Consider the following 72089-nt stretch of genomic DNA (forward strand, 5'->3'; position numbering starts at 1 on the left):
CACAGAACATCATTTCTATTACATTCTATTGGTCAAGAAAGTCGCTAAGGCTAGCCCAGCTAAAAAGGAAGGGAAATTAAACTCCACATCCCAATGGAAGGAAGAGCAAAGAATTTAGCTAATACTATCTTTAATCTATCACTGGCTAATATCCACCTGATACATTCATTTTGTGGGGACAAAATTAGTGTGTGTTATAGAAGGAATGCAAAGAGATAGACCAATGGAATATTCAGTTTCTAACATTCAAAATAGAATCATGAAGTATGTCACTATGCTTTACATCATATTGTAAATCAGACCTTTACCTCTTCCTTAAGAATCTGAAAGACTAGGGCTAGTCCATAAATTGTAGAGGATGGAAGGTAGCAACCTTCTCTTTCTGTCCCTTGAGGATAGTTGTAAATAGAGAGGAAAGAAGTGAGTGAAGGTGGAGGATTCTTTTGCCCTGCCTCAGTCTTGTCACACTTCCCCTTTAAGGCTTTGAGAGAAGATTGCCTTGAAGAGTCCTCTGAACCAAAGCATACTTGGTAATTGTATGGTAGGGAGAAGGGGGCTTAGTCACCCTTGGTTCCTCTGTGTGGACACTTGAGATTTCTTGCCTGCCTGATCCCTGGGCACCACATTGAGTCCACATGGATTCAAGAAAACTGTCTTCCAAAAATGTTACAATATGGCATAAACCACACACATCAACCTCATACATCTGGACATCTTCCATGGAAATAAAGAAGAGAAAGCTGACTGAGAGGTCAGTTGTTTAAGCTAAGACAGCCTGGGGCCTTCCCTGGCAGTCCAGTGGTTAGGGCTCTGTGTTTCCACTTCAGGGGGCCCAAGTTCGATCCTTGGTCAGGGAACTAAGATCTCACACATGCTGTGGGGCACAGCCAAAAAAAAAAAAAAAAAAAAAACTAAGACAGCCTGAACGTGATTTAAAGAGACTGATTAAATTTATTAGACTCAACTGTTTTGAATTAAATTGAACATTTAATGAACTCTGCACAGACTCATACCCTAACTAGTAGCAAGGTTTGGGGAGAAAAATGGAAGAGAGAGAGAGGAAAAGGGAGGGAGGGAAGAAGGAAGAAAGAAAGAGGGAGGGAGGGAGGGAAAGAAAGTCATGATTTTTGCACCTCTGAGTTGCAGTGTGTTATATTTGTGATTCTTCTGCAATACATACCATACCATACTACATAAGGGTGTGGGATAAGGACTAAGGACATCCAATCAGCACAGGGCTGTCCAGGGCAGGGTGGGGTGAAGGAATTGATCCAGCTACAGTGGGCTCTCTCTTCCAAATCAAGCTCCTGAGTAGGAGTTACGGGTGAAGGAAAGAGGAAAAAGCATTACTTTAACTGTATCATTCCATCTTCTGCCCTAACTGTATTAGTTAGATTTTTTTTTCAGAAAATAAAGGAGGGCCTACTTCATAATTCATTGCTAGGAATATTCTCAGCCTAAGTATAAATTGCGAAGTAAGGTCAGATAACCTTCTGGTAAAAAGCTGATTCAATTATAATAAATAAATAGAAAAGGTATGGAAAATAAATTAAACAGGCTTTCATTAAAATAAGGATGTACTGGGACTTCCCTGGTGGTCCAGTGGTTAAGACTCAGTGCTTCCAATGCAGGGGGCGTGGGTTTGATCCCTCATCAGGGAATTAAGATCCCACAAGCCACGGTGTGGGCCAAAAAAAAAAAAGATGTACTGAAGCTGGACAAAATAGTTTGGGAACCCTCCAGGCTGAGTGTGCAATATTTCCACGTGGATGGGCAGGAGGAGAAGGGCGCTCTCCCGGTAAAGTCCTGGAATTGGGCAGGGGAGGGGCCCCTGGGCCTGAGTACGCTACCATTCAGCTGGCAATCTGGATAAACTAGGAGGAGATGTGGTGATAAAAAGCTCTGTCAGATTCTCATGTTGCAATAACTACTGGTATACCCTGTTCAACTGGTTGGGGGTCCTGCAGAAAGGAATTCTGGTATGTGGATTCTCTAGTTAGAATAAGTAGCATCTATGTGGGTTGATTTACGTTTCTCTTGTAGGAGTCCTAAACATCATCAGCTCGATGCCTTTTTCCTTTCATAACCATTTGTATTTCACATAAGCCAGCATAAAGATTTTGAGAGTTGTTTTCTAGTTTGCTTAAATGATAATGAGGAGAGAAGCTTTCGTTCAAGTGTTAATCACTGTTCTGAGTACACGGGGCAGTGAGATCAAAGATATTCTCCTTGACCTCAAAGCTCTCTGGCCCTATGCCTTTCTTTTTTGAAGGTAAACCCTGGCCCATCCCAACCCTGCAAAGCAAGTTAAGACCAGGCTGTAACATATAACTAGACTTTATTGAAGGTTTCAGGATAGCAAAATGGAATTACAATGTAATAAAGGAAAACTTTAAACTGTCTACTAAATGTGACTTCTGAATGTCAATGTCCTTACCTACCCACTCCTTTTAGCCCCGGACTTCCTACTATGTTTTAGGAGTACCCTACTCTCCTTAACACAGGAGATGCCTGTGACCATGAACATCACTCCCCATCCCCCCAGAGCTCAGGCCCCTTGAATCCTCTAAGGCCCAGTGAGAGGAGGAACCTGTCTCCCCTCAGCTCCAGCCTAAGGCTAGCCTTCTGGGAGACATCATCATCTACACAACTCCACCCACAAGGATGACAACTTCTGATACTGTTAAAAGAGCAGTTTAGCTCTGCGATGTCTTGAATCTCACCACTGCTGAATGGCATCTTGACTTTTCCTTTCTCAAGTCCACAGTGCATTTTACTCTCTTTTTTTAACTCAGATTTGTTGAGATTTAATTACATATAATAAAATTCACCCATTTAAAGTACAGTTCTGAGTTTTGACAAACACATAGCCATGTTACCACCACCACAATCGGGACATAGAACAGTTGCTTCACCCAAAAGAATCCCTCGTGTCCTTTTGTGGTCAACCTCCTTATACCCTCAGCTCCAGGCAGATAGTGACCTGTTTTCTGCGTCCACAGTTTTACCTCTTTCAGAATGTCATACAAATGGATCCAAACAGCTGGTAGCTTTTTATATCTGATTTCTTTCACTTAGCATAATGCAATTGAGATTCATCCATGTTGTTAAGTGTATCAGAAGTTCACTCCTTGCACTGCTGAGTCATTTTCCATTGTATGAACGTACTATAGTAGATTTATCCATTCACCAGTTGAAGAACATTTGAGTTATTTCCAGTTTTTGATGATTATAAATAAAGCCTCTGTAACATTTGCATACAGGTGTTTGAATGAAGATAAGTTTTCATTTCTCTTGGGTAAATATCTAAGAATGGAACCGCTGAGTTGTGTGATAAGCATATGCTTAACATTATATGAAATAGTAAATTGTTTGCCAAAGTGTTTGTACCATTTTGCATTCTTACCGACGATGTATGAGAGTTCTAACTAGTCCGTATCCACAGCAGTACTTAGTAATACCAGTTTTTCTGTTTTTTTTTTTTTAAATCTTATTCATTGTAATAGATGTGTACCGGTACCTCAGTGTAGTTTAAGTTTTTAATGACTCGAGTATCTTTTCATGTGCTTATTTGCCACCCATATTTCTTTTTGGTGAAATATATTTTCAATTCTTTTCCCTATTTACTATTAACTTGTTTGCTTTATTGTTGGGTTTTGAGGATTCCTTACATATTCTAGATCCAAGTGCTTTAGCAGAAATATGCTTTGCAAATATTTTCTCCCATGCCTGTGGTTTGTCTTTTCATTTTCTTAAATATTTTGTCTTAGCAGCTCAGCAGCTATAATAAAATGTTGTAGACTGGGTGGTTTAAACAAGTTATTTCTCACAGCTCTGGAGGCTGAGATGTCCAAGATCAAGATGCCAGCAGATTCAGTACCTGGTGAGAGCTCTTTCTGGCTTGCAGACTGCCACCTTCTGGCTGTTTCTGCACATGGTGGGGAGAGAGAGATCAAGCTCTCTGGTCTCTTATAAAGTCATTAATCCCATCATGAGGATCCCACCTTCATGATCTCATTTAAATCTAATTACCTCCTAAAGACTCCATAATCAGATATATAGGGGGGTAGGCCTTCAACGTATAAGTCTGTGGGGAGATACAATTCAGTCCATAGCAGTGTCTCTCAGAGAGAGTAAATTTTAAATTTTGAGGAAGTCCAACTTAACAAGTTTTCTTTTATGGATCATGCCTTTGGTGTCATATCTAAGAAGTTTATGCCTAACCCAAAATCACAACGCTTTTCTCTTATATTTTCTTCTAGAAAATTTATACTTTCAGCTGTTTTTATGTAGGTCTACAATCCATTTTAATGTTATACATGGGGCCAGGTATAGATCAAGGCTCTTTTTTTTTTTAAACATTCATATGTCACATTGTTCTAGCGCCATTTGTTAAAAAAAAGACTATCTTTTCTCTTGAATTTCCTTTGAAAATTTTTCAAAAATCAATTAACCAAAAATCCATAGGTCTACTTCTGGTTTCTCTCTTCTTTTCCATTGATTTATGTGTCTATGCTTTTACCCGTACTATGCTCTCCTGATTAGTGTGGCTTTATCCTAAGTCTGAAATCAGGTGGTATGAATCCTCCAAAAATTGTTAATTGTTTTGATTTTTCTAGCCCTTTGTATTTCCATACAAATTTTAGAATCAGCCTGTCAGTTTCTACTGGAAAAAAAAGCCTTCTGGCATTTTGGTTAGGATTTCATTGAGTTTATGCAAATCAATTTGAAGAAAATTGATAGCTTAACAATATGGAGTCTTCTGATTCATGATCACAGTATTTCTCCCCATTTCTTTAAATCTTCTTTAATTTCCCTCAGTAAGGTTTAATAGTTTTCAGTGTACAGGTCTTGAACCTCTTTTGCTAAATTTACCTTGTAGTATTTTATTTAAAAAAATTTTTTAAACATTTATTTTTCGTCGTGGTCCGAGCACAGGTTGGAAAAGAATTTCCAGACACAAGGCAGAATGTAAGGAAGATATAGTTTATTCAAGAGAAGAGTTGCTGCAAGAACAGCGGGCCAACTTCCTGGTAGCCAGGGAAAGTCGACCATGAGCATGGGTTTCTGGTCTGTTTTCATAGCCAGGGAACCTGTAAGTCATCTGCTGACTGGGCAGAGTATGTATACTTTCAGTGCGGGGAGCGGGAGAAGAACGGGGCAAATATCTTTCCTTATATGGGATGGGAAAGGGACAGGGCATGCTGCCTGGGAGGGCTCTGGAACATTGCAATGGTCACATTCTGACAGTGATAGGGGTCCTGTAACTCTTTGTTCTGGCAATATTGGCCCTTTGAGTTTATCTTGTTCTTTGTCCTTGGAGCACACCACATTGTTGTCTAGTACATGCTGTTTAGTAGCATGTCCATTTATTTTATTTACTTCTTGGCCACACCATACAGCATGTGGGATTTAGTTCCCTGACCAGGGATCGAACCCGCACCCCCTGCATTGGAAGCGCAGAGTCTTAACCACTGGGCCACCATGAAGCCCCTAGTATTTTATATTTTCCATTTTTCATGGTAATTTTAGAATTTTCTGATTATTCATTGCTAGTGTATAGAAATATAATTGATTTTGTATATTGACCTTGAATCCTATGAACTTGCTAAACTCACTTATTCTGGTAGCTTTTTTTTGTGGATTCCTTAGGATTGTCTGTGAATAAGGTCAGCTACTTCTTTTCCAGTTTAACTATCCTTTAGTGATTTTTCTTGATTTTCTAGTTTTAACTAGAACCTCCAGCAATATGATGACTAAAAGTGCTGAGAATGGCTATCCTTGCTTCTCTCAAATCTTAGTCATTCACTGTTGTATTAGTTTGCTGGGGCCGCCATAACAGAGTACCACAGACTAGGTGGCCTAAACAACAGAAATGGATTTTCTCAAACTCTAGAGTCTAGAATTCTAAGATCAAGGTGTCAGTGGGGTTGGCTTTTTCTGAGGCCTCACTCATTGTCTTGCAGATGGCTGTCTTCTTCCTGTTTTCACATGGTCTTCTGTCTGTATCTGTGTCTGTGTCTTAATCTCCCCTTCTTTAAGGACACCAGTCATATTGGATTAGGATTAATCCTAATGACCTCATTTTAACTTAATTACCTCTTTAAGGATCCTGTCTACAAATACAGTTATATTCTGAGGTATTGAGGGTTAGGATTTCAAAATGTGAATTTTGGGGGGACATGATTCAGCCCTAACAATCATTAAATATGATGTTAGCTGTAGATCTTTGTAGATACCTTACCTAAGATTGTTAAAATTCCCTTTTATTTCTAGTTTGCTTTTTTTTAAAATCTTGAATGAGTACTGAATTTTATCAAATTCTTTTCTGCATCTATTAAAATGATAATGTGTTTCCTTTCTCCCTCTTTTAGTATGGTGAATTACAAAGATTGAGTTTTCAAATTTCAAGCCAGACTTGTATTTCTGGGAATCACCCCATTCAGTCGTGATGTCTTATCCTTTTCATATGTTGCCAATTTTTATTTGGGAAAATATCATGGAGTATTTTTGTGGTGCACACCACACTGAAGGCTGTTGAGTTTCTGGGTGGAAGGAGAAATGCTATAAAAATGTTTAATCAGTCTGCATTTACCATAACATGCAGAATAAGCATATTACTTAAAAAAATACAAGCAAATGTCAGAAATAACAGTTCAAAGAGTTAAAAGTAGGGACTTCCCTGGCAGTCCAGTGGTTAAGACTCTGCACTCCCAATGCAGGGGCACAGGTTTGATCCCTGGTCCGGGAACTAAGACCAGGCATGCAGGGACCAAAAACACCCCCAAACAAAAAGTTAAAAGTGAATGGAAGCATGACTAGAAAGTAAGGTTGTTCTTCTTACAGTTTTTGTACCATTTGACTTTTAAAAACTATGTGCACATTATTTTAGAAGTAAAACTTAATTTACATTAAGTTTTTAAAAAAGTCTCCAACCAGAAACCAGTCATTTGTTCTTAGTTTGTTTTCATTACAACTCTGATTCAGTCGGGATTTTTTTGTTGGTGCATGGCATGCAAACAACTGGAACAGCGTCTATTTTTCCTCCTAAATAGGTAACTAATTCGTCCCAGCATAACTGATTAGTGCTTTTCTTCCCATGATTTGTTAATACTCCCATTATTCATACCAGGATGTTTCTATACTATTTGTCCTTGCTCCGGTACCACACTGATTTGAGCTATAGTGGAATGAGTTTACTACGGTGAAGCTCATTTATTAAAAAAAAAAAAAAAAAGAAGTGCAAAGACACAGAGGTTTATAAAAGTAGGTGGCTGGTTAAGTGCATGGAGGAATCTGAGAGTAGATAAATAATGAATGTTGAAAGCGCAACAGTAAACAGCATTAGTTAAAGCCAAACTCTGGCCACACAGTCTCTCGGGAGGAAACAACCTTCACAAGTTTGGACCCGTAGGTGAGGGAGAGACACCACGCACAAAGGAAAAGCGGCGGAGGCCCGGGGGATCCCACAGTGATTTGCAGTCCCTCACCTGCTCAGGGAGATTGGTGGCGGCCCCGGGGGCGGGGCAAAGCGAACGTCACTTCCGGCCGCGGCCCGCCAGGTCCTCTCGCGCTCTGACGGCCAGTGCGGAGACGCGGGGGCGACGCCCAGGAGTCGGGGTAGGAGTAGTGGTGACCAGCTGCAGGCATCCTCGCTGCGTCCTCCTGGGGAGGAGGAAAGGGTCATTTGGAGCCGGCAATTTCCAACTTCCCGGGGGCCACTTGGAGTTCGGGTAAGCAGCCGCCTGGCGGACGGGGAAAGCGGGACGTGCACGGGAAGGACGACCTCGCTCCCTGCGTGCGTCCGTGCGTGCGCGTCGACGCTGCGTCGTTTCTCGCGCGTTCCTCTTTTCTCCTCTCGGGCCGGGAGGGGGCACTGCGCTGGGTATGGCTGAAGCAGAGAGTTCCTTGTTCCCGTGTGAGCTGCGCCTACGTCATCAGCTCCTCGCGAGACCTGACGCGTCTGGGAGTTGGCTGGTGAGTTGTGTTTTTCTTACTGCTCGCACTTGAGAGACCGGAAGTTGGTGTTTATATGCTGCGATCAATGTAGTTCTGTCAGTTAAGGCTTTTGCACGGTTTGCTGGTGATTTAAACGCACATGGATATATTCCGTGTTTCCTGCTCCAGTAAGTTTAGTTGCGCTCTAACCAAGCGAATGGGCGACTGAAACTGTGGGCCTCAGTTTCTCTCTCTTTAAAATGGGGAAGTTAGATGATGTACTCCTTAAGGTCCCTCTCTGCTTTGGCATATTGTGATTTGATGATGTGTCAGACCGACAAAGAAAGTTAGTCCTACACAAGGGTGAAAAAAGGCTGAGATTGTACTAGAAGGTGGATTCACCCAGGCTCTTGGACTCTTTAATCAATAGAAATTGATAAGATGCCAGATGAGGTATTTAGGCGAAGCTTTATTGGGGCTCGTGCTATAGCAAGAGGGAGCGAGAACAAGACACAGGTGCCCTTGCTCGGCTCCCCTGGAGTGGACGTGGTGGTGGGCTGGTTCCTTAAATGGGGTGAGAATAGGGATTGATCTGCGGGTTGTGCAGGAGGCGCAGCTTAGGTGGCCCGCCTAACCCCTTGGTGGTGCTGTGTGTGGGAATCATGCGTGGTACCCTGCTTTGCTCTCAGCAGCTCCGAAATGGCAGTTGGTTTGTGGCCTTTTTATAGCTTGTTTATAATTGCCCCAACTGCGCATGCGTGCAGTTATTTTTTCGTCTCTACCTTTGGCCAGGTGCAAGCGCTCTGGTAAATGATCTATCTCAAAGTGAGAATAAAGCGTTCAAGACACAGAGCTTGTTTTTCCTTTTGTATAGAAAGTTTCAAACATACATAGAATAGTCAGTGAATCCTCATGTACCCATTACTCAGTTTGTTCTTGTTTCATCTTTACTGCTCCTCCCTCCCCGGAAACAGACCCACACACCCCTTGTTTTCTAAACGATTTTAAAGGAAAGCAGGCATCTTATTATACCACCCCTAAATAATTCAGTATGTATCTGTAATAGGCTTTTTTAAAAAAGTAATCACAATACCATTTTCAAACCTTAAAATATTTTATAGCATTTGTTACCCAGTCTTTACCATTTTCTGCAGTTGTCTTGAAAATGTCTTTTTACTCTTTTGTACCAATTCAGATTAAAGGAAGGGCACATGTTGCATGTGATTGATACATTTTTTTTTAAGTCTCTTAATCTAGCAGTACCCGCCGTCCCCTTTTTCCTATGCCATGTTGAATATGGGTCATTTGAATTTCTCACATTATGACTATATTCTACTAATTCACCTGTTTCTTATAAAGTGGTTGTTAGAAGTAGAGACTTGATCCTAGTGCCTTTTAATCAGACTTAGATCTTTATAGAATATGGATCTTATCTTCTAGCACAGGGAATTGTTTAAATGGTCTTAAGAATTTTTAAAAGCATCAATAAGTTTCTCGTTTTTAGATAATTAAGATAAGCTATCACTTAATAAATAATAAAATGCCTAGATTAAGAATCAACTTGCCCAGACAAGCACTCCATATTGTACTTTGTCAGTTTGGGGGGTGGGGGAGCATTAGCCAAAGTTAGATCACAAATTAAGCACTATTTAGAATGTGTAATTACTAGAGTAGTGGTTTGAGATATCTGTCCTAACATTAACACAAGACAGTACTGGAGTCTTGACTCATATTGAATGATAATGGCCAAAATTGAACTTTAATGACCCTTTTACTAAGTGCTAGGTGTTAAGCTAAGCTCTTCACATGTGTGCTTTCACTTGTCTTTGTATAACTGGTAAACTGAGTGGGCTAAATCGATGGGAAACAAACAGGAAGGAAGTGGCTTTATTTTCTCTTTTCATTGTCTTCAAACATGATTTGTCTTTCCCTTCTCTGCTTCTCCATGACGTTTTCTGCAAATTCAGTTGTTTTCCTCTTATTACCAACCTGGGTTCTTGAACTCTTTAATCAATAGAAATTGATAAGACGTCAGACAAAGGAATTCAGGCAAGACTTGGGACTCATGCTACAGCATGAGAGAGAACAAGTAACAGGTGCCCTTGCTCACTCTCTGAGGCAGGCGAGCTGGTCCCTTAAACGGGGTGAGGGTGGGAGTGGATAGGTGGTGTGGGCTGGAGGGGTGGCTTAGGTGATCTCTCCACCCCCTTGGTGGTGCCTGTGTCGTGTGTGGTACCCTGGTTTTGCTCCTGGCGCCTCAAAAGTGGCAGTTGGGTTTTGGCCTTTTTGTTATCTTTGTTCATAATTTGCCCCAGCTGTACATGGGTGAAGTTATTTTTCTTCGTCCCTTATAGTTTCTTTATATTCTGTTGTTCAAGGAGAGGATATGTTAGTCCAGGTGCAAGCACTGCAGTAAAGGGTCCCAGGTCCCAGCCTGTCTCACTTTCACTTGATTATAAAAGTAAATCATATTTTGGTTATTATGATCCTCTTCCAGGCATTTAGCTTTCCTTTGTAGTGGGGAAAGGAGGTGTGGGCCATTGTTTTGCTTTCTCTATCTCCTCTTCTCACTGTTTCTGGTTTCTTTTTCTGATGTGTTGAGGAAGGAGGGGAGGGGCAAATCTTTTGCCTGAGTGGTGCTGCTGTGATCTATGTTATGTGCCCTCTGGGTGCAGTATTCCAAGGCGTGCTCTCTTTCTTTCTTTCTTTTTTAAAATTTATTTATTTATTTTTGGCCGCGTTGGGTCTTTGTTGTTGCACGCGGGTTTTCTCTAGTTGCGGCGAGCGGATGCTACTCTTCGTTGTGGTGCGCGGGCTTCAGTAGTTGTGGAACGCGGGCTCTAGAGCACAGGTTCAGTAGTTGTGGCGCACGGGCTTAGTTGCTCTGAGGCATGTGGGATCTTCCCGGACCAGGGATCCAACCCATGTCCCCTGCATTGGCAGGGGGATTCTTAACCACTGTGTCACCAGGGAAGTCTGCGTGCTCTCTTTCTTAGGGTGTGTTTATTGGTTGGTTGGAAGTCCTACAAGGATTTCTACACTGCACAGTTCCCTGACATAGGTGACTGACTTTTTGTGACGCTGGCCACCAGCTCCTGCTGTTAGCACACCACACTACATTTTCTTACTGATGGGGCCCCCAGCAGTCCCCTGTAGCATCTGTTTGGCCCAAAGGAAACACACGTTGGGAAGGATGCTTTCACTGCTGCCCATTTTCTCTGCTCAGCCATCGTGGGCTGCTTTAGCCACTCTCCTGCCTTCCAAATTCCTAAAGTGGGAATGAGCATCACCTTGTGTATTCACGTGCATCCCTAAACACCACGGGACACATTTCAGACTGAACCCGAGAGCTCTTTCCCTCCTACACCTCTGCTCTGATGCACGGGGGTAGACCTATGAGGTTCCACAGTTTAACTGGGGAGTAACATAGCAGTACCTCCTTCTTGAGAGTCTCACCCAGTCTCTGTGACTAATTCTCTTGGAGGGCCTCTCACTTGGTTTCGAGGCAGAGCTGGCCCCTCATCAGGAGGAAGAGGAACGTTCCTGCAGGCTGAAAATGCACAACTCTCCTCCCTCCCAAAGATCTGTCTTCTTATGTAGACTGGGTAGAGTGATGCTAGTTTAGATAATTAGAGATACAAAAATATTCAAGGTAGAAAAGATAGAGAAACAGTATTCTTTTTTGCTGAATATCACACTAAAGTGCTTCATAAATACTTGGAAATTTAATCTAAAGTGCATATGAAATGACTTTTAGAAAAACTGAATCACACTAATGATTTCTTTTAATAATATTTGTTTTCATTCAATACTCATATTTTATCTGATTGTATAAAATTTCATTTGGAACAATTTCTAAAGGGGTATATTATATATTTTTAATCTTTTCTCATGTATGAAAACTGCAATGAAATGTTTTAATTTACAGGTTTTTGTAACTTTTGGAATATCAGCATTTTTGTCAATATCTAGTTATTATGGATCATACGTTGAAGGTGAACTAATCACATCAGTGTATTTTAATATTTCATGAATGCCTGTTGCCTATTGCCCTCAATTTTGAGCCTTCTGAGCCTTCAGAAAAGACAGTGTCCACTTCTTGATACACTTAAAACAACCCCATGAGAAAGTACCATTATCTTCTTACTTGTCTAAGGTGGAAAATAATGGACTTTGAGCTCAAACCCAGGTCTAGTTGACTCCAAAGCTGTGCTCTTAACTGATATATTAAACCACCTCCTGGTTGCATGCTGCTTCCAGGCACATGAACTAGTGCTGAATTGGCTAAATGTTCATTTTTTTGTTCAATATGAAGTCCTTTTGGTCTTCAGATACTTGATGCAGGATAAACAGAGTGTCAAAGGAGGGTTGTTGATTTATTGTTGTAAAGCGTGAACCAATTACAGCTCTTTTTGCTTTACGCTAGGAATTTCTAGCCAGGAATTTCATGGCAAAAAAAAAAAAAATGCATGAATAGAATTGAATACGGTGGTGTGTTTCTGTTTTTCAGTGAAAGCTGGGAAGAATGTGCTCAAAGGGAAACCTGGGAAGAAGCAGCTCTTCACCTGAAAAATGTTCGCTTTGCCTCGGTTGTGAATTCTTTCGTTGAGGAAGAGAATTACCATTATGTCACTATTTTAATGAAAGGAGAGGTGGACGGGACTCATGATTCAGAACCAAAGAATGTAGAGCCTGAGAAAAATGAAAGTAAGAGAATTATAAATAATGCATTTTCTGTGAGAGCATATGGTCTGAAGGAAGATTACATTATGTTGCCATAGGAAGAGAATTAGATTAGAATATAATTATACTTCAGTTAGAATGTAAATATACTTAAATCCTGGATACGTAAGGACAGAACAAGAAAGAGAACTGGGCCTAGAGCCAGACTACTTGGTTCGCATCCTTGTTTTTCTACTTAGAGGTTGGTAACCTTGGGCAAGTTATTTAGGTCTCTGGGCCTCTTTTCTCACTTGTGACAATAGTATCTACTTCAGATGCGTTGTTGTAAGGATAAAATGAGTTAATACATACAACGGGCCTGGCCTAGTGAACACAGTAAGTACTCAGTAAATGTTAGTTTTATTGTTAGTGTTTAATTTTGTTTCACACTGTGATTTTTAAGCAAAACATTTAACGTGCCTTCCTCAGTTTTCTCACATGTGCAAGAGAGGTAAAACTTTCTTTTATAGAGAACACTTAACCTGACAAAACACTTAGCTGTTACCTTCTGTGTTGAATTGAGTGCTCTGAAAGCTTTAATGACAATAACTGATATTCTGTTATTTACTGTGTACTAAGCATTGTTCTTAGAGCTTTGCATGTATCATCTCTTCAAATTTCATAAACTGCATGATAAAAGGAACTAAAGAGTAAAATATCAAACTTATTCAATATATTATTTGCCATAGGAAACCTTATCCAAGTGGTCTCGTGTAGGATCACTCCTCTAAACGTTTAATTTCTCCTCTAATAGAGAAAATCTTTTCATTCACAAATACATGCTGAGTACTGTGTGCCAGACATCGTTCTAAGCACTAAAGAAAAAGTGGTGTTTAAAACAAAGTCCCTGCCCTCCTGGACTTTACATTTTATCTGGGGGGAAAGGGAACAAATAAGCAGATATTCTATGATAGTAACGATAGGAGTAAGAATAAAAGTAAAGCTGTGTAAAGATGGTGACGCGTGGGTGTTGTGTCAGGTGGGGTGGTCAGGGAGGGCTTCTGAGAAGGGGGCATGTGTGTGGAGCCTGAAGGAAGTGACATTACTAGAATGAATAAATCATGTCTGAAGTGTTTTATAGACTGACTTGATTGAATGAACAGAAGGGCATGTTCTACCCGAAGGCCCATTGAGTCATATAAGATTTTTTATAAAATAGGTAACTACTTGGAATCCTTTAAAATGAGCTAGCAAAGTCTGAACTGTTTTTACTCACAACACTTCTGATACCAAATGTGTGGACTTCTTCCTCACACTAAATAATTCTCCAACTCTCCAGACATCAGTTGGGTGTCCTATAATTCAGTTCAATTCTTACACTGTCTACTTGGATCCGAAAAGTTAAAGAGCTCAGTCCCATGAGACTGCCCCCATTTCCAATGCCAAGCTCATGTCCAGGCCTCCTGTACTTTTGACTGCCTGGCTATAAATCGAGGCTCCCACAACCCCCTCTTCGATAATTTGCTAGAATGTCCCACAGAATTAAGGAAAACACTCTCCTTACATTACCAGTTTGTTTTAAAGGATACAGCTCAGGAACAGCCAAATGAAAGAGGCAGGGCCAGGTCTGGGGAGGGGGCACGGGACTTTCATGCCCTCTCTGGACGTGCCACCCTCCCAGCACCTCGATGTGTTCAACTCGGAAGCTCTCTGAACCCAGTTGTGTAGAGTTTTTATGGAGGTTCCTATGTAATGGGATTATTATTACTGTGATTGGTTAAATCAATGTCCATTGGCTGTTAACTCAGTCTCCAGCCCCTCTCTCCACCCCTAAGGTGGAGCGTGGGGTGAGAGGTGGGCTGACAGTTGCAACCCTGTGATCATGCCTGGGTCTTTCTGGTCACCAGCCCCCATCCTGAAACTCTCTAGGGGTCCCCAGCCACCAGCCATCTCATTAGCATAAACTCAGCATTGGTTGAAAGGAGCTTATTACGGAAAACAAAAGATGCTCCTCTGATCCCTGTCACTCAGGAAATTACAAAGATTTTAGGAACCCTGCCAGGAAACAGGGATGAAGACCAAATACCTATTTCTTATATCAGGATGTCACACAAAGGAACACACAGAAAGTATCCAAAGGCCTTCAGCTGGTCTAGGGTACAACAAAAATTATTCATGCCTTAAGAAGTGGGAGGCAGGATTGTACCAGGTTCACTGGGGGAGCTGATAACCTGGCCAAGGTGCAGGCACTCGGGGGTCTTCGTTTTATTTATAATATAAGCATGCAGTCTCTGCCCCATGTTCATCAGGTCCTGGATCTGGACTGCCTGCTTCAGTTTCCTCTAGCCATCTGTTTATACTTAGAAGGATAATCTAGATGCTTCATTTTCTAGGGGGCCCCTAGGATAAACTTTACTTCAGCTCTCTTGAGACTCAGTTAATTGAGCATCTTGCAACACATTGTGAGTGTCTCCCTCCCCCTCCTCCTCTCCCTCTCCCTCTCTCTTACTGTGTGGTCACAGGTGCTGATCAGCCCTTCAGCAGCTTGTTCCAATTTTATGGATTCTTTGTCCCCTGCCTTGCCGGAGTGAAACTACATACCTGTATTTTATAGGCAGAGAAATACTGAAGGGAAGAAACAGTACTTACACATAGATATATGCATGTAATCATAAACTAATTTAGAACATGGAGTTCTAATAATCATTATATTTCGGTATTATTAATATCATAATATTTAAACATTCACCTGTCACGGGCATCTGTGCTTTCATGTTATTTACATTTAAATAATCAGAGAAAACACCATCCCCTAGAATATTTTTCTAGGACTTCATGTACTTTACAATGAATAGACACTGTTAAATCTTTCACATTTGAGTGGATTTTTAAGAAGACAACTCCTTCCATTCTTGTCTTTCTATCTAAAATATACCACAGCACAGAGAATACTTTTTATTCTCTGTACAGCTTCCATTACTTTTTTAAGAAATGGAGGATAGCTTAGAAATTTTGTAATCTACCTTATTTTGTAGGTGAGGAAACTGGCTTATTTTAATGTAGTTTAACCTGTAGTATCAATGCAATATATAAAATTCTGTGAGTCTTGTTTAACCAGATATTTAAATGAAAATTGAATGGTATTAAATCTGGGTTTTACCACAATATGGCCTTTGTAAACTTGGCTTCATATTCAAATAACAGCATGTTTTAAATGATCATCATTCTCTTCTTAAGATCTTCATTCTAAACGCAAATTATGTTTGTCTAGCCAAGCTAATGCATAGCATCACTATTGCACTTCATTTTATTAGTAGCAAATCATTTTTAAATTTAATTAATTTTTCTTAGTATAGGTTAACTTGCCAAAATAAATATCCTTTGTTTCCTTTCATCTAAAGAAATTGCTTTGATACCTTTCTTTTCTAGGTTGGGAGTGGGTTCCTTGGGAAGAATTTCCTCCCCTGGACCAGCTTTTCTGGGCACTACGTTGTTTAAAGGAACAAGGCTACGATCCATTTAAAGAAGATTTGGATCATCTGTTAGGATACAAAGGAAATCACCTAGAGGTGAACAAGGAGACTCCCTGATTTTTTTTTTTTTAATGGGTTAGCCAAAAAAAAAAAGTTCGTCCAGTTTTCCCGTAAGATGGCTGTAGTAGTGCTTAGTTGTGTTTAACTTCATTCGAAACAATTTTGTTGGATTGTATTGTGACAGCTGTCATAACAACGTGTATTTAAAAAAACACTTATCAAAATTGGTGAATTTTTGTGTTGCCATTTTAATACTGAAGATGGAAGAAAAAAAGCAACATTTTCGGCATATTATGCTTGATTGTTTCAAGAAAGGTAAAAATGCAACTGAAACGCAAAAAAAGATTTGCGCAGTGTATGGAGAAGGTGCTGTGACTGAGCGAACGTGTCAAAAGTGGTTTGCGAAGTTTCGTGCTGGAGATTTCTCGCTGGACGATGCTCCACGGTCAGGTAGACCAGTTGAAGTTGATAGCGATCAAATCGAGACATTAATTGAGAGCAATCGACGTTATACCACTCGGGAGATAGCTGATATACTCAAAATATCCAAATCAAGCGTTGAAAATCATTTGCACCAGCTTGGTTATATGAATCGCTTTGACGTTTGGGTTCCACATAAGTTAAGCGAAAAAAACCTTCTTGACCGTATTTCCGCATGCAATTCTCTACTGAAACGTAATGAAAACGTTCCATTTTTAAAACAAATTGTGATGGGCAATGAAAAATGGATACTGTACAATAATGTAGAACGGAAGAGATCGTGGGGCAAGCGAAATGAACCACCACCAAGCACACCAAAGGCCAGTCTTCATCCAAAGAAAGTGATGTTGTGTATATGGTGGGATTGGAAGGGAGTCCTCTATTATGAGCTCCTTCCGGAAAACCAAATGATTAATTCCAACAAGTACTGCTCCCAATTAGATCAACTGAAAGCAGCACTCGACGAAAAGCGTCCAGAATTAGTCAACAGAAAACATATAATCTTCCATCAGGATACCACAAGACCGCATGTTTCTTTGATGACCAGGCAAAAACTGTCACAGCTTGGCTGGGAAGTTCTGATTCCTCCACCGTATTCACCAGACATTGCACCTTCGGATTTCCATTTATTTCGGTCTTTACAAAATTCTCTTAATGGAAGAAATTTCAATTCTCTGGAAGACTGTAAAAGGCACCTGGAACAGTTCTTTGCTCAAAAAGATAAAAAGTTTTGGGAAGATGGAATTATGAAGTTGCCTGAAAAATGGCAGAAAGTAGTGGAACAAAAGGGTGAATATGTTGTTGAATGAAGTTCTTGGTGAAAATGAAAAATGTGTCTTTTATTTTTACCCAAAAAACCAAAAGAACTTTTTGGCCAACCCATACATAAAAGGCAAAATAAGGTCCTGTTAAAGAATGAAAAATATCTACATTTCAGAACAATTCCATTTTAGCTGAAAAGTCCTACATGATTGCCAGTAATTTATTTGGAGTCTCTTAATATACCCAATACCCTTTCAGCCTGTACTCGTGAAAATTTTTCAGGGATTGTGTCATGAATTGTATTTCAGACTCAGAAAATGTGATAAATGGTGATGTTGTGGTAATTCTGCTTTCCGTATTACTCTGTGGTTTGACTGTGCTGTTTGTCATTACCAGTGTGTGTGGAGGAGAGTGCAGAATTTGTCTTAGTGTTTCAGTTCTAATAGAGAACCTAATTCAGGTGCTAACACGGTATGCCTGTTGCAGAATTTATCACATTTGTTGATTTTCCTCTTTTGTTTTATTTAAATCAAAAAAATGTTTGGTAATATATTGTGACAGTCCCTGCAACTAGAGCAAACAGGACAGGTCTTTAGGGTGTATTTCCCAGGTTTCCGATTGAGAACCTAAAGCAAGGGAAGTGAGAAAACACCATCCAGGATCTGTATCCCATCATTAACAGGCCCTGTCATTTTGGATCTCAGTTGATCTCTCTGAGATTCAGCTTCCTTATGTGTAAAATGTGATTAGACTAGGGCAGTGGATCTCAAAGGGTGGCCCGGGGAAGTCCTCAAGACCCTTTCAAGGGTCCTCAGGGTTAAGACTGTTTTTGTCATACGAAGACTTCATTTGCTTTTTTCATTCTCATTCTTTCCTGCGTGTACAGAGGAGTTTGCATGTTGTGTGATACTGTAGCTGACTGAATGCAAAGCAGATATGAGAGTCTAGCTCTCTTCTATTAAGCTAGATGTGAAAGAAATCGACAAAAATGTAAAACAGTGCCACTCTTCTCACTGGTTCTTTTGCTTTTTTTTTTTTAAATAGCTATATTTTTTATAAAAATTATGTTAACATATAACGGTTTTGAGTTATGGGTTTTTGTTATTTGTAAATAAATTAATAAAAGAAGTCTTAAAATTTCTTGGTTTTAATTCCTAATATGGTCCTATCACTAGATAAAATCCTACAAAAACAAGAACTCTTTGAGGTCCTTAGTAATTTTTTTTTTAAATGAAGTATAGTTGTTTACAATGTTGTGTTTCAGGTATACAGCAAAGTGATTCAGATATGTATTAATATACACACACACACACACACATTCCTTTTCAGATTATTTTCTGTTATAGGTTAGTACAAAATACTGAATATAGTTCCCTGTGCTATACAGTAGGTCCTTGTTGTTTATTTTATGTCTAATAGTGTGTATTTGTTAATCCAAAACTCCTAATTTATCTCTCCCCTCCCTTTCCCCTTTGGTAATCATAAGTTTTTTTTCTATGTCTGTGAGTCTCTGTTTCTGTTTTGTAAATAAGTTCATTTGTATCATTTTTTTAGATTCTACATATTAGTGATATCATATGATATTTGTCTTTGTCTGACTTACTTCACCTGCTATGATAATCTCTAGGTCCATCCATGTTGCTGCAAATGGCATTATTTCATTCCTTTTTATGGTTGAGTAATATTCCATTGTATATATGTACCACATCTTCTTTATCCATTCATCTTTCAATGGACACTTAGGTTGCTTTCATGTCTTGGCTATTGTAAATAGTGCGACAGTGAACACTGGGGTGTGTGTACCTTTTTAAATTCATTTTCATCTTTTCTGGATATCTGCCCAGAAGTGGGATAGCTGGATCACATGGTAGCTCTATTTTTAGTTTTTTAAGGAACCTCCATATTGTTCTCCATAGTGGCTGCACCAATGTACATTCCCACCAACAGTGTAGGAGGGTTCCCTTTTCTCCACACCCTCCTCAGCATTTATTATTTGTAGACTTTTTGATGATGGCCATTCTGACTGGTGTGAGGTGATACCTCATTGTAGTTTTGATTTGCATTTCTCTAATAATTAGTGATGTTGAGCATCTTTTCATGTGCCTCTTGGCCATCTGTATATTTTCTTTGGAGAAATGTCTGTTTAGGTCTTCTGCCCATTTTTTGATTGGGTTGTTTTTTTGATATTGAGCTATGTGAGCTGTTTGTATTTTTGGAAATCAAGCCCTTGTTGGTCGCATCATTTGCAAATATTTTCTCCCATTCTGTAGGTTGTCCTTTTGTTTATGGTTTCCTTTGCTGTGCAAAAGCTTTTAAGTTTGATTAGATCCCATTTGCTTATTTTTGCTTTTTCTTTTGCCTTGGGAAGCCGATCTAAGAAAACATTGGTACGGTTTATGTCAGAGAGTTTTGCCTATGTTCTCTTCTAGGAGTTTCATGGTGTCGTGTCTTAATTTAAGTCTTTAAGCCATTTTGAGTTTATTTTTGTGTATGGTGAGAGGGAGTGTTCTAACTTCATTGATTTACATGCTGCTTTCCAACTTTTCCAACACCACTTGCTGAAGGGAGACTCTTTTCTCCGTTGTATATTCTTGCCTCCTTTGTGGAAGATTAACTGACCATAGGTGTGCGGGTTCATTTCTGCACTCTCTGTCCTGCTCCATTGACCCATATGTCTGTTTCTGTGCCAGTACCACACTGTTTTGATACTCTAGTATTGTCTGAAGTCTGCGAAGGTTATGCCTCCAGCTTGTTCTTTCTCCTCAGGATGCCTTTGGCAATTCTGGGTCTTTTGTGGTTCCATATAAATTTTAGGATTACTTGTTCTGGTTCTATGAAAAATGCTTGAGTAATTTGATACAGATTGCATTAAATCTGTAGATTGCTTTGGGTAGTATGGCCACTTTAATAATATTCTTCCAATCCAAGAGCATGGGGTATCTTTCCATTTTTTTTTTGGAATCATCTTCAGTTTCATTTATCAATGTTTTATAGTTCTCAGCGTATAAGTCTCTCACCTCCTTAGGGTTATTCCTAGGTGGTATTTTTTACACAATTTTAAAAGGGATTGTTTTTTTACTTTTTCTGGTATTTCATTGTTAGTGTAAAGAAATGCAACAGATTTATGTATATTAATCTTGTATCCTGCTACCTTGCTGAATTTATTTATCAGTTCTAATAGTTTTTGTGTTGAGTCTTTAGGTCCTTAGTAATTTTTAAGAGTGTAATGGGATCCAAAACCAAAAAGTTTGAGAACTGCTGGATTAGACCATGAACTCACATCCTTTTCTTTATGAGCCCATTTCTGTAAAATCCCTTGCTTCTCCTAAAGCTGGTTACATTTGAATTTTGCCCTTTCAACAGACTCAAATACTGTTGTAATTGTGTTACAAAAGAATCTTTCTTCAGTGAATGAAGATCATTTTTAAAGTTTACTTTTTTTTTTAGTATTTATTTGGCTGCGTCAGGTCTTAGTAGCAGCACACGGGATCTTCACTGTGGCATGCGGGATCTTTTGTTGCGGCGCGCGGGCTTAGTTGCCCTGCAGCGTGTGGGATCTTAGTTCCCCAACCAGGGATCGAACCCGCGTCCCCTGCATTGGAAGGCGGATTCTTAACCACTGGACCACCAGGGAAGTCCCTAAAGTTGTTTTCTTAATTGCTTACTTTTTCAAAGTTATATGTGCACATTGTATAGTTTACCATTTACAAATCTCATTTTCTATTTTAACAGACTTTTTTTTAAGAGTGTGAGAGGAGCTCAAGTGGAATTAGTGTATATTCCTTGAACTAATGAATTTCACACAGTTTTTCCTACTCCTATTTGATTACTCCATATCCTTCTGTTGCTTGCTCATTAGTTTTACTCCCTTCCTCAACTGACTTAATCTGTTTGTCCCTGGCTCCTCCCTAAATGATAGACATGGGAGGCTTGATAAGAACCCAGGCAGCCTTGTAGATGAAACTCCTCCATGGCTTTATCCCAAGTAAAGTTGACTGGGAATTCACTGAGATATGTCTTTATGCCAGTACTTATCCAAGCAGGTGTTTTATAGTTTCAGAAACTTATCACAAACCTGAGGAGTTTTTTCTGTATCTGCTACTTTTCAATTTTTAGTAGACAAACTCATTAGGAGCTTGTGAGGTTTTCCATTTGTTTGTTTTAAATTCACCAAATTAGACATGAAGGTCTATTTCAATGAAAAGAAAAAAACCAACCTGGGCCCTTATTTATAGTAAAAAGTAAAAAGCTAAGTTTCATGTTAGAGGGGGATTGCACTTACTCGGCACCCAACGTGCTCAGTGGCATCCAATAATCACTCTGTAAATATTTCTCTAAAAGAGTGAATGACCAGAGCAGGATTTAAAGCTCTTTAAGTAAGCAGTTAATTCTTAAATGTTTTGAGAATTGCCTTTAATAGAAAAAACTAATACTGACTACTAGCAGTATTCTCATAATGTCTATACCTCACTCTGCCAGGATACTGGCAAGCCTGAAATAGCTCTTCATGTATTTGCTAAATCAAGCCCCGAGGTGTCCTTTATCCCAAGATAGGCAAGTGCTCCTACACTGACCTTCACAACATCCGAGCAGAGGTCTGCCCAGCAGAGCATGATGTGAATTCGGCCTCCCTGAGATCCGAACTTGGAAGAGGCAGTTCTTTGTTATCTGGACTGCCAGCTTTCCAAATAAGGCAAATGTTCCTTCAGATGAAATACTCTCTTCTTCGGGGCATCAAGGATCATTTAGGGATCGTGGAGAAGGAGAGCTCAGGGAGTCATCTGTAAGGGAGGAAACAAAGTCTTCCAACATAAACTCAATCATATATTGATGCTGCCTCTCTTTTATATGTTGTACTTAGAAATCAGTGTTGCATTTGAGTAGTGCTTGTGAGAAATGCAAATTAAAAATAACAGTATGCATTGACTGAGAGGTGTACCAAGCTTTCCATTTTATGTACCTCAAGAAATTGAACACGTTAAGGCCCTCCATAAACATTTAATTTGCATCTACTATGTGCCAAATATTGTGGTAGATGCTTAATAATATTTACACTGTAAATTGAATCTATCACACTTCCTTAATGCCAAATTCCCATTCTAGATTTCACATTTTTATGTTCAAAATGTTTAAGTATTTGGCTTTCTGCATAATGTCGCTTAATAGCTTTATATGCACTAAGTTATATCACTCCTCATTTTATTTACCAGAACAATTTATGGGCAACCAGAACGAAGTAGCAAGCAAGCCAAGGTTATCACCAGATTGTTTGACTTGGTATTCTGTCCTCTATTCTTCTGTTTTTCTTTACAGATTCACTTTCCACCTATTGTTTGATGGCTCCCCAAACAACATTTTCAGCTCAAACCTTTTTCCTAAACTCCAGATCACACACCAATCACACACCAGTCATCTCTAGGTGAGATTTTCTCTGTCCTTCTCACTTGATACATTACAAACTGAATTTCCTCTTGTATTCCTCGAAGGGAATGCCTCTACCATCTGCTTAGTTGCTCAGATTAGTTTCCTTTTCCCCACATAAAGCAGTCTCTGTCTTGTCCATTCTGTTTCTTTCATGTCTCTTGGATCCATCCTCATCACATTGTCCCGGTTGCCTCTCCCCTGGTCCAGGTCCTTCATCATCTTCTCTCCTGTTCCTGCAGCTGTACCCTCAGACTGACTGATGGATTGAGGTAAAATACACAACCTAAAATTTAGCATCTTAACCCTCTGACTTATCTTTGACAGTACTCCTAGAATGACTTCTCAGAATCATAAATTTGGTCGTGTCTCGTCTTCCCAAACTCCTTGAGAAGTTCCCCATCACTTGTATGAAAAATCCTTAACTTGACATGCAAGGTCTTTCATAATTTCTCTAAGGTAACTTTCCCACCATATCCACATCACTTTTTCACTCTACTACATTCCAAGTGTATTTCTTTGTGCTTCCTCAAGTGTACTTCGCCAGTGTGTCTGCAGCTCCTTGTGAACTGAATGTCACTCCCACCCTCAGTCGGCCTCAACAAAACCTTACCAATTTTTCATACTGCACTTCAAGGGTCCCTTCTTCTGTGAAGCTTTCTGGACTCAACCAGGCTGACTTTCACATACCACGCCTTACACTATTTCTACTGCAGTTTAACTTCAGTGGTGGCTTTTGAATTAGTGAGGCTGTAGGCTTAAGTGATATGTGACACTTGTGTTCTTCTGAAGTCATCTACTTTTGCCTTCTTGTATAACTTGGTTTAATTTCTAATGGGTTGAATTCACTCCCAAAACATTTGTGAAGTAATAGATTCTGCAGATAAAATGCTCCCAAATCAGCCTTCTCCTTAAAAATGGCTGAAAATAGGTGCTCATTTATAGTGCATAGTTTGCATAAGCACTGTTTGTATGAATGAAGAGGAAACATGTCCACATTTCAGGGATCAGGTGTGACTCTCGGGGTATTTACCATGGCTGAGCACCACCGCTGATTATTTGCAGTCTTGGGCTTGGTTCAGTGCCTGTGAACTGCAGCACATGCCATGCTGTGTTCTGTTGATTGCTTGCCTCCCCAGGAAAAGTAAACTTCAGGCTGGAGACTGTGTGTATTATACACACAGCAGCCAGTGGTGACTGGGAGTACTAAATGCCCAGTGTGTGCTGGTTGAATGAAAAATTGACCTTCTAGTAGTTCTTAACTAGTCCTTGTCCTGGGCTGCAACAAGACAAGTAATGCTGAGCATACTCAGAGAAGGGAATGCAAATTCTGTGTTCCAGGTTTTGTAGGGACATAAAGGAGAGCTGTTTCTATAGGTGTAGGGAGAGAGGAGCTAGAGTCTGAAATAGAAAGAGAGTTGCCTTGGAGGTTAAAGACCTGCACAAAGTCCAAAACCAGGTGGGGGAAGCTGAAATCCAAATGTCCGTTTACTAACAAATAAACAGTGAGGAATAATGAGGACAAGTTCCTGTGTTTTGGGGGAAATCACTAAATGACGTGTATGTGAAATGTGCCTTAAAATGAAAGTTTAATGTGCTTAATTTATAAGACGCCTCTTCAGATCTTGCTGGAGGTATTATATAACATATAAGTCCTGTTAACTTTCTAGAATATTTTTAAAAATCCAAGTTCTGAGATACATTTAGACCCGAGGGTTTTGGATGAGGGGTTGTAGAGCTGTACGGATAAATGCCAAGTGAGCATGTATACAGCAGCTTGATTTCTTTGAGGTACATGTGAAATTTCCACTTGTTTTCTAATCCACTGATCCATCAACACTCATAAGGAATCTATATATTCTATTTTTTTTTTATTGGAATTTTTTTTTTTTTTAATTATTTTTGGCTGTGTTGGGTCTTTGTTGCTGTGCGCAGGCTTTCTTTTTAGTTGCGGTGAGCAGGGGCTACTCTTCATTGCCGTGCGCGGGCCTCTCATTGTGGTGGCCTCTCTTGTCTTGGAGCACTGGCTCTAGGTGTGCGGGCTCTACAGCACAGGCTCAGTAGTTGTGGCGCACGAGCCTAGCTGCTCTGCAGCATGTGGGATCTTCCTGAACCAGGGCTCAAACCCGTGTCCCCTGCATTAGCAGGCAGATTCCTAACCACTGCGCCACCAGGGAAGCCCAGGAATCTATATATTCTTGAGTCCTATTTTTCCGTTTGGGTTTATTTTTTTTATGTTCTTAGTCTGTGTTGGTTTATAAGTAAAAACCCCTCGAGGGAAGAGGTGCTAAGATTCTTGAACTGTGAATGGCAGTGACTGACAGGGATCTTAAAGGTTTTAGGGTCCCAGTACTTAGATTTGGATGTGAAGGCCTCACAGATTCCCATGCAGCAGGTAAGAAGCAGGTTCTTGAATCTGCCTTCTAACGGCCATCACAGTAATTTGGATACGCTTGGTTTGTGGCCAGATTTTGAGAAATACCACTTTCAAGACAGTTAAAATGTAACCAACATGGCCATTGTGCTTTGCACAAGTCTGACATCCTTCATATGGGGTATGCTTTTTCTTTTTTCAATATTCTCATTTTTTTCAAACAAAATGTATATAATGTGTATTTTTTTTAAGATAAAAGTCTACACCAAAATGTTAATTGATATGATCTCTAGGTAGAATGCTTATTTCATTGTGTCTCCTTTATGCTGAACCATATTTGCTAAATTGTCCACAAAAAATCAGGAAAAAAGAGTAAAGGGTGCAATACTGTCTAAAACTGATAAGTCAAAATATAGCTGTATAAGCATATTATTTAAACATGGAGGTTAACCACCAGAAGTTAAAAGTGATTCCTTCTGGGAACTGCCATAAGAGGGAAGGTGAAGGCCAGAGAGTGTTTTCCATTCTAAAACCTTTCATACAATTTGTTATGCTTGTTATGACATTATGGTAAGTTTTCAATTCGTTTAAAAAACTACTTCATTTTATTTCTTCTAAGAATGGCAGTGTGTGCCTTTAAGAAACCTACCAAAGTTGGTATTAACTAGTTCAGATCCTCCAAATTCTAAAGTATGTACAAAATGCAACTGGATTTACAGAAATATCCGACCTATGCTGAAAGTATAATTTTTAAAAAAAAAAAGCATAGAAAGTACAAACAAAAGTGAGTTTACAAAATATACAATAATTACAAATAGTACAAACTGAGACGATTTCTCCTGTTCCTGTGACAGAAGCTAACAGCCTTTACTTTCAAATGAGGGTTTCTGTTATTCTGAGTTAATGATGCACATTCAGTGATCTGCTGCCTTTGTTTATGCTTTTCTTAATAATTCCAGGAGGCCTATTAGTGATATGTACATGGGTCATTTCCCTAAAATCTTATTTCCAGAACTACTATGCACAAGTCCAACACAACTGGAATAGAACAAGACGGCACTGAACTGAATAATCTTTTTTTCCAACAGTAAATTTTGATCTTCTCTAAATATTCACGTAGTGGTTTAGAACTGAAACCAAGATTTTTGGCTTTAAAAAGCAAGTCCACTGTGATTTTTAATAGGCAGCACAATTCCACCTGGCTATTTTTACAGGTTTGCAATTATTTAAGGAACAGAATTTGATAGTATTCAATTCTGTATGTTTTGTCTTACGCTTTTTTAATCAGAGTCACTGCTACTGCTTGAGGAGTCTGTTGACATAACCTCTACATCATCTTCATTTTCTTTGTTGTGTCCTGGAGGCTCCAACACAAAGTCGCTACTGTGATTTGGTGGTAACATATTCACTGCCATATCATTTGACTGCCATGGATACTGCGGAGCAAGGACATCTGGAGAAAAGAAAAGCACACACGAGAACATTTCTACTAATAATTTACTTCTTAGTTATACTTTCCTTCATGCAAATAATCTGAAGTAAAATTTCTTAAAGGCTAGAAATCAAAATATACATTTGGCCAAACTAATAATCAAATTTATCATGGAGAAATGTGATGTTTTAGTAACTAGACTCTATGGTTTATTTTTTTTAAATCATACTTTCCTATAGTCACTATTCAAGACGTTCACAATTTCAAATCGAATGTCTCATATCTATACATATTTTATGCACATATATAATACATCATATACAGTACTTTCTATATATTCTCTCCATATATATTATAAATAGCTAATGTACACTATATTATGTATTCCAGTTTAAACTGCCTCTTAAGCTTCAATTCCACTCTTCTCCCTGGACCCTGAAAACACTTCTCCTTTGCCAGCCGCCACAGTGTTAAGCTCTGTTAGTAGAGGGCACTGCAAGGAATCCACAGGAGGAACAGGCTTCCCTTCCGGGATCCTGCCTTTCCCTCCTGTGGTGCCTCGTGGGTGTTTAGGACATCGGTGGCATCCCAGTTGGATGAATTCCCAGCTAGTCTCCCAGGGACCCTAGTGGATAACTTCCTACTTGCCAGCTCTGGCCTGTGACACCTCATCTAACTTCTCTGCCATCCAACAGGCCACAGCTACACCTTTTCCACTCAGGACTGAATATCAGCCTTGGGATGGGAGGGGAGAAACCTCTTCTCAGTCGGTCCCTTCCTTGGGTATCTGCCTCATCCTACATGTAGTAGCTGCTCCCTGCATCTGTTATTACTGCATTTAAAAAATATAGTTCTCTTTACCGTCCAGTATCTGGTTAGTTAGTATCTGGTTACTACTCAGTAGTTCTTTAAATTTTCCTTCATATTGCTGGTGTGGTTTCTGCCTCCTGCCTGGACCTGACTGGCATATTATGATACAGTACAATCACAATGAGAAAAATGAGGAGTTACCAAGGGAAACTAATGCACAGTGACTTCCCAGTTTGTACTTTAGTTAACAACAGCGATGTTTATAAAAGCATTTTTAATAACACAGGGACAGCCTTACAATGAAATGTTAAGCATAAAAAAGCATTATCTACAGTATGTTTTTAGCGATGTAAAAAATACAGGAAAAAACATGAAATATGTAAAATATTAAAAGTGATTGCTCAAAAAATACTAATTTTTCCCTTTTTTATGCCTTTTCAAAAACTTTTAAAATGTTCTACCAGATCAAAACAAAACAAGTCACCTACAAAAGGTAAAAGATGGGGAACATAAAATAAATATAAGAACAGTACAAACCTATATGCAAAACCTGAGGAAGGCTGAAGTTCAGAATGAGCTGAGTCTCACAAAAAATGATATTCTATTTAGTTATTAAAACACCCATAAAAAACTTTGTTGGGCTTCCCTGGTGGCGCAGTGGTTGAGAATCCGCCTGCCAATGCGGAGGACACGGGTTCGAGCCCTGGTCTGGGAAGATCCCACATGCCGCAGAGCGGCTGGGCCCGTGAGCCACAATTACTGAGCCTGCGCATCTGGAACCTGTGCTCCACAACAAGAGAGGCCGCAATAGTGAGAGGCCTGCGCACCGCGATGAAGAGTGGCCCCCGCTTGCCACAACTAGAGAAAGCCCTCGCACAGAAACGAAGACCCAACACAGCCATAAATAAATAAAAATTAAAAAAAAAAAAAAAAAAAAAAAAAAACTTTGTTAGTCACTTTGTTAATCTGGGGTTTTTTCCCAAGTGTGCTCACTTGGTATTCTTTAAACTGAACATACATACATCTTATTCTGTTTATAAAGTATATTTCATTTTAAAAAGCTATGTTTGGAGCTTAGTTAATGAGAGGCCTAATTCCTGGGGAAAATGGCACATAAAATCAGTTTATTCTAATTTCATAGCCTCCATCTAGAACAGTCTTTAAACTAGAGGAAGCAGAGAGGAGGATAAACTGGTAGAGAACCTAGCAACTAAAATGAGTTGGGTCCAGACCCTCAAACTTGTTCAGATCTCTGTCTTCCTCATCATTTCTGAAAAAAACCTTTGTTTGAAAGCATTATTCTGGTTAACGTTACCTGGCAATCTGCCTGCTGCAAGTGCGTCCCCTGGTAGATGACCGTTCACTCCATTAGTGGAAGGGTTGTTCATCTGGCCCAATAATCCACTTCTCATCTCCAAATCAGTTGGGTATGGTCTCCGTGGGTCCCCTAAAAAATAAGACTGCTTTTAATTAAGTCACATATGAAAATAAGCTTTGATACCTTCTCTGAAATATTGATTTTCCTTGGTTCACTTTGAAAAACTCAAGCCACATTTTCAATTTTGGAATATGAAGGTCATCTTATCAATTGTTATTAAGACATAATATATTAAAATTTTAAATACATGTATTTTTATTTCTTCTCTAGATCTTCACAATAATACACTATTCTCTATATGCAAAAAAGAAAAGTCTCTCATTTAAGCAAACATTCCAAATGACAAAGTAAGAAAAGTATAATCCTGAGTCTTCTAAATTAAAACCTTCTCCTAACCAACCTCTTTGATCACGTAATTTAAAGACTAATTCCTGGGGACCTCCCTGGCGGTCCAGTGGTTAGGACTCTGCACTTCCACTGCAGGGGGCGCGGGTTCAATCCCTGGTCCAGGAACTAAGATCCCACGTGCCGCACGCTGCGGGAACGGAGGGAGGAAGGCAGGCTAATTCCTGTAACATTCCAGTGGAGCATCAGGAGCCGATAACGTTCATTTCCAATCATGAAAGCACACTTTTTAGTTTTGGGTTGATGAAAACTTGGCCAGATTTGGACCAATTTTTTGGTAATATTTTCTCACCAACTCCAGATGATTTATCCTCCAAAACTGCAGCTACCCTTAGTGTTTCAGGTATGGCAAAACACCACCGTCAGGAGTGACTAGAGCTGAGATAACTACCTCCCATTCCTCCCAAAAGGCTGCTGCTCTACTTGAGGTCTCTGCTGTCAACATATGTAGCAAGGGACTTCCCTGGTGGCGCAGTGGATAAGATTCTGCACTCCCAATGCAGGGGGCCGGGGTTCGATCCCTGGTCAGGGAACTAGATCCCACATGCCACAGCCCACGTGCCGCAACTAAGACCTGATGCAACCAAATAAATAAATTAATTAAAAAAAAAATATATATATATATATGTGGCAGTTTGTTTCTCTCTCTGCTATTTCTAATTACTCCAGCTCTCAGCAGTCCTGTGTGTCTGCTGCTGGGTGTCCAGTGCTTCATCTTTATCCCCTAAGAGTTGGGACTGTCTCTTTCTCAGGCTGGAACCCTTGTGGAAATCTTAATGGCTCAAAAAAGTTAGCTTCTGGCCAGCCTGGGTTTTACAGGTATATAAATCTATAGCTTTAGAATCATCACGTATTATACTTTTATAATTTATTAATTTATTACTTTTTTTTTTTTAAAAAAAGGAAAGAAACACAGTTCCCAGTGGCAACAACTTTGTAGAAAACCAATGATAAAACCCCTGGCCTATATTATCACTTATAAGACACTAAAGATGTGAAAATATGAAACATGTTTCTAAGGATAAATACATTCCATATTTAAATCTTTTCTTCCTATTTTTGTGTACAGTCACCTAAGAATTTTCAAAACCACATATATCTAGTAAAAAGAGAATTACTTTTACCTGGGACCCAGGTCAGTGGGGCACACACAGCATTACTTGCACTAATCCTATGTGCGTACTTAATTATTTCTTCAGAGGAGACGGCACCTGAGAGAGTCAGGAGGAGAGTGTTAACATTTCAGCCTAGTCAACATACAAGTTTGTCAGTGCGCACATCACAGATGCAAGTCATACTGCACACATCACAGATGCACTTCATACTTAAAATATATTCATTAGGTAAAAAAGTACACTAGTAAATAATATGTATAGCACAACCTGGATTTTATTTTAGAATATATGTCATACGTGTATTTGTATTGTTCTTGTTATGTATGTATTACAGACCTAAGAAAAATCTGGAAGAACACACACCAAACATTAACAGTAGTTAATCTAAAATAGGACAAGAGGCGAGTTAGATGTAAATCATACCCACAAATCATTAAAAGCAAGTAACCAAAGTCTTCATTATAATTCTGACTTTTAGTATGCAATCTAAAAGATCCAAAATGGAAGCCTTTTAAAGAGAGAAGCAGGACAGGACAAGAAGTCATGCTGAGCCTCTAGAAGCACCACTACATGTGCACACACCCCAAAGCCTTATCTAGTTCTGACTTCACGGTGTCTTTCAAGATCCACCTCAAATCCCATTTGCTTCCAGCCCATATTCTCTTCTCCCAACAACTTAAAAAACACACTGTCTTTATTGCACATTTGGGTAAGAGCCGTAACTTCTATTATTGCTTCTTATAACCTGAAAAAGAATGTGACACCTCCCTAGCAATGCCCAGCGTAGTGCTATAACATAGCAGGCACTTTACAATGAAAATTTTTTGGAAACTTTTCAACAGCAGCAAATGATTACCAATAATCCTCTCATTAGTTTCTTGAAACCAAAATTTGGATTTTTCAGAAAGTCATTCAGTGTTCCCACAGTACTAACCTTTTCTTGCTTTTTCTATTGACTTGAGTTTTTCTTTTGCTTGGTAAACAGCTGTTGCCTAATTTAAACAACATTAAAAAAAGAAATATGGATTATTCAAAACTATACCAAGCCCAGTTTTTGGCTAAATTCACAAAATCATTTATCCAATAGGAACAATATGCAAAATTTGGAAATCCCCACAATTTATTTGTAATATTCTGAACCACCACTTGGGTATCATTTGTATCAGTTACAGTCAATGAAAAAAAGAAACATTTATGAGTCAGTCTCCATACACAAGTTAGTTGTTAGAAACAAAATGTAAATTGGATTGTTCACTACCATTTTTTCTTTATGTCAGCCATCATAAACAGGCAGAAAACAGACCAAGTACTACTCCCAAAGCATCCTATTCTTATATCTAGTTCAATAATAAAATACCAAAAAATTTTTTTTTCTAGTTTACAAGATAAATTCTTGGATAGTCTCATTCATTTATACGTTACCATTACCTCCACGCTTAATGACTATTATAATGAACTCTTCCACCCACCCTCCCCTGGGCAAAGGCAAACTAAAGGGTAAAATGAAGCTAACCTAGTATATGCATCCTCCAACATAACACAGCGGTTAAGAGTATGGAGTCAGAGAGATCTAGGTTTATGTTCCATCTCTCAACTTTTACCTTTTGGGCAAGGTAGGTATTCATTTAAAATCATGGTTTTGTCTGTAAAAATAGAATAACGGTACTGACCTCATATAACTGTTATGAAGATTGAGATAATACACATAAAGTGCAAAGTACAGGGCCTGGTGCACCAGTATTTAGTAACTGTTAGTTGCCACTATCTAAATCATAAAATTTAGTCTTTTTATAGTCCTTGTGTTCACTGTCTTTTGGAAATCTAATCTAGAGAAGAGCCAGCAATGTCTGGTCCATATGAGAAGCAAACTCAGCTCTTCCTACAATACCACCACATAACAATTACATTAGTTAGTATTTAGTGAAATAACTGAGCAAATAATAACAAATAAATTGTCTCTTTGAAATAGTAGCCAAGAACAAGAAAGGAAAAACTAGAGTCCTTAACATATATCCAAATCCCATCTAGTTTAGGATGGAAGACTAAATAAATGTACATTTTAATCAATTTATAAAATTGGTATATGCTTTTACTGATTTCAAAAATTATTTCTAGGGCTTCCCTGGTGGCGCAGTGGTTGAGAATCTGCCTGCTAATGCAGGGGGCACGGGTTCGAGCCCTGGCCTGGGAAGATCCCACGTGCCGCGGAGCGGCTGGGCCCGTGAGCCACAACTGCTGAGCCTGCGCGTCTGGAGCCTGTGCTCCGCAACGAGAGAGGCCGCGACGGTGAGAGGCCCGCGCATCACGATGAAGAGTGGCCCCCGCTTGCCACAACTGGAGAAAGCCCTCGCACAGAAACGAAGACCCAACACAGCCAAAATCAATCAATCAATCAATCAATCAAACATACGCATCTGATTCAAGATCCTCATTAAAAAAAAAAAAAAAAAAAAAATTATTTCTAAAACTGAAGTAGAGATTTAGACTATTAACAAATGAAAACTTCGGACAGGATAAAAGTAGAACTTCCCATTTCTATTAATTCAATCTTGTGCAATCTTCAAATAATGAAAATATGGTTCAAAAGCAATGCAGACTATCAGAAAACAGTAATTAAAAAGGGAGGGACTTCCCCAGTGGTCCAGTGGTAAAGAATCCATCTTCTTCTTGGTCAGGGAACTGAGATCCCACATGCCGCGGGGCAACTAAGCCCACGTGCCACAACTACTGAGCTCGCCCGCCTCAATGAGAGAGCCCTCGTGCTGCAACTACAGAGCCCACTTGCTCTCGAGCCCACGTGCCACAACTAGAGAGAAGCCCGCGCGCCGCAATGAAAAGATCCTGTGTGCCGCAACTAAGACCAGACACAGCCTAATAAATAAATAAAATAAACGAATAAAATAAATAAATATTAAAAAAAAGAAGGGAATGACATGGTCTTTCATCTAACCAAAGTGATAAGGGGTCACTTTTAGACTTGGAAATTCAAGTTTTCTACCACTTCAAAATTGTGATAATAGATTTATTTTTCAGAAATAGAGTAAATAATATCCTTTTTTACATTAAGAACCAGCCTCTATCAACTTACCAGTATCTGTTCTGCTTCCTTTAGCTGTTTTTGTAGTTGCTGAATATCACTGTCTCTTTTTTCTACTTCTTTTTCTAAAACTTGCATTTCATGATGGATTTTTCCCTGATTAAGTGCCAATTTCATTAGTTCTTGAAATTCCCCATCTCTATGAATTAACAACTCCAGGACCTGTCAGATAATAGGTGATTAAAGCAGACAACAGAATACTGAAGAACTACATTCCAATGAAACGAAGAATCCACACGTGAATTGGCTAGTCCATAAAGCTTTAACACCTTCAAAGTACTATTTACTAATCATTGTTAAAAACAGCCCACCTATAATTATTTTAGAAGAGATTAATATCAAGGTTTTCTGCTTTTTCTAATTATATGCTATTCTTTCACACAAAATAAAACAAATCTTTCAGAACTAGCAATATGCCAAAATGAGCAGGTTTATTCATTTCTCAGGGAAGGTAAAATTTATTTGAGATGATTTTATTAGCTGACACCAGGAACTGAATAGACATTTCTCCAAACATATACAAATGGCCAAAAATACATGAGAAGGTATTCAACATCACTAATCATCAGGGAAGTGCAAATCAACACCACAACTGGATATGACCCTGCACCAGCTAGAACGGCTATAATCAGAAAGACAAAAGATAACAAATGTTGGTGAGAATGTGGAGACAAAGGGAACCCTTAGAATCTGAATTGGTGCAACTACTGTGGAAAACATTCCATTAAGTGTGGAGGTTACTTAAAAAATTAAAATTAGAACTACCATATGATCCAGCAATTCTACTTCTGAGTATTTATCCAAAGGAAATGAAATCACTATTTTCGAAAAGATACCTGCACTCATATGTTCACTGTAGCATTATTCACAATAGCCAAGACATGGAAGTAATCTAAGTGTCCATCAATGGATGAATGGATAAAGAAAACGTGATGTAAATCTATACACACGCACACACACACAAAGGAATATCATTCAGCCACAAAAAAAGAAGGAAATCTTGGCATCTGGGATAACATGGACGGACCTTAAGAACATTACATTAAAGGAAATAACTCAGACAGAGAAAGACAAACACCGTATGATCTCAGTTATATGTGGAATGTAAAAAGAGCCAAACACATAGAAAAAGAGCTCAGATTGGTGGTTGCCAGGGGGAAGGCGGCAAAATGGGTAAAGGTGGTCAAAAGGTACAAACTCCAGGCTATAAGATAAATAAGTTCTGGAAATATAAGGTACACCATCATGACTATAATTAAGAATACAGTACTGTAAATTTGAAAATAGCTGAGAGTAAATCTCAACAACTTAAAACAGTTCTTAAAAAATGTGCAGAGGAACTGAATAGACATTTTTCCAAAGACATACAAATGGTCAACAGGTACATGAAAAGTTGCCACTTTCCCTGCAATTTTCTTAGAAGTTTTTATCATAAGAAGAGAACGGACTTCCCTGGTGGTACAGTGGTTAAGAATCCACCTGCCAATGCAGGGGACACAGGTTCGAGCCCTGCTCCTGGAAGATCCCATATGCTGCGGAGCAACTAAGCCCGTGCGCCACAACTACTGAGCCCACGTGCCACAACTACTGAAGGCTGTGTGCCACAACTACTGAAGCCTATGCGCCCTAGAGCCTGTGCTCCACAACAAGAGAAGCCATCGCAATGAAAAGGCTGCTCACCGTAACAAAGAGTAGCCCCTGCTCACTACAACTAGAGAAAGACTGTGCGCAGCAACAAAAACCCAACACAGCCATAAATAAATGAGTGAATGAATGAATAAATAAGTAAATAAATAAAATTTGTTTAAGAAAAAAAAAAAGAAAAGAAAACTGGGGACTTCCCTGGTGGTCCAGTGGTTAAAACTCCACACTTCCACTACAGGGGGCGTGGGTTCCATCCCTGCTTGGGGAACTAAGATCCCATATGCCGCATGGTGTGACCAAAAAACAAAACAAAACAAAACAAACTTAACCATGTGAGGTGATGGACATTAACTAAACTTACTGTGGTGATCACTTTGCATTATGTACCTATATCAAATTATTATGATATACATCTTAAACTAATACAGTATTACATGTCAATTATATCTTACCTAAATGATGCAAAAAAATATCAATTTAAAAACTGCAATTAATAATTTAATAGACTCTGATCTTCCTGTTCTCACACAAAGTAAATATAAATAGGAAATTGTAAAAATGATGGAGGTTTTTTGTGTTTAATTCAAAAAGAAACCACTTACCTGGTTTTCCTCTCCAGACTGTAACAACTTTTGGTTTCTTGAAATCGCCAGCATTTCTATAAGTTCTCTATAAAACAAAAACAAAGTTTGCAAAGTAAATACAATAGAGCCTCTACCTGATCTCCACCTGACTGACTTGCTGGATTCACGGTACCCACAGCAAGCTGAGTACTCAGAGCTATTGCCCCACAGGCCACTTTGACTGTGGACTTCAGCTCTCACCGGCACAGTGCATTCTCACCAAGACTCAGCTGTGTTCATTACCAGACCCATTTATTCAAACTTTACTATTACTATAATTGTATAAATTAATATTGAGTATATAAATACAAATGAAGTATGATTGTGAATAGGAAAAACTGTTTCTATAAAAACCTAAGCTTGGAAACACTCAACAGAGGTTTGCAAAGAATAACTATCGAACCAGGAGAAGTCAAGTCATAAAAACTCAGCAAGACCCTGCCCTAAGACTGCTTGATGAGTGTCCAAGTGCTCATTTCACTTTAAAAAAACCGAACTAGAAAATGCAGACAATGCATTATGCGTGGTTTATGCAAGAAAAACTCCTACATAAGGGGTCTACAGGCCAAATGCAGCCCATCTGTGGTTTTTGTAAATAACTTTTCTTGGATGATAGCCACGCCCCTTCATTTACATATTGCCTAAGGCTGCTTTCCCACTACAATGGCAGAACTGAGTAGTTGTGACACAGAACTCCTCACCTGCAAATTTTTAAATTAACCAAACAGGTATCAGTTAAGAGGGATACCTACACATAATAAACCATATATTTCTAGAACGCTCATTTGTTAAATATGCTAATTTTCTACATGAAAAACAGAAGAATGATTGGGAAAAAATGTGTAGCAGGTAATACTCTATATATTAGTTTCAAAACTGTTGATACATGGAACTTAATTCAGAAATTATCCGGGAGAGGACAGCTTCACAATTAACTAGCTGACACTACTAGTCAGCCCAGGGTTTGTACCTTCTCACTGGCTGCCATGCTATTTTTACCTTCATAGTTCCACCTTCCACTCACCAGCCTCAGGCTATTTTAGTGGACGGTGCCAATTGGACTCAACCTCCCTCCCATACACCATGATGTATGAATTAATTACCTAATTAATGAAAAAAGTAGGTAAGGGAATGAAAAGTCTTCATTCACTCATTCGAATAGTTCTTGAGTGCCTATTATGTGCCAGGCATTTTCTAGATGCTTGGGTTAGTGAAGTGAACAATGGCAATTAAATTCTAATAGAGAAGACAAAAAAATATGTAAGTAAAACCAGAGTGACAGGGGTTAGGAAGAAAATAAAGCAGAGTGTTAAACCAGAGAGTGTCGGTGAGATAGTTTGGCTACTTACACTGGGTGGTCAAGGAAGGTTTCTCTATGGGAATATCTGTGAAGTAAAACATGAATTAAACAAGAGAAGCCAGCCAGGAGATGTGGGAGGAAAGAGTGCTTGGTAAAAGACCCAGCTAGCTCACTGGCTCAAAGATGGGTTTGAGGAAATGTGGCCAGAGCACAGCAGGCACCAGGGAGCAGGATACAAAATAAGGACAATGGAGGGAGGGAGGGAGTGAAAGAGAGAGGGAGGGGGAGGGCTGGATTGTGTAGGGCTCTGTAGGTCAGGGTACAGGATTAGTATTTCACTCTTAAGTGCAAAGAGAAGCTACTGAATTATTTTAAACAAGCAAAGGACATGACCTGATTTATGTTTTTAAACAACTGCTGAACTATCTGGAGAACAGACTGTAAGAGAGCTAGAAAGGGAATCAAGTTAGGTGGTTTTTGTAGTGTCCCAGGCAAAAGATGACACTGGCTTTGACTAGGTCCTAGCCACTAGGATTTAGTAATGGAAATGGGGAAACATGGACAGATTTAGGATATATTTTGGAAGCAGAGCTGACAGGACTTGCTAATGGATTAAACAGACATTTTATGAAAACAGCATGTTACATTAGCCCTTTTCTGCACCCCATTAATGAGATGGAGAGAGTTGATAACCCCTGGCCTAAATAAAAGCTGGTTTCTGTGGGGGAAGGGATGGTGGTGAGGGGTTGGGGGTATGGTGGGAGATGCAGAATGACCCGTTCTTGCCAATCTGGGAGCATAAATCAACAGAAAACCTTACAAGGGCTTACTTTAGGCAGAGGCATACAGGGAGGGAGAGGTCTGTAAGATTCAGTGCTCTTCACTAACTATCTAGGACAAAGTGGAAACCTCTGTCCACTCCAAGGGTGAAGAGAGGCTGAAGGACCCCCTGTCCTCTCTCTCATTATAGGAGTGGGAGGCCCGTGCCGCTACAAAGGAAGCAGCTGTACTCCTGGCATGCCAAATTAGAATCCTCCCACATTTCCACACAAATATAACTTACACAGGGTTAGGTCCTATATTATTTGTGATACTACACTTCAGGTAAACAATTTTCTTTTAAATTAATTTATTTTTTAAATTTATTTTTGGCTGCACTGGGTCTTCATTGCTGCGTGCGGGCTTTCTCTAGTTGCGGTGAGCGGGGGCTGCCCTTCATTGTGGTGCGCGGGCTTCTCATTGCAGTGGCTTCTCTTGTTGTGGAGCACAGGCTCTAGGCGTGCTGGTTCAGTAGTTGTGGCACAAGGGCTTAGTTGCTCCGCGGCATGTGGAATCTTCCCGGACCAGGGCTTGAACCCATGCCCTGCATTGGCAGGCGGATTCTTAACCACTGCGCCACCACGGAAGCCCCAGGTAAACAATTAATAGGCTGGTGGGGAAACCTCAAGACTCCTATCAACGTGGTTTCTGTTCCACAATGAGTTCTGAGTTACAAACAGGTTAAAAGAAACTTTTTAGACTACAATCTACCTACAGGTTTCTATTTTTTAAATTCCTCCAAAGACTACCTGATTCTATTACATCTTACAAAGTATTGGACTGACCAAAAGGTTCGTTTGGTTTTTTCCATAGATGGCTCTAGCAGCGCTCAGTGGTCTTTAACTTCATTCAAAACAACTTTGTTAGACTGTACTGTGACAGCTGTCATGTCAGCATGCATTTAAAAAAACACTTATCAAAACTGGCGAATTTTTGTGTTGCCATTTTAATACTGAAGATGGAAGAAAAAAAGCAACATTTTCAGCACATTATGCTTGATTATTTCAAGAAAGGTAAAAACGCAACTGAAATGCAAAAAAAGATTTGTGTAGTGTACGGAGAAGGCGCTGTGACTGATCGAATATGTCAAAAGTGGTCTGTGAAGTTTTGTGCTGGAGATTTCTCGCTGGATGATGCTCCACAGTCAGGTAGACCAGTTAAAGTTGATAGCGATCAAATCGAGACATTAATTGAGAACAGTCAACGTTAGACCACACGAGAGATAGCTGACACACAATATCGAAACCAAGCGCTGAAAATCATTTGCACCAGCTTGGTTATGTAAATCGCTTTGATGTTTGGGTTCCACATAAGTTAAGTGAAAAAAACCTTCCTGACCGTATTTCCGCATGTGATTCTCTAATGAAACGTCATGAATATGTTCCGTTTTTAAAACAAATTGTGACGGGTGATGAAAAGTGGATACTGTACCATCATGTGGAATGGAAGAGATCGTGGGGCAAGTGAAATGAACCACCACCAAGCACACCAAAGGCCGGTCTTCATCCAGAGAAGGTGATGTTGTGTATATGGTGGGATTGGAAGGGAGTCCTCTATTATGAGCTCCTTCCGGAAAACCAAACGATTAATTCCAACAAGTACTGCTCCCAATTAGACCAACTGAAAGCACGAAAAGCCTCCAGAATTAGTCATCAGAAAACGCATAATCTTCCATCAGGATACCACAAGACCGCATGTTTCTTCCATGACCAGGCAGAAACTGTTACAGCTTGGCTGGGAAGTTCTGATTCCTCTGCGATATTCACCAGATATTGCACCTTCAGATTTCCATTTATTTCGGTCTTCACAAAATTCTCTTAATGAAAAAAAGTTCAATTCCCTGGAAGACTGTAAAAGGCACCTGGAACAGTTCTTTGCTTAAAAAGATAAAAAGTTTTGGGAAGATGGAATTATGAAGTTGCCTGAAAAATGGCAGAAGGTAGTGGAACAAAAGGGTGAATACAGTGTTCAATGAAGTTCTTGGTGAAAATGAAAAATGTGTCTTTCATTTTTACTTAAAAACCTAAGGAACTTTTTGGCCACCCCAATAATATACTAAAAAGCTATATAATCAGGTAACAGTAAAAAAATATATGCCAAATTTCACACCCACTACTTTCTAAAGTCAAGAGGTTACAATAATGAGATTTTTTTTTCATTTTTCATTAAAAAATGCAAAGAGAAAAAAAAAACTTCATTCATAGGATAATGACAAACTTCACATATCACAAAATCAGTATAAGTATCTATGTGTGACTGGCCACATAATGGGACTTTTTGGAAAGCCAATCATACTGGAGCAGCCTCATTCTGTGGTGGGGTTCCAATGAGTCTTAGGTGGCAAACCAAAGTGACATCTCTTCCATCACCACCAACAACCATTTTCAGGATTATAAAAGAGAGAAATTCTCACTTACCTACTGTCACCCAGTCTTTCTTTAGAGATGAACAAATAAAATAATGTGGCAGGTACGGCATGAGAAAATCGGAGAAAAAGAAAAATGAACTTCTAAGACAATGGCTATTACCACAGGCAGCAGAGCGCCTCAAAAAAGAAGAAGGCTTTAACCAATCTGTCAACAGATTCAGTGAGGAGGACTACAAATTAACAAGAAATCCAAGTCTTTTTGGCATTCCTGGAGAATGGGAAGCAGAAGAACTACAGCTTCTTTTAGAGGAAGCAAAAGAGAACTCAGCACCTCAGGTGATCATGTACAACTGGAAAGCTGAAGGAGAAAGTTTCAGAAACACTGAGGTTCTTGAGGAAAATTTAAATGATTCAAAATTTCAGTGGATAAATACACTTCATCAAACGGAAAATGCTATACTTGACAATCAAGAATCAAATATAGAGAGGGATAAGCTGGTCAAATCTAGATACAAGAGAATTTCAATTTAGTCTCAAATTTAACATAACTGATAAATTACTTAGCTATGCTATCTCAAGCAAAGAGTACATGAATACCAAGTATAGGCACTCCTATAGGTACCGACAGCATCAAGTAAACACACCACAGATAGACAGCCCAGGAGCCAATCAACCTAGAGGCAAGATCTCAAGATTGACTACTGGGTTGTCCAATGTAGGAGATGTTCTCAAAGACCATTATACTGAATGGGTAGGCTCAGAAACACAGTTCCTGAACTTGGTGGACATGAAATATATACTAGGGTTACTCAGCAAAACAGACAAATTACGTTACAGCAAGTAAAGCTAAGAAAAGAAACGAATTTACTGGGCTCCAGAGTAGAAGGGTGAGATGTAATAGTTCTTTGGTTATACTAAGGCAAAGATTTGAAATTCTCAGACTAAGACCTACTCAGAACAAAAGGCAGCATCCATTGCTTCCCAAAGGGGGTGTTACTTCTTCACAAAGTCAACATATTTACAGAAAAATTAATTACCACCATCCATACCATGTGGTTTTTAACTCGACTAATTTCACACTCCTCAGGGTCATCAAGATTCCTTAGCAAAAATGCTAGAAGCCAATCAAGTATTAGACTTGGGCTTCTGGTGAGAATTCTCCCAAAAGAAGAAAGAGCTCAAGGGAATATTTCAAACAGAACAAGACCCAGAATTCAAGCAAGTGGAAAAAACTGGCTCAAAAAGTAGTAAGTGAGGTATTTTCCAATTAACCATTAGTTGTTCTTAAACTATATGCCAATAAAATGAACAACCTACAAGAAATGGACAAATTCTTAGAAGGGTACAATCTCCCAAGACTGAACCAGGAAGAAGTAGAAAATATGAACAGACCAATCACAAGTAATGAAACTGAAACTGTGATTTAAAAACTCCCAACAAACAGAAGTCCAGGACCAGATGGCTACACGGCGAATTCTATCAAATATTTAGAGAAGAGTTAACACCTATCCTTCTGAAACTATTTCAAAAAATTGCAGAGGAAGTAAAACTCCCAAACTCATTTAATGAAGCCACCGTCAACCTGATACCAAAACCAGGCAAAAATATCACAAAAAAAGAAAATTACAGGCCAGTTATCACTAATGAACATAGATGCAAAAATCCTCAACAAAATACTAGCAAACCAAATCCAGCAATACATTAAAAGGATCATACACCATGATCAAGTGGGATTTATCCCAGGGATGCAAGGATTTTTCAATATCCACAAATCAATCAGTGTGATACACATTAACTGAAGAATTAAAACCATATGATCATCTCAATAGATGCAGAAAAAGCCTTTGACAAAATTCCAACACCCATTTATGATAAAAACTCTCCAGAAAGTGGGCATAGAGGGAACCTACCTCAACATAATAAAGACATATGACAAACCCACAGCTAACATCATACTCAACAGTGAAAAGCTGAAAGCATTTCCTCTAAGATCCAGAACAAGACAAGTATGTCCACTCTCACCACTTTAATTCAACATAGTTTTGGAAGCCCTAACCATGACAAGCAGAGAAAAAAAGAAATAAAAGAAGTAAAACTGCCACCGCAGATGACATACTATTCATAGAAAATCCTAAAGACGCTATCAGAAAACTATGAGGGCTCATCAATGAATTCGGTAAAGCTGCAGGGTACACAAATTAATACACAGAAATCTCTTGCATTTCTATACACTAACAACAAAAGATCAGAAACAAATTAAGGAAACAATCTCATTTAGCATCACATCAAAAAGAATAAAATACCTAGGAATGAACCTACCTAAGGAGACAAAAGACCTGTACTCTGAAAACTATAAGACGCTGATGAAAGAAATGGGAAGATGACACAGGTGGAAAGATACACCATGTTCTTGGATTGGAAGAATCAATACTGTCAAAATTACTATACTACTCAAGGTAATCTACAGATTCAATGCAATCCCTATCAAATTGCCAATGGCATTTTTTGCAGATCTTCAGAAGAAAAAGTCTTAAAATTTGTATGGAAACACAAAAGACCCCAAATAGCCAAATCAGTGTTGTGAAAGAAAAACAGAGCCAGAGGAATCAGACTCCCTGACTTCAGACTATACTATAAAGCTACAGTAATCAAAACAGAATGGTACTGGCACAAAGACACATTTACAGATCAATGGAACAGGACAGAAAGCCCAGAAATAGCCCCATGCACCTATGGTCAGTTAATTACAACAAAGGAGGCAAGAATATACAATGGAGAAAAGAGAGTCTCTTCAATAAGTGGTGCTGGAAAAACTGGACAGCCACATGTAAATGAATGAAATTGGAACACTCTCTAACACCACACACAAAAATAACCTCAAAATGGATTAAAGACCTAAATGTAAGACCAGATACTATAAAACTCTTAGAGGAAAACATAGGCAGAAGACTCTCTAACACAACTAGCAGCAAGACCTTTTTTGATCCACCTCCTAGAGTAATGAAAATAAAAACAAACAAATGGGACCTAATCAAACTTGAAAGCTTTTGCACAGCAAGGGAAACCATAAACAAAATGAAAAGAACCCACAGAATGGGAGAAAATATTTGCAAACAATGTTCAACATCGCTGATTATTAGAGAAATGCAAATCAAAACTACAATGAGGTATCACCTCACACCAGTTAGAATGGCCATCATCAAATAATCTACAAACAATAAATGCTGGAGAGGGTGTGGAGAAAAGGGAACCCTCCTACACTGCTGGTGGGAATGTAAATTGGTACAGACACTATGGAGAACAGTATGTAGGTTTCTTAAAAAACTAAAACTAAAAATAAAAATAGATCCAGCAATCCCACTCCTGGGCACATATCCAGAGGAAACTGTAATTCAAAAAGATACATGCACCCCAATGTTCATCACAGCAGTATTTACAATAGCCAAGACATGGAAGCAAACTAAATGTCCATTAAAAGACAAATGGATAAGGAAGATGTGGTACATATATACAATGTAATATTACTCAGCCATAAAAAAGAATGAAATAATGCCATTTGCAGCAACATGGATGGACCTAGAGATTATCATACTAAGTGAAGTCAGTCAGACAGAGAAAGACAAATATCATATGATATCACTTATACGTGGAATCTAAAAGAATGATATAAATGAACTTATTTACAAAACAGAAACAGACTCATAGACTTAGGAAACAAACTTAAGGTTACCAAAGGGGACCGGTGGGGGGGTGATAAATTAGGACGTTAGGATCAACATATACACACCACTATATATAAAATAGATCATCAACAAAGACCTACTGTATAGCACAGGGAACTCTGTATGTAATAACCTATATGGGAAAAGAATCTGAAAAAGAAAAATATGTAATAAGAAAGAAACTTTGTATTCTATTACAAGTTAATTACTAAAGAGACGTTGCCTATAAGCTTAAATTATACATAATGGCCCATCTCTGGGAGCCCTGCCTCCCAGGTAATGAGCATTAAGCTAAAACACCTTTGTTGAGCTCACGGGAAACATCTTGACCAGGCCTACCTGCGAATGACTGCAGGGAGGAAGAAATGAACACATTCCCTCAGGAGGCTGACCTAAATTTTTGACTTTAGCCCCCCCCCCCCACCCAAGTATAAAAGAAGCCTGAATTCTAACTCAGGCAAGATGGTTCTTTGGGGCATGAATCCAGCATCCTCCCAGTTTGCTGGCTTTCTGAATAAAGTCTCTATTCCCTAACCCCCAACAACTCATCTCTTGATTTATTAGCCTGTCATGTGGTGAGCAGTAGGAGCTTGGCCTTGGTTACAGATATATATTTATAACGGAATCACTTTGCTGTACACCTGAAACTGACACAACATTATAAATCAACTTTACTCCAATATAAAATAAAAATTAAAAAAAATAATCGTAATAAAATAAATTTTAAAAAAGAAAGTTTAGAAAATAAATAAAATAAAAACAGTATTAATTTTAAAAGAATGCTATTGGAAAAATGGCACCAATAGACTTGCTTGACACAGGGTTGCCATAAAGCTTCAACCTGTAAAAAATGCAGCACCTGCAAAGTGCAATAAAGTGGATTAAAACAAGGTATGCCTGTATGTAAGACTTATTCTAAAACGTCAAAGAATGTTGACTACAGAAAAGGTGACACTTGAACTGGATTCTGGAGGATAAACGAATGATTCATCAAGTTGGAGGTGGAGTAAAAACGGTACTGAAGACGAGGAAGTTTTCAAGTTCTCTAGCTTGAGAATAGGGAGCATTCACCGAGGCTGGAATAAAGGGTATGGGAGGGCAGAGGGATGCGGCAGTAAATAAGGACAACAAGATGGATTAACAGGGGTGGAGAATGGCTTTACTGCACGCTAAGCTAAAGAGTATGAACTTTACTTCACTGGGCAGTGGGAAGCTACCAAATATTCTACAGCAAAAAAGTAATACCAGAAGCTTTTTTTAAAAAGATAGCTCTGCTTTCGGGTAATATAGAAGGATAAAACGCAGAAGCATTAAGGCAAGTGAAACTGTAGGGAAGCTGCATTAAGAATTAATTATGACAGTGGGGATGGGAACATTTTGGGACGAAGAACCAGAACAATTTTAACATCCAAGTGAATGCATTGGAGCTAAGGAACGCTTCAATCTGACAGAGTACCATGAAAGATGGCAGAATAAGGAGGAGGACATCCAATTTCATCTCCTACCTCTGCCACACACGCTGCACTCCAGCCACCCCAAACTGCTAATTCCAGCACCAAGTCGTGCGTGCTCCTGTTTCAGGCCTTTGCACATGCTCTTCCAGCCACATGCCGCCTAGTGGGTCTGCGGGACTCATTCGTCCCATGCAGTCCTTTCTCCAGGAAGCCTGCCCTAACTACCTATCAAAACAAACTCCGCGCCACAGTCACTGTTGACACGTAAGTCTCTCCCCCTTGACACTGGGCTCCTCCTCGTCGACATCTAACCTCCCCCGCAGGACCGTCTCCCAGCGCGCGGCACCCAGGGGAGTTCCTGATATGTCTGTCGAGTGTCGGTGGACGAAGGGACTCACACCCGGCGACCTCTAAGGTTCGCTACGATTCTGACAGTCTGGGGTTCCAGAGTCACTGTCAGTATTAAAATGTCCTCTAAGGGGGGAATATGCCGTCCGAGCCCCTGAGGGTTGCGGGCCCACGTCCCGACCCTCGTGCACTGTCCTTGGGAGAGTGCGCCGCAGCCCCGAGCGCGGCCCTCCCCGCCAAGCCCCGGGAACCAGCCCAAGACAGGCCGGGGGTCCCGAGTCAGTCCTCCCGGCCCAGCCCCAGCCAGGCCCTCAGGCCGACGGCCTCACCTCGACAAGACCTCCAGATCTTCCAGCGCAGACAGCAGCCTCTCACGTGTGCTGTTACCGCCTGCAGCTCCCGAGCCGCCGCCCGGCCGCTCCTTCTCCTTCTCGCCACTGGAAGACGCCGCCATTCCCCGCCACGGGCCAGCGTCCGCGCAACTACGCGCAGGCGTGGAGGGGCGGGCTCGGCAAGCGGAAGGAAGGGTCACCGAGGCGGGGGACGAGAGGCGGGCGGGAGCGCCCCCTGCGCGCCTGGAGGTGCCCTGCGGGCCCCAGCGCCATCTGCTGGGCAGCGAGGTCTTCTCGAGTCTAACCCTTGGAGCGAGAGCCAAACCGAGAACAGGAGTCCATCGCGGTCAGGGTCTCCTAAGCCTTAGGTTATTCAAGCTGGAATGGGAAGCTTCTGCTCAACGGATTTTAAGCATTTGAGGGAATTACATAATGGCCTGCCTCTTGTGTCGTTTCTTCGTAAAATGGGCCGGGGTCTCCTCATATTAACCTCTCTTTAGTCTGCATTCCCATAACACTGTTCCTACCCTCCTGCTTGGGCTCTCAGGGAGGCAGTAAGCACTTTGGGACAGGAACCGAAATCCATCTTATTTTCTTTAATTTTTTCTTATTGTGGTAAAATACACTTAGCATAAAATGTACCACGTTAACCGTGTTTAAGTGTACAGTTCAGAGGCATGAAGTACTTTCATACTGTGCACTACCATCACCACCTCCTTCCCCATAGCTCTTTTCATCTTGCAAAACTGAAACTCTGTATCCGTTCATCAACAATTTCCCATTCTTCCCTCCCTCCTTGCTTAGCCATTCATCTGTCAGGGACACTTGGCTTGCTTCCACAATTTCGTACTCCATCTTTATAATCATACATCTCCCAACAAACTGTTTTGTTCACTGCTCAAGATGACTAGCGAACTGAATCCATCAATATAGTATGGAAATGGTTGTTGAAAATAGTTTAAATAATTGATGTAGCACACATTCCAAATCAACCAAAAATGTACCTTAGCCCACTTTCCTGGGGGAGAACAATGTAGTAGGAGACCTTCCTTACTAGGAAAACCCAAAGTTAAACAGCACTGGGAGTGGGAGCGCTGTATCTGGCCCAAGTTGCTGTCACAGAAGGTGAGCTGGAAAGTTGTCACCTACAGACAACAGCTGGTAGCGAGGCAGGAGTACCTGTGGTCCCCTCATTCCATAGTCCTGTCCTCTGGTCTGTCCTTCTGAAGGTGCCAAACCTGATTCCTGCTGGACAACCAGAGCTGAGGATTTCTGTGGGACTCATGCTAAATAAATTCATTCATGGTAACTGCTAAATAATAATAATAATCCAGAATGCCACTTTATTCTCTTACAATGAGCACAATTATACTCATAGACAAACCCATACAGGAAGCCATAAATTATCACCAGAATGTTGCTTGATAAACTTGGATCAGAACAAATGAACATAAATAAAAACTTAATTGATGCAATCATATGGATTTGCACCTCCATAGTGTAGGGATATGTGCGTTAAAGAGATTGGCATATTTGTGTTCATAGGTCAGCGTGCCTCCTTCCCTAGACAGTGCAAGAGACTCATGGACACCTTTTATGTTCCAACCACCCTCCACTTCTGCTCTGGGCTAACCCCTTCTTTTAATACAGTCAATTCTCAGGCAATGGACTAAATTAGATTTAAGTTCTCTTAATTACAATTGCATTCTAAGCATGCCTCCCAGTAGCTCTAGTCAATAATTTCTTATGTTAAGTTTCCAAGGGGATAAACTCCGGCAGCCTGTGTGGGTTTTGTTTACTCAACTCTTACAGGTTTGTCTTGGGTCACGATTCCGGTGGGGGGAGGGAGAAGGTCATATTAGTGTAGCTTCCACATAAAAGTTCTGGGAGGGTTCTAATTAGTTAAAAATGACCAATTATAAGTCCTACTTTACAGATAATGAGGGTCAATATGTGGACAGTATATGTGTGTTGTGAACTCTATACCTCCTCGGATTTGTGCAAATTCACATGCACACTGAACAGTCTCTATAGACTGATAAGTAATGGCACTTCCTACTGATACACTCTTTTGCAAACTGTGCAGACCTAAACATGATAAACAAAATATTAGTTATTTTATAATATATTATACAGCTGAGCCTTGAGCAACGTGAGAGTTAAGGGTGCCAATCGGAGTACTGCTACCTTTGCCTCAAAAACAAAGAAATTGTTAAATGACTCACCCAAGGCAGAAAGCTGAAACAGGATTGGACAGAATCAGGACTCAAACCCTAGTTCTTTTGATTCTATATATTGTGATCTGTAATCAAACACAAGCTTTTCCCCACACTTAGTTAACTTAAAGATCTGTAAAATGAAAACGCAGTTTCTATATTTGTTGAAAAAATTCCACGTATAAGTGGACCCCCGCAGTTCAAATCTGTGTTGTTCAAGGGTCAAGTGTAATTAAATATGAATACTTTATATATTTGTATTGTTATGATAACTGAATTCATGGTAACTTTTTTTTTTTTTTTAAAGGATTTTCTTATTTATTTATTTATTTATTATTTATTTTTGGCTGTGTTGGGTCTTCGGTTCGTGCGAGGGCTTTCTCCAGTTGCGGCAAGCGGGGGCCACTCTTCATCGCGGTGCGGGGACCGCCCTTCATCGCGGTGCGCGGGCCTTTCTCTATCGCGGCCCCTCCCGTCGCGGGGCACAGGCTCCAGACGCGCAGGCTCAGCAATTGTGGCTCACGGGCCCAGCCGCTCCGCGGCATGCGGGATCCTCCCAGACCAGGGCTCGAACCCGCGTCCCCCGCATTAGCAGGCAGACTCCCAACCACTGCGCCACCAGGGAAGCCCCATGGTAACTTTGAGTGCAAAAGATTTTCTCAATCTATAGAATCAAAAAGGGTAAGTACCACCTTCTTATGAATATTTATGTATGCAACCTGCAAGGCGCTGTTCTAAGTATGCTTAAAAAATGAACTCTTTTAATTTTCATAAAACTCCCAGAGATGGGGCTTCCCTGGTGGTGCAGTGGTTAAGAATCTGCCTGCCAATGCAGGGGACACGGGTTCGAGCCCTGGTCCGGGAAGATCCCACATGCTGCAGAGCAACTAAGCCCGTGCACCACAACTACTGAGCCTGCACTCTAGAACCCACGAGCCACAACTGCTGAGCTCGTGTGCCACAACTACTGAAGCCCCCGCGCCTAGAGCCCGTGCTCCGCAACAAGAGAAGCCACCGCAATGAGAAGCCCGCGCACCGCAACGAAGAGTAGCCCCCGCTCGCCACAATCAGAGAAAGCCCGAGCACAGCAACAAAGACCCAACGCCGACAAAAATAAAATAAAATTTAAAAAAAATAAATAAATAAACAAAGCAACCTCCTAGAGGTGAGTACTGTAATTATCTCCATGCTACAGATAATGAAGCTGGAGGCGGAGAAGTGGAGAGGCTCGCCCCAGGCCGCACAGCTGGTCAGTGGCACAGCTGGGATCTGAACCCAGGGTCTGGCTCCAACATCTGTGCTCTTAGCCTCTGGTTGTCCTGCCTCTCTTTTTACAGAAAGAGTTGCCTTCATGTACAGAGAATGGGTTGGGCACCTCTTGTCTAAAACACAAGCACCGTCAAACGCACAGTTCAGAGATTTGAGCAAAAAGCAGCTACAACCTTTGGTGGACGTTTGAGTGAGAACAAGAAACTAATCAGGCTGCTCCTGAGTCAACAGAGGTGGCTGCATACACCACATGTCTTTTTCAAATTATTTTTTATTTTTATCAATATATATTTTTTTATATAATGCATGATTAAAAAGTCAAAGAGCCCTGAAAAGCTCACAAAAACAGAGTTTTCAGTCACCACCTCCCCAACTCCCACATCCTGTCACATCCCTCACCCTAGTGGCAACCACTCTCAGCGTTTTTAATTGGTCCTTCTACGCTTTGCTTGCATATTTTAAAATAACATGCCTACATTCTATATCTCTATTCAACTCTTTCGGAAATTCATTGCTTTCCGATCATGATGAATGAGGATTTTATCTCTACGTGCCCTGTTCCCCCTCCTCTACCCTCTCAATAGATAAAATCCAAGTTTTTGTTAAACCAATAGTCAGTGCTTAGATTACTACACTATTATTTACATGTAACTAGGAATTATGATTTGTTTGAGATGCCTAACAGATATCTCTGTAGAGGTTTTTAAAAAAACAGAATAGAACAGAACATTTCATCAAAGTGCGTATCACTACTTTGTGGACACTTTTTTCGGTTGTATATTTATGTGTGTGGGTACTAGGTCAAACATAGAATATATTTTTTACTGTGGATTGAAAAAGTTTGCAAGCATTGGAGAGTAAGGATGATACCAACCCTAGGTCTTAGAAAAATAACACCTTCTACCTGAAGGTCCCCAAAGGGTAAGTTTGTATAACTTTTGTGTTCCAGGGGCAGAAAGTCAAAGCAAACATGTACAAATAAAGTGGTGTGTTGAGATGATCATCTGTGATGCATCGCATAGATGGAGGGTGTCGTTATGGGCTCCAAATTATTTGCTCTCAAGATTCATATGTCAAAGCCTTATCCCCCAGTACCTCAGAATGCCACTGTATTTGGAGGTAGGGCCTTTAAAGAGGTAATTAAGTTAAAATGAAGCTGTTAGGGTGAGCTTTAATCCAATCTGACCGGTGTCCTTATAGGAAGAGGAAATTTGGACATACTGAGAGACCAGGGATGTGCAGGCACAGAGGAAAGATGGTGTGAGGACCCAGCAGGAAGGTGGCCGTCTGCAAGCCAAGGAGAGGCTGCAGGAGAAACCAACCCTGCTGACACCTTAATCTTGCACTTCCAGCTTCCATAACTGTGAGAAAATATTCTATTGTTTAAGCAACCCAGTTTGTGGTATTTTCCACCCTCTCCTCATCCTTATCATACCTGCTGCTATTTTTCCTATTTAAAAAATCTTCTCTTGACCCCGCTTCCCTCACCAGCAACTGCTTTCCTTCTTTGCTACCCTGTGCAGCAGAGTTCAGACTATTTTGTTACCAAGTCCATTCCTTCCTTGTGTCAATTTCAGTTAGCTTTTCACCCTTACTTCCCCACGGAAACTCAGCTTGTAAAGGTCACCGCAGACCTCCACGCTGCCTAAGGTAACGGTCAGTGCTCCCTGTGTTTGATCTCTCAGCAGCCCTGGACACAGTCCATCACCCCTTCTCCTCGATAACGCTTTCTTCACTTGATTTCTAAGATGCCAGACTCTCTTTATTCTTCTGTTTCCTCACTGGTCTCTCTTCTCCATCACTCCGGCTGCTTCCTCCTGGTTCCTCCTGACCTCTACACACAAGAGTGTTTTCGGGCCACTGCTAGGCCCTCATCTCTATCTGCACTCACTTCTCATCACCTCAGTCAGTCCAGTGGCTTTCAATGCTACCTGTAAACCGACTCCCAAATTTTTATTTCCTGCCCAGACCTGTCCTCTGAACTCAGACTTGTATTGCAGCTCCCACTAGATACCTCTACCTGGGTGTCTAAAAGACATAAGCAAAGCAGAGCTCCTGTTCTACACCCCTCACCATCCCACCCACACCACCTGCAGCCTCCCTCGACTCAGCTGATGGCAATTTCTTCATTTCCGTTGTTCAGGCCAAAAATTGGGGGTTATCCTCAACTCTGCTCCTTGTTTCTCATACGCCGCAGCCAATCCATCAGGAAATCAAGGTGGTTCCGCCTCCAGAACGTGCCCAGAACTTGTCCGCTTCTCACCTTTCCACTTCTAATTGCAGGTCCACATCTCCATCATCTCTCACCTGTGTTTCCTGAAATTGCCTTGTCACCATTCTCCCTGCTTCTCCCCCGATGTTTGCAGACCATTCTCAGCATGGCGGTCAGAGTGATCCTCTTTAAAACTCAAGTTAGGTCATGTTTTTCCTCTGCTCAAAGCTCTGCAGCTGGGACTTCCCTGGCGGTCCAGTGGTTAAGACTCCACGCTTCCACTGCAGGGGGCGTGGGTTCGATCCCCGGTCCAGGAACTAAGATCCCACATACTGTGCCAAAAAAAAAAAAAAAAAAAACCTCTGCAGCAGCTCGCCATCCCACTCAGAGTGAAAACCAAACACTGTTAGCTCTGAGACCCAACATCATCTGACTTGGCATTACTTCTCTGGCTTTTCTGTCTTCACTTCCCTTTGTTCATTCTGCTCTAGCCATTTTGGTCCACAAGCACACCAGGACACTCCTGTCTTAGGGCCCTCACACTGGCCATTCTCCCTGTCTTCATCTGTTGTCCCCCAGCTAGTCACATGGCTAACCTCTCACTTCCTGCACAAACGTCACTTTCTCCAGGACCCCCAGCCTGGCCACCCTGTTTACTACTGCAATCTCACCCCACCTTCCATCGCCTTTACCCTGCTCTACTTTGTTCCCACAGCACTTGTCATCTTCTAACACTCTATATAATTCACTTGATGTGTGTTTTGCCAGTTGTCTCTTCCACTAGAATGTAAGCTCCATGAGGACAGGGTCTCTTGGCCCTTTTGCTCACAGACATAGCCCCAGTGTTAGAATGCTGTCTGAAATGGAGTGGGCACCAATAACAATTATTGGATTTGTTATTGTCGACAGAGATGCTGAAATCATCAGACATTGAAAACAAACTGTAGTTGTCTACAATTTTGCTTCTAACTGGTAAAGCCTTACTGTCAATGATTTCTGTCCATATTCTCCTTGAAGAGTCTCAAAAGCAACTCCAAATATTTATAACATCCTCAACCAAAAATGGAATATTCGTCAGCGCAGTGGTGGGTACTGTCCCTGGTACCTTGTAACTCGAGAAATAATGGTTCATTCCAGCTTCCTCTGTTCTGAAGCTCCTTCCCCCAGCCAGTCCCCAAAGTAAGCTTGAAGACTCACATTCCCGGTCAAACCCACAGGGATGGAGGTGGAGAGTCAGACTCAGGCATTTCTCTCCCAGTGGTCAGGCAGTGAGAAAAGGAAAACAGGCCCACGGCATTGATTAATTCCTTCCTCAAAAAGCAGAAAGGCTTGAGACTGTATCTCAAAGCACAGGCCTCAGAGTCCCTAATCCCAGGTAAAAATAACACTCAACTCAGGAGTAAGCTCTGATGTCAAGAATCACATGTATGGTTTCTGTACCATAAATCACCTCTCAAAAAGCTACTCAGGGTAAGGGGTGGGTTCCCATTAAGTTGCTGGGTTTTAGGGCAGCAACTTCAATTTATATATATATGTTTCTTTCAAAAAGTTTGTATTTAATTTTTATTTTATATCAGAGTATGGTTGATTTACAATGTTGTGTTAGCAACTTCAAATTTTAAATCAATTACAAAGCCTCAAAATGTGCCATTTTAACTCCTTTTAATAAGCCGAGTTATCTCTGGTCAATCCAGCGGGGGCTGCTCTACATCAGAAGTTTTACAAGCTGAACAAAGCCCCTTATCGTCTTCATCCTCCTGTCCTAGTTACACTGGGAAGCTTTCATCAGAAGAACCTTATCCTCCTCGTTCCAAAACACAACACAACAAAAAACTCCCACTGTCCAACATCGTTCAACGTTAATTAAAGTCATTAGCCCTGTGGAAAGTGTGGCAATTTGTCTTTAACTCCCTACATTCTTGTGCCTTGAGAATAAAAAACAGTTTAGGTTAAACACCTCATTCTTTTAAAATATTCATGGTGCGGTTTCAATGCAAAGGTTTTCTGGAATTAACAAACCTTCTAAAAATAAAGTCTTCGGACTTCCCTGGTGGTGCAGTGGTTAAGAATCCGCCTGCCAATGCAGGGGACATGGGGTCGATCCCTGGTCCGGGAAGATCCCACATGCTGCGGAGCAACTATGCCCATGCGCCACAACTACTGAGCCTGTGCTCTAGAGCCCGTGCACCACAACTACTGAGCCCGTGTGCTGCAACTACTGAAGCCCCTGCGCCTAGAGCCCGTGCTCCACAACAAGAGAAGCCACCGCAGTGAGAAGCCCAGCACGCAACGAATAGTAGCCCCCGCTCGCCGCAACTAGAGAAAGCCCGCGAGCAACAACAAAGACCCAACGAAGTCAAAAATAGTAAATAAATAAATTTATAAAAAATTTTTAAAAAATTAAGCCTTATCTCCTGTCTGAAATTCTCCAGGCATCACTGAAAACTTACCACTTCTCAGTAATGCCAAAGAAAGGTAGGAATCATCATTGGCCTCCTTTGATAGATTCATTTATTCTTTCAACAAATATTTATTAAGCTCTGTTTATGTGCCAGGGATCACACTACATGCTGGGCCTGTAGAAGGCAAACAAAACAACAGTGGTCAGGGAAGGCTTCCTGGAAGAGGTGAAATCAGAAACTCCTAAGACGGTAAAAGTTGGCTGGGCTAAGTGTTGGAGATGGGCAGGAAGATAGGCAGGGATAGAGAAAAGAAGAACTAGAGTAAGGAATCAATGTCAGAAAGAGAATGGTTAAGAAAGCTCATCAACTTCTTGATTCAAATGCATAGTGAATTAAACGGTGGACCTCCATAAAGATATGTCCACAACCCAATGAAGTGAGAGAGTGGCATGGACATATATACACTACCAAATGTAAAATAGATAGCTAGTAGGAAACAGCCGCATAGCACAGGGAGATCAGCTCGGTGCTTTGTGACCACCTAGAGGGGTGGGATAGGGAGGGTGGGAGGGAGACGCAAGAGGGAGGAGATATGGGGATATATGTATATGTATAGCTGATTCACTTTGGTATAAAGCAGAAACTAACACACCATTGTAAGGCAATTATACTCCAATAAAGATGTTAAAAATAAATAAATAAATAAAAAAGATATGTCCACATCCCAGAACCTGTGAATATGACCTTACTTGGAGAAAGGGTACTTGGAAAATTAAGTAAGTTAAGGATCTCAAGATAAGACGACCCTGGCTGAGACTTCCCTGGTGGTCCAGTGGTAACGAACCTGCCTTCCAATGCCGGGGATGCGAGTTTGATCCCTGGTCAGGGAACTAAGATCCCACATGCCGCGGGGCAACTAAGCCCACCTGCCTCAACTATGGAGCCCATGTGCCTCAACTAGAGAGCCCGCATGCCACAAACTACAGAGCCCATGCGCTCTGGAACCTGCACACCACAACTACAGAGCCTGCACACTCTGGAGCCAGCACGCCACACTAGAGAGGAAACCCATACGCCACAACTAGAGAGAAGCCAGTGTGCCACAGCAAAGAGCCCGCCCACCTGCCGCAGCAAAGGATCCCGCATGCCACAACAAAGATCACGCATGCAGCAACTAAGACCCAACATAGCCAAAAATAAAATAAATAAATTAATTTTTTTTTTTTAAAAAGATGACCCTGGCTTATCCAAGTGGGCCCTAAACCCAATGATAACAGTCTTTATATGAGACACATAGAGGGGAGACACAGGGAAGAGAAGAAGGCCATGTGAGGACAGAGGCAGAGATGAAAGTTATGCAACCACAAGCCAAGGAATGCCTGTGGTCAAGGAAAGATACTTCCCTAGGGCCTTCAAGGGGGCACAGCTCTGCTTATGATTTTGGACTTCTGGCCTCCAAAACTGTGAGAGAATACATTCCTGTTGTTTTTAGCTTCCTGGTTTGTGTCAATTTATTATGGGAGCCCTAGGAAACTAATACAAGAAGGAAGAAGTCTAGTTTGAATGAGTAGACATTCTAAATTAGATTCTAAGGAAGTACAAGCACATTTCTTCTCATATGTAAAACAAATTACTAAGTGTTTCTTGGGTGCCTGAATATTAATAAACTAAATGCATTTCTATTAACAGCATCAATTTGTACATCATGAGCTAAAACCATTAGAAACATGTTGTGGTCATAAGTAGTAGCCCAAGTTATAGAGTAAGAGTCAAAAGAGATCTCAGAGGTCATCTGGTCTAGCCCAACCCCAGCCTGTGATTCATCCCTTTCTGGTAGAGGGAAGCTGGCCACCTCACATGTCAACCAATTCCATTCATATTGAGCCCAAATGTGCTTCAAGATAATTGTCACACATTGGTACCAAACTCTGTCTTCTGAGGTCATAAGCAAAACATTTAACCTGTCTTTCACAGAAAAAACTATCAAGTTTTTCTTTCTTTCTTTCTGCTCAATGTAACCTATATTCATAGAATTCACAAGGGAAAAAAAGGTTATATTTTCAAATATACATTTCAAAATCTGTCAGATTTCAAAATAAAATGTGAATAATTCCCTTTTCAAAAAGGGGTTAAATATTGTGCTGGATGTGTATATATAGGTGTTATTTTTTCCAGCTTTGTTGAAATATAACTGACATATTATTTTACAAGTTTAAAGTGTAGAACATAGTGATTTGGTATGTGTATAAATTACAAAATGATTACCATAATGTTTCATTAACATCTATCACTCAAATTTTTCTTTTAACTGTGATTTGTTAAAGTGTTTTTTCTTATTATAAGAGTAATTATAAAAAATAAATTAAAAAACAAAATAAACATTCCATCTTAAAAAATTTATAAAATGTAAAGAAAATAAAATCATCTGTTATCCTACCATTGAGACACACATTTTGCTGTATTTCCTTCCCAACTTTTCATTTTCCACACCAACCATCTCTAGTTCCTTCAGCTGTGCCTCAACTGAAAGGATTTCCAGGTCTTTCATCACCCTGATCATCATCTCTTTCTCACATTCTAGTTGGTCCTTCACAATGTGTGGCAACTCATAGTGAAGATGATATGTCCAGAGCTGAGTAAAAGGAGACATTCCTTATGCTCTTGAAAATCACTGCAGTAAAGCTAGATTAGAGCCTTTGTAATATGATAGATTTCAGTTCAAGTTGAGGTGTAGTCTCTGTATTTCAGGTTCTTCATCTATAAAATGGGGATAATTATGCTCCTTTGAAATTTTGTTGGAAGGCATAAAAGAATGTATATAAAGTGCTTGCTACATGATACGTGAAAATATTATTATAAGTTATAACAATAACTAATGTCTATTGAGCCACTATTTAAGCCACTATGGGTACAGTTACTATTCCTGTTCACAAACAAGGATATGAGGCCCAGGAATGGTAGGTAATCTAGCTCAGCTCACATATCTTGGGAGGTGGCAGTCTGGATTCAGAGGCTGTGTTCTTCACCACTACACTGTGTTTTACAGCAACTAACATTACAGCTGCTCTACTTCTCCCAATGCATCATAGTGGTAGAGTAACTCTTTTGGAAGTCATGTAGTTTTGCTGATTCATTTTAAGTTTGCAATTTATTTTTTTTAATTCTTAATGGAAAGCAACCAATCCGTGCTTCAATAGGTTGGATAAGCCATAGAATAGATAAACATTAGTATATCCATATAATGGAATACTATTCATCAATAAAAAGGAATGAGCTATCAAACCTTGCAATGACAAGGAGGAGTCTTAAATGCATTTTGCTAAGTGAAAGAAGCCAGTCTGAGAAGGCTACGTATGATTCCATTTATATTACATTCTGAAAAAGGTGAAACTATACAGATGGTAAACAGATCAGTGGTTGCCAGGGGCTCAGGAGGTGGGAGGGTTGAAAAAGTGAAGCACAGAGGATTTTTTAGGGTGGTTAAACTATTCTGTATGATACTGCAATGATGGATACACGACACTATGCATTTGTAAAAACTCATAGAACTGTGCAGCGCAAAGAGTGAACCTTAACATGTGCAAATTTAAAAAAATCATTTGGGAGGTTGGGAGATCCCAGGATGGGATGAAGAATGTGACAAAATATTCTAACTACATTATATATATGCATGAAACAACCTCACTGAAGGCAGTGAGTGTAAAAGGTGCTGACCTAAGTAACTTTCATCTTTAAGACTAAAGGCAAAATAAATGGTATATAAACACCATAGTCTAGTTGATAAAGTTGCTTCTCAAGGTTATACAGGTTAACAATTCTGAAGTCACTACACATGTATATTGGGATTGAACAACTCAGTACACAGATGGCAGATGTGGGAACCAGGTTTCTCACTGTTGGAGAAGGACGTTACAGACAAGCAAGGCTAGAAGGCTAGAATGACCATGTGGTAACACATTAGAGTTGGGCACATCAGTATGAACTCATGTTTACTAAACGGAGATACAGATGGCTACAAATAGAAATACTTGTATGCGTGTGTGTATACACTGATTAGTAGACACATATATATTTCCTTGATCTGTCAGCTGAGAGGGCCTAGAAGCAGTGACCCCTGCCGCCTGGTAGCAACAAGGCCACCTAGGGTCTAGCTCTTGGCCCTGGATTTCTAATAACCATTCTTTGTTACAAGGAACCAGGGCTCCTTGGAGAAGTGGCTGATTCTAGCACTGGGACAGGAAATATACAAGATGAACCTGGAGCATCTTGCACTGCCAGAAAGTAAGGAGATACTAAAAAGAAAGGAAAAAACCTACAATGATGGGAGTACGTCAAAGTGTCATAGGCCAACTGAAAGAGTTCCCCATGGTGAAAGCTGGAACAATTTGAGTAACAAAATAAGTAACATAGTATTGGATTAGAACCTAAAATATAAAATGAATATCCATGAGTCCCCACTAATGTAAATAAGTGATTGGATAAATAAATAAATCGGGGAGAATAGACAAATCCCTCGTGCAGAATTCAAAGTTATTTGTGTAGGTCCTGCACCCTCAAGGAGATGGTGTGTGAATCCCCGCTCCTTAGGTGTATACTGCTAGCTATAACTTGCTTCCAGAGAGTACAGTATGGAAACGGGGTAGGGGTAAACTCACAGTGGAGAAACCTGACAAACACTGCTTCAGCAGGTGATCAAGGTCAATATCAACAGTCATAAGTCAAGTTGATAGTAAGTACCCTTGATATAATGTGATAAAAATGGCTTTTTACCTCTGATCTTCCTCCAAACCCACAACCTCATGAGACAAATCCCAGTTGAAGGACAGTCTACAAAACAACTGACTCCTCAAAAATATCAAGATCATCAAAACCAAGGAAAGTCTGAGAAATTATCACAATCAAGAGGAGCCTAAGGAGACAGGACAACTAGATGTAAGGTGGTATCCTGGACGGATCCTGGAACAGAAAGAGAACATTAGGCAAAAACTAAGGGAGTCTGAATAAAGTATGGACTTTAGTCAATAATGATGTATCAAAATTGGTTCATTAATTGTGACAAATGTACTATACTAATAGAAGATAGTAATAACAGAGGAAACTAATGTGGAATATATGGGAATTCTCTCTACTACACAATATTTTTTTATAAATCTAAAACTATTCTGAATAAAAGTTTATTTTAAAAATTCTTGATGTTTTTCAGATGAACTCCCCTTAAACCATGTGTAAGTGTTCACCAGTGTTTACAATATTGTAACCTAGGTAATTGTTGCTCAAGGCAGAACCAAGTAGGATATTATTATTTTAATTCTCTTCCTACACAGTGTTTAGTTCTTCTGGTGTTTCTATTTCTTTTTCTTCTGGTAATCTTTTGCAATAATTCTCCGTTTATTTTTCCAAAAGCTCCATCATATCCAGTAGTTTTTCAAACCCCCTTTTTCTGGAAGCCTTGCCTCCCAGAGTCCTCTGGGGCCAGTGAAGGCTATCTTGTGAGAGGTTAATTTAATGTGGCCCTGGAGCCATCAGAAGACCATATGTCTGGACTGCTGGTGGTCTAACCTGATTCAAGGACAGAATTTAATGAAGCTGGAGGAGTGAATGAATTACACACACTCTAAATGTCCTCTCCTGCATTTCTTAGCTAGTATTTGCTGGGTAAAGTTGATATAATTCCAATCCAAAGCAAAGATGTATGATATTTCAGTTAGTCCAATAGCCTGATGCCTTCAAGAACCTTCTGGGATGCAGCAGCCATCAATTAATAAATCAATGCTGCTGGGCTATAAATAATTAACCATACAAATCCACCTACTATACCATCATCCTGTCCACATTTCTTTGTCTGATGCACAAGGAATTCGTGATAGACTCTACCAAATTCATGAACTTCAGTTACAATAATTTTTAATTTTTCTCCATCTAACATCCCTAAACAACAAAAACAGCAACAAAAAAGAGGTTTGAGAAAAAGGAACATATTTTCATATAATACCCATTTTTCACAGAATAATATGTGTTTAAATTTGTCCTCATGAATGCCAGCCACGTTTTTTTAATTTCATAAAACAAGTACCTACCACATAGCAAATGTTCAGTATTTTTATTGAAGTTAGTTGACTTATCTAGCATCTTAATGTGAAGGTCAGTTTTACATTCATTTTAACTTTTGTTTTCCCCTAGATCAAAATATTTGTTTTGGCTATACTGAGGGAGCTTTCCCAGAAAAACTCTCCTTTTTGGCTGTTAGTAAGTTAGTTCACTTCCTGTCTCTAACTCTGTGGGGACAACTCAGAAAAGATTAACTATAATCTCCAGGCTGCTGGTTTGTTTTTCACTTCCTTGCGTTTCAAATCCTGTTCATTTTTGTGTATCAGCCTCTCACAGGATAGGCAGATGCTTGATAAATGTTTACTGATTTAATTTAGAAAAACACCTCATGAGCTAAACACTATAGTTCAATTGGCAAAATTGGCTTCAGATTGCCTTCACCTTCTCTCTGAATGTTTATCACAATCCAGAACGTACTGCATGACCCTGTGTGCAAATGACTCACTGTAACACCTCTCCCCAAAGGCAAAGAGATAAACATTGAAGTGTCAGGAAATGAGGACTTGAACCCCCCCTCAAAACCACCAAATTCCCAGACAATTTAGCCTTCTGGATATAATGACATCATCGTCATTTCCCATTTTTCTACTGACTTTCAAATACTTCTGAACTCTTGTTATCTGATTCTGATGCTGGCCAGATTTTTATCGTTAAAGACAGACGGATGAGTCTACTGCTGAAAGCATGAGGTTGAAGGAGGTTTCTTGGCCCTCATCAGGGAGAACAGTGGCCCCTTTGTGTTTCCAGACTCTCTGGGGCTTGGCCCTTGCCTTTTCTTGGATAACTCGTTGCTCTTGGACATGCTGGGCTTCGGCCAGGTCTGGTCCTCAAACCTCCCCGCAAGTCATTCCCCTGGGGCAGCCCCGCCGGTGGTGAACACACCGACTCCCTGTCCTCCAAGGCTGGGCTTCCAGAAAGCCGCCTGCCCATTTTGTGAACCTAACACCTGATATAAAATTTCTAATTACAGACACCAAATTCTCTCTCCTAGGAGATCTGAAACTGCAAGCCACTCTTTGTTAAGACTTTTTATTTTCACTGGCAAGCCCTGGCCAAACGTTGGCCACATTTTACTCTGTCTGATTCATGCTTTTTATCTCTTCTCAACCAGACTAACACATAATAAAAAGCTTCATTTGCTGGATGACCAGGCAATCCATTTTCAACCCTGGATGTATACAATGCTCCTGCCGGGCCAGTGGGCTGTACAAAGTGCCCCAAAGGTATTTCTCAGGTTCTGGCAGAACAACTGTGACGTTCCTCAACAAAGGCTTTACAATTTCAAAGGGAGTTTAGATCCCTTGATTTTAGCAGTGTCAGTGGTTCTTCTCTGAGTCTTCAGACACCCAGCCCACAGTGTGTTTAACGGTGGATTTAGATGTGAAATGGTGGAATTATGGATCACGGACATCACTTGGCAAGTGACCATTCTGACAGATGCATATTAAATCTCTGCAAACTATGCCTTTTGGGTTTGTTTACATCCTAGTGTATTGGTCAATAAACTTTACATCCCCAGCATGAGTGAAGGGCCTGGCCCACATCTATGCACCAAGGACAGTGAGGTGGGAGAAGTCCAGGGATATAAAGCTCTGATTAGTCCTCTTTCTTATTCCAAGTCACACTTGATATACATGCAGTTTCTGTCTGGCATGCACCCCAGGGGCCCGGGTAGGCTCAGGGTGGCCCCAGACAATAGGGAAAAAGAAAGTGTGCTGAGGTCTGATACTCCCCTGGGCTGCCAGGAGAAAGGGTCAAGTCGGAAAGTGCAGTGCTAGGGGAGCATATAGCAGTGTAGTCAAGTAACCTGGTCAAGGAAGACTTCCTGGAGGAAGCGATGTTTAAGCTGAGAGCTGAAGATTAAGTAGAAGAAGGCCAGTTGCAGAGGAAAAGTTTTCCAGTTGGAAGGAACAGCATATAACCAGAGGTAAGAGAGAACATGGTATATTTTAAGAATCTTAAATATTTTCAGTAAGGTGGGAAGCAGAGTACAAGATTGAGAAGTGGGAAGAACTGAGGCTGGAAATGTATTTAAGGACCAGGCCATGAGGCTAAATCATGAAGGGTCATGTCAGGGTGTTAAAGTATCTGTACTTTATCATGAAGACAATGGGAATTCTCTGAAGGGTATGGAAAATGGATTGGGAATGGGGGAAGATGGTGGTAGGAAAAGTCATTGTACTAATTCAGGGGGGAGATGATAGTGATTTGACCAAAATAGTAGCCATGGAGACGGAGCAAAGTTGACTGATTACAGATACATCCATCCACAGCTTAAAGAGATGACTTGGAGCCAACTCTCTCTATGGAAATGAAGCCAAAAAAAATATGGAGAGAATGAAATTGATGCAGAGAGAAGCTGAAGAGACCATGATGGGTTGTGTACACCAAATTTATAAAGGAGCAAAACCCAAGAATATGTAGATGCTATGAGGAAGTTGAAAGATATGCAGAGTATAGGGAAAGAAAAGGGTAATGGGGAGAAAGAGATGATATGGCCCATGAGAGATGGAGTGGGGCGAGTGGTAGTCCCTGGGGCCGGCCCACTTCCTGGCAACTTTCTAAGTTCAGTTCCCATAAGCTTCAGCTTTATCATGTGTCCTATTCACGAATTCTCATAACCCCTGTCTCTCTTATTGCTCCACATAAGGGAGCTTCTCCCCCTCCACACGCAGACTAGCTTGACTGAGTTCTGTTTCTTGCAACTTAAAGAATCTGAATCAGTAATTATGTTATACAAACTAATTCTTCAAGAAGCTAATTAATTAAAACAATGCAAATTGATGCATTTATAATGAGAACTATAACTTCTGAGTGTTCATAGATGCCCCTGTCGATGGATCCACTATTTTTCCATTCGGTAAGCCCAACGGCAATCAAAAACAGTGGCCTGGAGAGCATAGTTTCAGAACAAAAAGTACTGAATGGTCATAATGTCTGATCTCTCTCCAACTCCTTCTCCAGGGGATGGGGCTGAATCACAAGAAACCACTTCTGAGGCAAGAGAACACAAACCCAGAGGCAGTTACCCAAGGAAGCATGAGGAAAAAGAACAGGGAGAGAAGCCAACTCTTGCTAAGAAGCACTCCAGAATATTCTGGAGAAGTCAGATCAAACAGCAAGGGGAAAAAAAAAAAAACAAAAAAACAAAACAAAAAAAAAACAGCAAGGGGGAGTGAAGGGTTTATGGAAACCCAAGATGATCGATCATATTGGACACGGGGAGGATGGGTAAAATGAGACAAGGCTCAGATTGGGGTGTTGGCTGGAAGTTGTTTGGTCAGGTACAGTGCAAGAGAACTGAGCAGCCTACCAGGTTTCAGGCCTTGTGAGGGTCAAAAAGAGATGAAAGTCTGGTCCACGTTCTTAAGGACTTACAGTCTGGTGAGAAACCCAGACATATACACAGATTACAAAATGTGGTGAGAAGCAGGTTAACACAGGTGCTATGAGTTTACAAAGTGCATTTAGATTAATCTGGGGGGTTCAAGACACCACAGCTGAGCTCAGATATAAAGCTGAGTCATAGTTATGATGGGAACTTTAGGGAGAGCAAAATTTTAGGTGTATCTGGAAAGATCTGAAGCACCCAAAGCAGGCTGTATTATTAAAATGAAAGGGAGAGAGAGGTAATAGCAGAAGAGAAGGCTGGAGAGTGTAAGGAGAAGCCATTCCATGAAGAGCATTTTTATTTCTGAGAAAAAATCTTAGACTTGTTCTTTTTTATAAATAAATATTGGTAAAAGTTTTATTCACAGAGGATGGAAAATTTATGCAACAAACACCGTATCGTCCAACTTAAAAAAAAAACTAGAAATATAAGGAAATTTTGACAAAACACCATTAAACTATAGCTGTCAGTATGTGGCTTTTTAAATTCGAAATATGAAATAAACAAAAAATAACAAACTAGATATTGCAGAATATAATCACTGAAATCAATTTAGTAGAAACAGGATATGGACACTGTAAATAGTGAATATAGACCTTTCTTTTTGTAAATCAGAAACAGAAAATATACATTCTTTCCTATTTTGTTGGAGTATCTTCTAATATTGATCATGCATTTAGGTACAAAGAAAATATTGATAGAATATCCTAAATAGAGATGTTATAGACCGTATTCTCTGATTAGCCTCTAAGCTAGAAATCAGCAATAAGGGGAATTCCCTGGCAGTCCAGTGGTTAGTAGGACTCTGTGCTTTCACTGCTGTGGGCCTGGGTTCCATCCCTGGTCGGGGAACTAAGATCCCACAAGCTGTGCAGCATGGCCCAAAAAAAAAAAAAAAAGAAATCAGCAATAAAATCGGATATGGTTTTATAAGAAGTCACTGAAAGATTTTTAGTAAGACAGTGACACAACCGCGTGAGGAATGGGCTGGAGCGGGAGTTGGGAGACATGGGAGGAGGGAAACCAGTTAAAGAGACATTGCAACAGCCTAAGAAAGCGGTAATGTGAGTCTGAACCAAGACAGGAGTTGTGGGGAATGAAAAGGAGTAGACAACTGAAGAAATATTTACTAGATAAAATAAGGACTGCCTGACTGATTGAATTTAGGGGGGAGACAGAGAGAGAGAGAGAGACGTGCAGGGGGATGGAAAAAAGTTAAATGATGAGGTTGGGTGATGACCTGGTAGAGGCAGTGTCGTTAACTCAGGTGAGGACTATACAGGAGAAGGGAGAGGTCTTGGGGAAACGGGGAGTTCTCTTTGGGCTGGTTGGGTTTGAGGAACACTGCCTGTACTGCAGTTTATGAAGAGAAAGAAAACTGTGTACATCGCCATTAACAGCAAAATTCTCCTTTTTTGTAGAGGAAATTCAGAACTCAGGTCATAAAAGGGGAGAGAGTGTCAGGGTTCCTCTTTTCTTTGTTGCCTGGTAGGGGATGGACTGCTTATCAGAAGTACTTAACAGAACTTCACACCACCTGCCTCTTATGCCCACAGTTTGCCTGACATGTTTAGGAGAATGCTTAAGATGGGGTGATAAATGTCCATACCAGTTGGAAGACAAGACTAAGGACTATACAACAACTACTATACAACAACTATACAACTATACAATGTCCACTAAGGCAACTGTAAATTGTATACAACTATACAATGTCCACTAAGGCAATAGTAAATCCAGAAAAGGAGGCAGGACTCTGGGTGAAACCAAGAGAGTGGCCTTGCTCTTCATATGTCATGGAGAGACACAGAAGTCTTTTAGGTGCTGGGACGGATCACAGACAGTGGCCCACAGATGGAATAAGCTTTGGGTGGAAGGATCAGGACCCAGAGAGGGGCACTGGGGAGGAGAGGGGAGGGGCGGGGCCTGCAGCCTGGACAGGGGTCAGGACTCAGCAGGGCAGACAAAGGGCGATGTGGCAGATGGGGTCAGTAAGCTAGTTACTTCACGGGCTCTTACGTAAATTAAAGTCATTAAAATTAATTTTGCCCTGTGAATTTTCCTGAGTTTCTCTACACTTGTTTGGATAATTGACATCCAAGACCAAGGAGATTCAGCAGAGACCTTTATCCAACATAGACACAAAGATAAAGCCTTGCTTTATGTGTTCACAGTTGAGGATTAAAGGACTTTTGATTACTTGAGGGGGCTTAGTAAGTGTTGATTACAATGACTTAGAAAATCCTTAGGGCATCAAATGGTGATGCAGCATAAGACTTCAGGAACACTTTCGGCTCTGAAGCACGTGGTACAGAGGGCCTGGAGAACGAAGACACAGGCCCGCTTTGGCCACTGAGTGATCTCAAGCAAAGGGCGTCACCTTTTTTATCTTCAGTTTTCTAGTCTGTAAAACGGGAATTGATTGTAATTTCTTCATTCATTCAACAAGTATTTTATGAGCATCTATGTATGTATGCCAAGCATGATTCTACCCACCTTATAGAGTTATCTTGAGAATTAAATGAAACAGTGTAAGTGAAAGTGCATAGCATCGTGTCCAGAATCTATCAGGTGCCAAATGTATTTTTTTTTATCCAAGAGAATTTTTTTACTAGAACAAGAGTGGGCATTTGAGCCAGTATTGGGTCAGGCCAACAATGGGCCAAGACACTCAGAGTGCTTGCTATTAATATCAGGGTATCTTGCAGAGAGAAAGGATTGACTGCATCAGGGTTCCAAGAATGAAAAGACTTTTAATTTAATGATACATTTTTGAAGCAGTAGGATGAAGGGCAAAATGTTGTCCTTGGGAAAGTGAACCCTATGTCAAAGTTATTCTGGGAAGTCTTCAGAGGGAGCAATGAGGCAGCACAGATGTTCCAAGTTAAGACCCATTGGAAATATGAATGTCGTAGTAGGTCTAGAACATTAAGAAAGAACTACAAAGTAGTTTGTTTCATCAACATGTTCAGAGTTAAGGTGCATGACAAAATAATTATTCTTCTGAGACATCTTTAACTGTAAACACTGCAATGCACTCACTGAAGCCTGGGAAGTGAATTTGCAATTCAGAACACATATTTCAAATTAACTGGTAAGGACCCTGATAATTCATATATTATTAGCATTTTCCAGTGCTCCAAGTAATCCATTTTAAAAAGTAAAGGAAGAAAATCTGACTCAAGCTGGAAAACATGTTTTCTCTCAGTATTACTTTCACTTCAGAAGTGAGTGGATTCATTATCAAAGGGTGAGGCGTTTTCCACTTTCCTTTTATAAACTGAACTTTAGCCCGGACCCTGAAGAGCTTAATGAGGTTGGTCAGAAGTCAGAATCGAATGGGATATACCTGATGCCCAAAGAGAGAAGGGAGGAAGATCAAGGGCGCTTGCATGCGCCCCTTTATTGCTCTGAAAGACGATAACATTACTTATTACACTGGGTGATAGCTGTAACTGCCTATTTATTTTTCAATCTTTCCAATAGACTATTAGCTCCTCAAGGACAAGGACTGTATATTATTAATCATTGTAATCCCCACTGCTTGAAACCCCCCTTGTAAGAGAGGCTCAGTAAATGCTTTATGGTGGGCAAGGGGATCAATGGATAGAGGGATGGACGGATGGATAGAGGAACGGATGGATAGGTGGATAGGTGAACCTTGGATTCCTGACCTTAAAGAAAAATTGCCATAACAAGACACGAAATGGTGCTCAAGTGAAGGGAAGACAAGATAGACCGATTGATTTGGGCCCAAGAGTCACTGTGGAGGGATCCAATTTTAGAGTCAGTAAGAAGAAGAACACTTGGATCAGTTTTACCACAGTCTCTCCTAATCCATCCTGCTGGGACTCTGGTCGGCGCTTCAGTAGGGAAAGCTGCTATGGGATAAACAAGGCTAACCTTGTGGGGACCAAGAACTAGTACGAGCTCCAGGTCTTTCTGAGAAGGACAGAAGGCCTTTCTATCTCATCCCTGTCCATGGAGCTGTAATCCTGGGAGGCAAGGGCTCCATCTGCCTGAGGCAGAAAGGTTACAGGTTTCTTGGGCCACTGAACAGTCATCACGATGACAGCCTCAAAATCGTCGCTTCTCATAATGGATGGCCTGTGGGGAAGTGAGGGGTGGAGGAGCTTCGGGAGGGGAGTCCATGAGGACTTGCTCGCAGACTTCAGAGAGACCGTGTGAGTGCCAGGAGACCATATTTCATATGAAGGGATTTGGTCAGGTCAGCAGCCGTAGGGCACCCAAAGCATAAACCTTTCACCTCCAGGGTATCTCAGACTGGGACTGACTGAAATGGAGTAATAAGAGAACTGTAATCCGTCAAACCTCAAGGAAAGGAGAAATGGCCCCCTAGTGAAAACCCTTGCAGACCCGAAAACAGCCAGGAGAGGGCAGCCTACCGGGACAACTCACTGGTCTGCAGAGCAGCCAGGAACTTAACAGAGCTGCAGGGAGGGAGGTGCTGCAGGTCCCCTCCCTGGGCCGTGCTGAACAAGGGCCTTTGAGAGGATGTTGTGACACGAGAATGGTCATTAGAGAAGGTAGTCTTTGCCTTTTGTTGGCCAGTGGAACTTGAAAAAATAGAGCGGCTCTCAACTAACTGCATGGAAAGCAGCCCTTACAAATACACTAGTAAAAGGTACCCCTTCCACTCCCCCGTCCCTTACATGATTCACACGAATATCTGAAATTCCAAGTTTATAATCTATTCATTCAATAGGGTGCGGGATATCGGAGGCCGGGGCCAAACCTACTGTACAGAAGGAAAGCTTGATTTTACAGATTATTCTCCTTCTAACCATTGAGGAGGTAGCAGATCATCATTTTTAAGAGCATGTGAGCCAAATGCTAGGGTTTCAGTCCTGGCTTAGTTGCTTTTTACTCTGAGACCTTGAGCAAGTTTCTTCACCTCCTAAGTCTCTGCTTCTTCTGCGGAAGGGTATAATAAGAGCACCTACGTCAGAGTTGTTAAGAAGACTAATGTAAATAATCCAAGTAAATGCAGGCACATAATAAGTACTCAGTAAATTAACATTCATGTAACATATGACTCGAACGATAAAATTAGAATCATGTCGCATTTGGCCAGACATACCCGTGATTCCTACATAATTACCCGTAGAGTATACGTTTGTTATGGGGTGGTGATTGAAGAGGGTGAACTGGGGACACAAATCAAAAATATATATTACGATACACTCTTTTTTTTTTTTCTAAAATATTCAAAAATCCCTTGTTGAACCTCTGAAGTTTTTACAGAACATAGTTTGGAAACAATTGCTTTATTGGACCAAAAATAAAAGCAATATGTCCTAAACCAATTATAGTGAGTTCAACTACTTTACATCTGGCCCACTCATGCTAGGATAACCATAGACAACTTCTAAAGTTGGCTCCATTGAGGACACTCCTTCTAACATTTGGTGCCTGTGCAAGCAGGTAGGATCCTGATCCTATCTGAAGTGTATATGATTGGCACCGCCAGGAAAACAGTTAGCAGGAGACATTAGGTTAGCGGAAATAAAAATCTGTTATTTGGGGTTAACATGAATAGATACAGAAACTTTTAAAACATATATAATGGAATGTTGGTGAGCTACTGAGTAAAAAATGTAGGTGCCTGTGAACTTCATATAAAAATACAAATGATGGGGTTTTAACAAAGGGCATAAAAAGACAGAGGGATGAGCAGGAATGAAAACAGACTAAGAGATAAACAACTACCTCCAATTTGCCCAGAGCTCTAAGAAAAACTGGCCACTGTTTCTGTTGAGTCAAGTTATTTATGTCATTTAAAACTGTGACATGAACTGTAACTGCTATTTCTGTAAAAAAAAAAAAAAAGGTTTGAAAATAGATTGTCACTTAAAGATGGCTGGAGCGTAAGTCTGAGACTCACTGACTTTTAAGCCTTGTGTTTTAAAAATATTACCTCTAGGTGGTGAAGTTAAGGGAAAGGACTGGGGAAAAAGTAATCTCAGGCCTTGGAAACTCTTTGTCTCATACCTACCCTCCGCTCTGGTCCCTTCTCCTCTCCATTCCTTACCCTGTGTCTCTTCCATGTAGCAAAGGGTTGGGAGTTGACTTTCATGTGTCTAATTACATGAAATAATTGCATGAATTTTGTGTTTTGCCTGGAAGCAAAACCACAATGGACAAGGCTATGATCAAATGATAATGCTATGACAGCAACTAATTAGGAAAGCCCAGTATACGTGAACAGAGTTTTGCTATTTCCAAATAAAGGCTAATAAAGTTATTATTATTAATACTTAATACTATAGAGCTATATTATTATGCTGGTAGACAATTAGGCATAATTGGTAAGTAATCATAGAGGTAGCCTGTGTTACTTTGATATATGCAAATTGTACTTTTACAGCTTAGATCTTCTCACTTTGGGTCCACCCAACAGTATCATCAGAGCAAAGCAGCGTTAGGGTGAAGAGAACTAGGCCAGAAGTAGCTGACAAAGCAGAGGACCCATGGAAAGAGACCCTGCATCCCCGGCAATTGGAGGAATTGGATAAAATACTAGGGTGAGTGAAGGGAAAGTTGTTCATGATAAGGCAGGAAGGAACAAGATAGAGATGGAGAAGGGATTTTTTTAAAAGGAGGGGGCTTTGGTCAAGGGTAATTGAGATTTTTCCTGTTCTCATCACCCACCTTTCACCACTCCCTCAAAACATTATGGTATCCAAAATTCCATAAACAGTAATTGTCTCCACAATTAGACACAAAGCTTGATAAGCAAACCAGCTGGCAGAAGTAAGATGAAACTCTTTCTCACTAAAATGTTAATGGCTGTTACTGGATCCTTTGCTATTTTGATAGGAAGAGGAAGTAAGAGAATGAAAGGAAGGAAAGCATATTAAATGGTAACAAGAGAAATAACTAACATTTATTGAGTACTTATGTGCCAGGTTCTGTTCTAAGTGCTTTCATGGATTAACTCATTCCCTCCCCACAGCACTTTGTGTTAGGAAGGTATTATTACTAATCTGTATTTTACAGATGAGGAAACTGAGTCACAAAGAGATTAGGTGACTTGCGCAGGGTCATAGTGGTGGGACCAAGGTGTGAATTCTGGCATTTCTAGCCCTAGAGCCCATACTCTCGGCCACAGCTGAAAAGAAATTGGCTCAGAGAGAAGATGGCCCAGGAGACAAAACTCCCCTACGTGGATGATGTTGCCTGAAGTCAGCCTGTCTACTTCTGAGTGTTGGAATGAGAAGGAGTCCCACGCAGAGGTGTTTTATCTTGCCACAGAGTTGTGTATCTGCTGCTTAAAGGAACACCAGTGCTAGGGAGATGATTACATTCGGTCCTATGGAACGTTTTGATACCTCCTTGGTTCCCATGTGTGTACTGCTTTGCTGCCTGAATTAGTGATCCTGTTGCAGTTATTTAAGCTTTCTGTGCCTCTGAGTGCACATTTGGAAACTGGGTTTTTTCCACTTGTCAGCTTCCTGACTCAGAGGAATGCAGAGGGCTAATGGGCTGATACGTGCAAAGTGCTTTGAGCCATAAACCAGGACTAACTGAACTTTTAGAAAACTTGGCAGTGGTATTTAGATTGACAGAAGTGGTAGAATAGCCTCCTAGTAGCTTCTTTAGATGTTCTTGGTTCAGCTGCCCGGTCCACTATGGCCACCTGAATTCTCCTCTAGACTTTTAAATGGCACCTCTGTAATGAAGGACGACTGTCTGGTAGACTTGGGAGATGTCCATATGGTCTGGGATTGTGCAAATTATGTAGAGATAAGAATTCCTAATTCAAAATAACAGTCTTCAAGCCAGGACTTTGAAAGCCATTACTTATCAAAAAAGGTTAAAAAGAACTGGATCTACTCCAAGGAAACCTTTAACCTAATAGCAAACACCATACCTCAGCATTCAATTCAAATGATAGTGATCTAATTGACACCACCAAGGGCAGAACCACTGCAAAGTTGTTTTTTTTTTTTTTAATGATGTTTTACAAAGAGATGTGGGTAAGAAGATGCCCAAGACAGAGAGAATGGGGAGAGAAGGAGTCTCAGTTGTAGCTACGATTAAGAAATAGCAAACACAAAAGAAGTATGAAGCCACAGTTTTTTAAAGAAAAACATGTCTGATTAATCCACACTAGCTAGTGGAATTTCCCTTCCATTTTTTAAAGCATAGAAATATTAGTTACCAACCTATGTCTTCAAATAAAACAAATGAAAGCAGGAGGGTGATCATAATATTTTTAACAGATGCAGTTATCAACTCAATGATTTAACCTTGAATTCTTGTCTTCTAAGGATAGAGTCATATCTTGGGGCGGTCATGCCTCTCCTGGCCTGAGAAAGGAAGTAAGCATTGTGAGCTAATAAATAAACATGACCAGTGGGAACCAAGGTGGAAATTCAGGAGGAGAAATAGGGCAGATTAAAATAGTTTACAGAAAGAGTTTGAGAGCAAGGAAAGGAAATCGAATGACA

The 72089-nt window shown here is 40.4% G+C and overlaps 2 protein-coding genes across 6 annotated transcripts; one reads left to right on the top strand and one right to left on the bottom strand.

The window, feature by feature from the left end:
* The first annotated feature begins 6814 nt into the window (after positions 1–6814).
* NUDT15 (nudix hydrolase 15) lies at positions 6815–16203 on the top strand. Its single transcript, XM_007186842.3, has 4 exons — positions 6815–6825; positions 7374–7733; positions 12449–12645; positions 16030–16203. Exons 1-4 carry the CDS (start codon positions 6815–6817, stop codon positions 16188–16190), a joined length of 729 nt encoding a protein of 242 aa, XP_007186904.2. The 3' UTR covers positions 16191–16203.
* Positions 16204–25752: 9549 nt separating this feature from the next.
* Positions 25753–46187, bottom strand: MED4 (mediator complex subunit 4). 5 transcript variants are annotated; one of them, XM_007186843.3, is made up of 8 exons: positions 46015–46187; positions 37024–37059; positions 35654–35720; positions 33399–33569; positions 31245–31302; positions 30320–30406; positions 28728–28859; positions 25753–26623 (listed from the first exon to the last, which is right to left on the bottom strand). In XM_007186843.3, exons 1-8 carry the CDS (start codon positions 46137–46139, stop codon positions 26451–26453), a joined length of 849 nt encoding a protein of 282 aa, XP_007186905.2. In that variant the 5' UTR covers positions 46140–46187; the 3' UTR covers positions 25753–26450. The 5 variants fall into 5 exon arrangements, with proteins under 5 accessions (XP_007186905.2, XP_057388710.1, XP_007186906.2 ...); XM_057532727.1 differs by having other exon boundaries at positions 30314–30406; XM_007186844.3 differs by lacking the exon at positions 37024–37059.
* Between the last annotated feature and the right edge of the window lie 25902 nt (positions 46188–72089).

Source organism: Balaenoptera acutorostrata, chromosome 18 (assembly GCF_949987535.1).
Source record: "Balaenoptera acutorostrata chromosome 18, mBalAcu1.1, whole genome shotgun sequence".
Taxonomy (NCBI): domain Eukaryota; kingdom Metazoa; phylum Chordata; class Mammalia; order Artiodactyla; family Balaenopteridae; genus Balaenoptera; species Balaenoptera acutorostrata.

Excerpts from the sequence above, each read along its gene's own strand:
- NUDT15 (XM_007186842.3), top strand. Across the intron at positions 7,734-12,448 it reads GGGGGCCACTTGGAGTTCGG|TGAAAGCTGGGAAGAATGTG; the intron begins GTAAGCAGCCGC and ends TCTGTTTTTCAG. Across the intron at positions 12,646-16,029 it reads AGAGCCTGAGAAAAATGAAA|GTTGGGAGTGGGTTCCTTGG; the intron begins GTAAGAGAATTA and ends TTTCTTTTCTAG.
- MED4 (XM_057532727.1), bottom strand. The coding sequence starts at position 46,139 with ATGGCGGCGTCTTCCAGTGGCGAGAAGGAGAAGGAGCGGCCGGGCGGC. Across the intron at positions 33,570-35,653 it reads AGTCTGGAGAGGAAAACCAG|GTCCTGGAGTTGTTAATTCA; the intron begins GTAAGTGGTTTC and ends ATTATCTGACAG. Across the intron at positions 28,860-30,313 it reads GACCTGGGTCCCAGGTAAAA|GGGACCCACGGAGACCATAC; the intron begins GTAATTCTCTTT and ends CTTATTTTTTAG.